At 36.0% G+C, this 72,089-nt stretch overlaps 3 protein-coding genes across 4 annotated transcripts; 2 read left to right on the top strand and 1 right to left on the bottom strand.

Moving 5' to 3' along the window:
• The first annotated feature begins 15,094 nt into the window (after positions 1-15,094).
• LOC113759718 (protein TIFY 5A-like) lies at positions 15,095-16,488 on the top strand. The gene is made up of 3 exons (XM_027302291.1): positions 15,095-15,200; positions 15,855-15,936; positions 16,267-16,488. The coding sequence occupies exons 1-3, from the start codon at positions 15,118-15,120 to the stop codon at positions 16,462-16,464; spliced, it is 363 nt and encodes a 120-aa protein (XP_027158092.1). The 5' UTR covers positions 15,095-15,117; the 3' UTR covers positions 16,465-16,488.
• Positions 16,489-21,036: 4,548 nt separating this feature from the next.
• Positions 21,037-23,958, top strand: LOC113760003 (uncharacterized protein At2g34160). Its single transcript, XM_027302582.1, has 6 exons — positions 21,037-21,182; positions 22,327-22,375; positions 23,351-23,413; positions 23,519-23,583; positions 23,707-23,801; positions 23,889-23,958. The coding sequence occupies exons 1-6, from the start codon at positions 21,072-21,074 to the stop codon at positions 23,956-23,958; spliced, it is 453 nt and encodes a 150-aa protein (XP_027158383.1). The 5' UTR covers positions 21,037-21,071.
• A 1,426-nt stretch (positions 23,959-25,384) lies between these two features.
• LOC113753660 (myosin-binding protein 1-like) lies at positions 25,385-34,158 on the bottom strand. 2 transcript variants are annotated; one of them, XM_027297883.1, is made up of 4 exons: positions 33,546-34,158; positions 31,824-32,987; positions 29,887-31,396; positions 25,385-25,793 (listed from the first exon to the last, which is right to left on the bottom strand). In XM_027297883.1, the coding sequence occupies exons 2-3, from the start codon at positions 32,899-32,901 to the stop codon at positions 29,898-29,900; spliced, it is 2,577 nt and encodes an 858-aa protein (XP_027153684.1). In that variant the 5' UTR covers positions 32,902-32,987; positions 33,546-34,158; the 3' UTR covers positions 25,385-25,793; positions 29,887-29,897. The 2 variants fall into 2 exon arrangements, with proteins under 2 accessions (XP_027153684.1, XP_027153678.1); XM_027297877.1 differs by having other exon boundaries at positions 29,865-31,396; positions 33,546-34,157.
• Between the last annotated feature and the right edge of the window lie 37,931 nt (positions 34,159-72,089).

Genomic DNA, 72,089 nt, shown 5'->3' with positions numbered 1-72,089 from the left:
AAACCGTCTCTTGTCAGATCCGACATTAAATAACCACCATTTGACCAAGCAAGCTCTAATATTGGGAAGTGGAGGAACGATACCACAGACATCGTTGAAAAACTTCTAGACCTCCAAAGCCACCTGTCTAGTGAAGAAGACATGTTCTACGGACTCGACTTTGGCTGTCGCACAATAGAAGCACTTGGACGGCATGTGGAAACCCGTCTTGCACAAGATCTCATCCAATGGCAACTTGTCTTTTAGTAATCGCAACATAAAGAATGATACTTTGAGCGGGAGTTGCGATTGCCATAGCTGTGCATAGACTACGGAACTATTGCACCCCTGCCTAACCTCTTGATAAGCTGAAGATAAGATAAATTTTTCGAATGCCGTCGGCATCCAGACGACCCTATCCTCCCTTTCTCCTATAGGGGCTGGCATTGTGAGTACCAAGGTAATAAGATTTGGAGCCAATACTTGCCCCAACCGCTGAGTGTTCCACGCTCCATTCACTATGAAATCCCTAAATGACGTATTCGTCAACACAGGAACTTTCAGATATAGGGGCCCGGTTCCCAATCAATTGTCATACCAGAAGTCACAGTTTTCCTTATGGATTAGCCACAGTATGAATAATTCCACTTGTCTACTGACGTTGACCATCCGTCTCCATATCGCCGAGGCATAGAGAGTGATTTCCACTTGACAAGGATATATCCCATTGCAGTACTTACCGTGCATGAATTCTGACCAGAAGGATGAACCCTTGCGAAATGCCCACCATAACTTACACAAGAAAGCCGTGTACACGTCCCTCAACTTTCGAAATCCCACTCCTCCTTCTCGACTGGATGGCATAAGTGGGATCAGCGAATCCAATGCCGTTTGGGACCCTCCTCTTTAGAGTTCCATAAAAAATTTATGCATACCCTCTCGATGACTCGAAAGACCGACTTTGGCATCACGGCGGTGGACAAGAGATGGATCGGGATTGACGACAACACGTGTTTGATCAGCACCATCCTCCCCCTGGAGAAAGTAACTTTGTTTTCCAAGAAAGAATTTTTCCCATAATAGCCTGGCACGCGTCTCCAAAGTAAGTACTCCTACTTCGCCCAACATATAATGAAAATCCCAAGTATCGAACTAGGAACGCTTGTCTAGTAAACCCAGTCGTGCGCTCCACCATTCTTCACCGAGCAGGTGTTACGAAGGGGTGCATAAGATATGCGCATTTTTGGGCATTGACCAACTGCCCCGACATTCTTTGATAGTTGTTCAGTACACGCATTACCTTTTTAGGGCACTTGACGATCCGTTTGCGAAGATAATCACATCATCCGCGAAGGCCAAATGCGTAACAGGCGAACATTCCCTTGGAACCGTGAACCCCCTAAAACCAGGCTGTGATAATAAACTGTTCAGTCCTCTCGACAGTATTTCAGCCCCAATTACAAAGAGCGCCGGAAAGAGTGGATCACCCTGTCGTAAACCCCTGCTAGATTTCAAAAAATCATGGAAAAACCATTAATGATGACCAAGAACCGAACATTCGACACCAGACGCCATACCATGTCAATGAACCACTCCCCGAACCCAAATTTACGCAGCACATTAATAAGCAAGACCCACGAGACCCGATCATACGCCTTGAACATATCCAACTTTAATGCCACATTGCCCCCTCTAACCTTCCTACCGATGCCAGTGATAATCTCTTGGGCGACCAAGTAGTTTTTTGTAATGTTCCACCCCTTAATGAAACCAGTCTGTTGGGGGGAAACAATTTTAGGCAAGATAGTTGCTAATCTGTCTGTCAGGATTCGGGAAAGAACCTTATTAAAAAAATTGCACAAACTCATCGGACGGAACTGAGAAAAATTCTGTGGATTCAAAATCTTTGGAATCAATACAATAGATATAGAGGTCATAAAATGCGGCAGCTCTACCCCGCAGAAAAAGCTCAATACCCCATTATATATATCCTGAGCGATAACGTCCCACGTAAAAGTAAAGAACATACTCGTAAACCCATCCGGACCCGCAGCACTCTCCATCCATCTTAAAGACTACTCGTTTCAACTCTTTTAATGAAGGATAAGCTTCTAGAGTTACATTATCCTCGGCTGTGATAAGGCTCGGAATAAGATGTAACGGCTCTGAAACTTCTCCTGTAGACCCTGAGAATAATGTCTCGAAATACCTATGGCTGCCGTAGCTATGTCTTCCTTATTCTCTACCCAATCTCCATTTGAATCCTTTATTCGATGAATCATCCCCTGTATCCTCTGTTGCTTTACTGTCGCATGGAAGAACTTAGAATTGCTATCCTCGTGACACAGCCATTTCACCCATGCCCTTTGTCTCCATACCTGTTCCTCGATCAGAAGAGCATGACGTAATTTCGCTTGCGTTTTACTCAGTCTATCTGAGTTTCCTTCGAGTCATCATGCTCTACCCGCTCTTCTGCCCGGAGTACCGATGCCTTCGCCACTCTGACAGCATCAAATATATTTCCAAATGACTGCTTGTTCCATTCTTGAACTGACCTTCTGACAGCCAATAACTTTGAGAATAAAATCCGCAATGGGGATCCACCGACGTCCCACTGCCATACATTGCGAACAATTTCCAAGAGGGAACGTTTAGACGTCCATATGTTTAAGAATCGAAATGGGCGTGGCTTATTATCCAAGCGGGAGACAAAAGAGATTTTCAATGGGGCATGGTCTGAAGGGTGCCTTGCCAAATGCGTTACCGAAATAGATGAAGTCAATGTTGTACACTCTTCATTAATTAACAGTCTATCCAATCTTTTCCAAATTCTCGCCCGTTCCTTGCGATTATTACACCACATAAAGTTGGATCCAGAGAATCCTGTGTCAAAGTCCCCGACCTCTTCCATAAAAGACATAAGCTTCTGGCTCTCGGAGTTTCTAAATGGATGCCCTCCCCGCTTTTCCTGTGGAGCCATGATCACATTGAAGTCCCCACACACACACCAGGGAGAAGAAAATGACCTTTTAGCAATTAACGCTCGCCATAGTTCCCGTCGTTCGTCTAACGAGCATTGAGTATGGACGATTGATAAAACTAAGTTTCTAGTCAGCCAAGGGTGATGGACCATTAGAGAGATATGTTGGGAAGATTGTCCCACTAAGGAGCATACCAAAGGGGAGCTGTAGAATACCCATATATCACCTGAAGGGTTGGACACCACCGCATCCAATGAGAGACGTAAACGAATAGAATCAATTTGTGAGAATTCCAACTTTGGTTCACAAATAGCAACGAACTTAAGATCATGAACACGTATTAGTTTAACTAATCTTCTGACATTTGGAGGTCTACCGACCCCTCTAATATTCCTGAATAAACCACTAATCACGGGATACAATCTGGAAACAATTTTGTGAACCTGTTACTGCTGATCGAAGCTGTCTGTACGACGAAAATTTTGCCTACACTCCTTTTACCTTCGTTTGCTTTTCCCCTTGCGCACTTGCACCTGGCTGACCACTGTTCGATTTTGATACCGAGTAATCCCGCAGCTCTCTACGATACACCCCTGACCTAGGTGATAAATTTCCAGCAGTAGGTAGCAGCTCCGTGTCACCCCTTTTAGACCCTACAAACTATCTACAGTAGCTCGTAGCAAAACAGATGGCACCAAGGCTGGTTTGGTAGGTGACCCCGAGTTTCCTTTTTCTGGTGTACTTGGCTGCTCACTTCGGCTGGCGAGGTTCCCCAATTCTGGAGCCAAGTATTCCACCAACGGAGCATCCCTAGTAACCGTTGAAGCTTCTGTCCTGACCTCTTTCATCCCAGATTCAGCCAAGGTCGCCTTGTCTGTTGCGATAGTCATCTGTTCCTTCACCTTCCGTCCCTGTCACCATTACAGTTTGCCCATCCGCTGCGTTCTCCCTTTCCACCTCTGCCTGCACCATCATACTTTCTTTCTCCCCTCGCTTGGGAATGTTTTGAGCAGGCTCATCTGCCCCAGCCCGCACCATGAGCTTTGCAATAGGCTGCTCTATATTTTGTTAGAGATCCCTACCACTGCATCATATTTTTTGCACTCCTCCATCAAGTGCCCTAATCGCCAGCATTGTGCACACTACTTTGGCAAATTGTCAATCTCGACCTTCTACCAGAACCTAGTCTCGCCTTCCACTGCCACCCGCACTCGTGTGCATATGGATTTCAATAAGTCAATTTCTATGCAAGCCCTCGCCATGTTTGGTCTCGTTCCCGCCGCAGTTGCTGAGTCTAAAAACAGCAACTTTCCTACTGGAGATAAGATTGAGAACAACGAATGTTTGTCATGAAGGTGTATCGGCAACGCAAGGAGTGATACCCATACTGGAACCAATGGAGACTCCCCGTGGACATGGAAATCCCTGGTCCACCGAAACACCCTCATTGGATACTTGCCTAGGTGCCAGATTCCATGCGTCCAGATTCTGTTAAAGTCCGCTTCAGCAGAGCACTTGAGAAGAACATGTCTATAGTCCAATAACCCCACTGAAATCTGATCACGCAGATTAAGTGCAGCAAAAAACTTCCTAATCTCTTCCAGTGGAGGTCGACCATGGGAAAACTTACCCACAAGGGCAAGTCGGAATGGGGCAACCAACCTATCTGCTTCTTCGTTAGAGAAAACGACAGCCGCCTCCCCTTTGTACGTCGTGGAAGGATGAATCTGAATAGGGGAGATTGTTGGCTGCGTGAAGAGTTGTGAGAAAGATTTTTTCCCAGTGGGAGAATCATCTTGCCCCTCAACCCTAGGCTGAAGGGCAGCCATGCTCCATGAGGAAACCCTAGGTTGCATGAGTGGGGAAGAGGAACCCTAGTCGTCAAGCAAGCCTCCAGTCCGAGGATCTTTTTGCCCACTACTTGAACTTTAATCTATAAAGTTATAATTAAATTAGAAGACCCTTACACATTTATCTGGAACTTATAAACTTAACTAATCAATGCTAAATCCATTCATTCTTTATTGTTTGGTTTTTCTCTGGCTCTCTCCAATTATATAATGTCTGTTTATTTCAACGATTCTAGATTAAAGAAATATAATTACATTTCGACATCATATTAATTGAAGCTTCTAGATCTAGTATAGTCTTTCTAATTTTAGTATTTTCTATACGTCAGGGAATAGAAAATATATTTGAGCCGCCATACTTGGGTGGAAGTTTCTTTTGTAACATGGCTGAAACATTCTTCCCCACTGCAATTCTTTTATCGCCTCTCAATTTCCCTTGGTTGACGCATAAATCCTTCAGAAATTTGGCATACTTGGGCACTTGCTTGATTGCTTCCAATAGAGGGATGTTTATCTCCACCTTCCTGAACATTTCTAAGATCTTCTTCTCCTTGTCTTGCCTCTTTGGGTTCTTCAATCTACTGGGGAAAGGTGGTCAGTTAGGATTAACTTTAAATGAAGGGTTCGAAATTACCTCAGGAGTTAGCTTGATTTTTCCTTTTTTTTCCAACTTCTCAATTTGATATTCTCTCTTATCCTTGGGAACTACAGGTTTTGGCTCTTCAATTTCCTTTCCACTTTTGAGGGTCATGGCACTTATGTTCTTTGGATTAGTCTCAGGTTACGATGGAAATTTTTCAAAAATATGAGATTCTAAATAGTTAATTGATGTTGTCATCTGACTTATCTGGTCCTCCAAAATTTTCATGCTTGACCGATTTTTCTGTTGGAATTGTGCAGTGCTAGTGGCCAAACTTTTGACAATATCTTCCAAGGAGCTTCTTGAATTAGAGGATGAAGGTTGAGACTTTGGAGGATATTGGGACTGGAATCCTTGTTGTCTATATTGACTAAAATTATGTTGTCTGTTTCCTCTATAACTAAAGTTTGGGTGATCCCTCCATTCCAAATTATAGGTATTGGAGTATGGATCATATTGCATCCGTGGCATGGGCATGTTGCCAGCCATATTCACTTGTTCAGCACTCTCCTCTTGTAGCATCAGACATCCATCAGTGGGGTGACTAACTTCCTTGCAAATTCCACATATCTTGACATACTGCATATTCCCCATTGCTATCTGGTGAACCATAGAAGTTAATTCAACTAGTTGCTTTTGCATCGATGAAATGTTTACCTCGTTCACATGATGAGTTGGAATGTCCTCTCTTGTGCTAAATTGTTGGGAGCTTTCGGTCATCCCTTCAATTAATTCCCATGCCTCCCGAGAGGTTTTGTTCATTAATGCACCTGCACTTGCAACATCGATAATATTCCTATCTTTGTAAAGCAAGCTTTCATAGAAGTACTGAATGAGGAGTTGTTCACTAATCTGATGTTGGGAGCAATTGGTACACAAGTTCTTGAATATCTCCCAATATTCGTAGAGAGACTCCCCGAAACTCTGCTTAATGCCACATATCTCTTTTTGTAAACTGGCAACCTGGGATGCAGGAAAGTATTTTTTCAAAAATTTTCTTTGCATGTCCGTCCATGTTGTAATACTCCCCACTGGCAAGTAGCATAGCCAATCCTTGACAGCCCCCTTCAATGAAAAAGGGAATGCTTGCATCTTAATTTGCTTCTCAGTGACACCAAGTGGCTTCATACTTGTGCAGACTTCTATCAACTCCTGCAGGTGCTTGTGGGATTCTTCACCTAGCAAACCATGAAAATTGAGGAGGAGGTGTATTAATCCTGATTTCAATTCAAACATTATATTTTCAATAAAATCAAGAAAAGTAATGCATAGGGGGTGCTGGTTTAAGTTAGGGGCAACTAGCACCCTCACGGTTCGATTATTATTCGTCATAATATTTTTATCTTGCTTATAATCACTTGAGTAATCACTTGAAGAATCCAACAAGTCCACAACCAAATTAAGCCCTAGAGACGCAATAGATGACTGCTCTCTCTTCCGTATTCTGGTCTCTCTTCGTAGCCTACGCACTGTCTTCTCAATCTCGGGATCAAAAATTAAGTTACCTATACGAGAAGAACGAGACATAAATTAGCAAAAATACTAGAAAATAAAATAAAACAAACTAAGAAAAGAAACAAATTTTCTAACGCCAATCCCTGGCAACGATGCCAAAAATTGACAAGTGTCGGGCCTGTGCAATAATAAAACCCTACTCACAAGAATATTTGCTCGACTATAATGGTAAGTAGGGTCGTCTCTATAGGAATTAGGGGAAAATTTGTTTCTTCTTAAGTGAAAATTAATTGGGGAAGTTTGGAAGATTGAAATTAAAAATACATAACTAAGTGAACTAAAAATAATTAAACTAAACATAGTAAATTCAAATCAAGGATAAACAAGCTCTAACCAAGGAAATAACTCCGGAAGTCATTCATACAACTATTCATTGATGTAAGAATTATTTCATTTATTCGTTAATAAATAGGTTATAGTTACTAAATAAGCGATGACAACCAACTCTTTCTTTGTGTTTCGATAGTTAAGATAGGTCGGTTTACTATTTTTCTAACCAAAAAATAATTCTAGGTACGCCTGTAGAATTTTATTTCTTGATTGCATTAGAAACTAGAAAAACCCTATTCTAATCAATAAACACATTATCAGGGTTTATTTAAATTAGATCATATATCTCCTTAACATGAAACCAATCACATTAGTCGCCACTAATTTAGGACAATTAAACAATTATAGATTTAAATGTCCTAACTGGCAATAGTTCGTTAGGTTGAATTAAATATCAGACACCTTTGATATCCAAGCAACTAACAACCATGAGAAGTTAAACCAGAAAACATATAAATACTAACGAATAAAAGAAATTAATATAATAATTAGATTTCACAGATATAATTGAACCAAATTCTTGTTATTCCTCGATTAGAAAAGTAAATAAACTGCGTATCATTGAGAAGAAACCACACAAATTCATTGAAACCATTTGTACCAGCATTTGACAAAGGAGAATAATCAAGAAAGAAAAGCCAAGCAGCTGCTTTGTTTCTTTTTTTTGTGTGCAAAGAGTCACCCCCTCGTTTTGCTCCTAGCCGAGGTACTAATCAAACGGAATCCGGCGTTTCCTCTTCTCCCTTTCCTACTTGATATCTACTAGTACTAATAGAATGTATTTTCTAATTAAAAGAAAGAAACTACAAAATATGATGTCTCATGTTTCCTAATTATTTCCTATAACTAATAAAAATAATTTCCAAATCTTCCACCAAAGGCTCTTCAGCATTTGACTCAAATTAGGAAACCTCCACACGCAAATCCCGAATCATTTGTACTCGATGGCAATTTCTGGGAAATCACCTCTTTTTATCACTTTTTGCTCAACTTTCCTACAATTAATACCAAATACCAAATATAAGTAGAATCCGACAATTAAAATAATATTTGGATAGAATAAAGGGGAAATTAATCATAAATTTTTCAACAAATTGCAACCTATCACCAGTTATAAAATCACTGTTGTGTGTACAAGTTCAGCAAACTTTAATTTCCTAAAAAAGGATAAAAGTATTAAATTAACATGAGAACTAAGGTCGCACAAGCACCTTTCAACTGAAATATTCTCCAAATAATAAACTCCTTGGATCCTTCATCTTGATTGGAACATGATTTTAAAGTACTGCACTCCATTCTTCAATAACCAAAACTCTTGCAGATGCCTCCAACTTCCTTTTCTTAGACACGATCTCCTTTAAAATATTTACCATAAGAGGGCATATTTGCAATAGTTTTAGCAATTGGAATATCCCCGTGTAGCTTTTGTAACTTCTCTAAGAACCTTTGATAACGACTCTTTAACTATTAAGGAAAAGAAATGGGTGCCACATAAGTTTTAACATCAGGCATCTTAATAGATTGATGTTCAACTAGAACCTCCTTGCCCGAACCATGTACCTCCTCTTGAGCCTTGTCAATCTTGTCATCTATTTCATCTTTCTCCTTGGGTATACTTTTTTGGCTCATCTGTTGGATCATCCATCACTTATTCTAAACAAAGGAATAATGCCATAGTAGACTCCATACGGTTTATCTCTGTGTTGTGTGGTATTCTTTCCAATTTTCTCTCTATTATCACCTTTGTCAATTGACCCACTTGCTTTTCAAGATTTTGAATTGATGCTTGTTGAGATTGAGCTAAACGATCAAAATGGTTCATCCTTTACTCTGTCTTCTACATATATTGAGGTATCATCTTCTTCACACTAGGATTTCTTTCTTAGGGAGGTTGGGGTTGACATTGAAGCTCTTGTTGCTGATTTAAAAACTCTGGTGGTTTAGCAAGTCCAACTCCAGGATCCTTCCATGAGAAATTAGGTTGATTTGCCCACCCTGAACTATATGTGTCAAAGGCATCGCTTTGCTAGACACCTTAAGCTCTTGTAAAGTTTTCTTCTTCAGCCATAGTTGGTGCTGCTCTATTGTAATCAGAAGAAACAACTGGACCATACATATTACAATATGAATATGGGTCTTGTGGTTAAGCTATACAATTGGATAACACCTGCACCTGGCGGCTCAATTTAGCAACTTGTAAACCCAACTCCGATAACATGTTCTTCTCACGAACAACTACTCTTCTACCCTAAATTACTTTTTGTTGTGAATTACTAGAGAGCAACTTATATACTGCAACTAATTCTTCTAGGGTCTTGTCTCTAATATATCCTCCAACTATGAAATCCACCATATTTTGGGTTGTAAATGTCAAGCCATCATAAAGGAATTGTACTTGTGATGCCAAGGAATACTGATGATGAGAACATTGAGCAAGTAACAACTTGAACCATTCCTAAACTTCATGAATGGGCTTGCCTTCCACTTGAGAGAATGTATAAATCTTGTTCCTCAAATCAAGCATTTTCTGAGGTGAATAGTACTTTATCATGAAGATATTATAAATATCTTCCCATGTTCTGAAAGATGCCTTTGGCAAATTTAACAACCATGAATTTGCATGATCCTTGAGAGAAAATGAAAAACACCACATACAAAGATGGTCTTCTGTAATTCCATGTGACGGAAAACTTTGTACCACCAAATAAAACTCACGAATGAAAGAGGGAGGATCATCATTAGAAAGACCATTAAAAGTGGGTAACATGGTAAAATGAATGGTTTTCAACTCATAATTTCTAGCCCTATCACTCAATTGAATACATTGAGGAGATGCTGTGATTATTAGGCATTGGATGCCCCTCAAATGAAGTCTTATAGATGGATAGTTGGCAGTATCACATGCCTTTGATCATTCCAATTCTTTTCTACCATCCTTAAATGCAGTCCCAACTTATTGAACTCCAAGGTGATTAGTGCCTACAAGATAACAAATAAAATTTAAGTAAAAAAAATCAAGTATATATACAAATCATAACTAAAGCAAAAAAAAATTAAGCGTTGTCCTTGGCAACAGTGCCAAAAACTTGACTGACAATTTCTTACAAGCGCACAGGGTCAATCGTAGTAATAAATCACTTGGAGTATTTCAAGGATTGAACCCTTAGGAATGGGTTAATTTTCCTATTTTAATTATTGTGAAGATTAATAAAAATTCAAGTTCAAGAGATTTAATATCTAACTAAGAAATAAAATAAATAGTCAAATTGAACAAAATACGATTGAGAAAACAATTGACAAAGGATTAGGATATCAGATCTTGATCCAGAGTTTGAGTTAATTATTTAGTTATTTTCTTAACAAGTCAAGAACGTATCACACGCAAGTACCTTAAATTATCTCTCGACATATCTAAGTTGTGCCTAAAAAAATCTCACACCTATCTCGAGATCATAAGTATTTGATTATATCTTTTAAGATCTTAGGTGACATAATTATGTTACTCTCGTAATTAGGCTAAGTATGTCTATCTAATAAGTGCATGGTTGTATATCCTTTCTTAGTTCAATATAAACCCTAAGAGCGTGTATATGGTGGCCAATCAAAAGCATATAATTAAAAAAAATAGACAAATTAAGGTAAAAGTCAAGAAATTAATTAGATTAAATAATCCGATCTTTTTCACAGAACCCAAACCCTAGAATGGAATTAGTTCAATATATTCATAATTAAAACAAAGAATTCAAGAAACAGCTACAATATTGGAGAATAAAGTAAAGAAAACGTCTTAGTTTGTCCAGCATCAATCCCCATATTGGTTGCTTCATGATTCTCCCACCTCTTCTTCTTGATCTCTAAAGAAAAACATGTAAAAAGGATGAATTAAACCTTAACCTAGCATTTTTTCCTCTAAAAACAATCTAAAGTACTCCTATTTATAGCTTCCTAAAGTTGTGATCCAAGTATGGTAGGATTAGGTCTTGAAAAGCAACCAAAAAATGAGTTTGAGCATGTTTTCCAATGAAGTTCGGCCCCTATTTGTTTCGAAGCTCCCAAAATATTAGAATCCGAAGAAGTCCGGTGTAATGTCCCTTTCAATGTCCGATGCCGGATATGGATCCGCCCATGGATCCTATGTAACTCAACAGCCCCTGTTTGCTTTTCGTTACGATTTTGCTTGTCGTGTGTTATTGCTCTTTTGCGCGATTACCCTTGCCAAATTGGTTCATTTTCTCTCCAATTGAGCTCCCTACCTATTCGAATAATATAAGAATAAAATTAAGTAGTTTCTATTTAATTACAGTTCAAATATCATAATTAACTAGCAACTTATACATGTAAAGATAATATAATTTATGCCTTATCACCAAGCAAATTTTACTCTAACAAATAAGTGAGAAACTGTTGACTTATTAGTTAATGCAAAATATGCATTAAGATTTCAATACTTAACAACTCAAAAATTTAACATTTTCAATTTCAAAATTTCAGTTTTATTAAATGCATTCTCACTTTCATAATTTTTCATTTGGTGGTATACATGAAGCTAGACTTGCCAGCATAAGATCCAACTAGTGGCAATTACAAGTTTGTGTGATCTGTTTGTGACATTTATAATGTGGTTGACAAAATAAGTTGAAATGTCTTTAAAGCAAAAGTATATCTAACTTTCCACAAAGGGAAAAATCACATTTTTCTTGATTACAATACCCGTTTTCATTCTATTAGATGGCAGTTGTAATGGTGAGCTGAATGCTGATATATGCTGTGGGATTTAAATCCAATCGTCTCAACGGAAACGTCACTTCCAATCCATCAATTTTAACAAAAGCTCCCTTGTGCATAGCACATGCAGTGGTCATTGTTTTGCCCAGTATTGCCTGCACGTGCCATGTGAATGTGTATAAATCAGAGTCAAAGTTCACATGCCTCGCGCCTTCCATCAATTATCTCAATGGAAGAGCTGCCAAAGTTTTCACTTTGCACCCCTCATTTATTCCATATCACACTTTTCACCCCATATCTCTCTCTCTAACATACAAGAATAAGACTTTATTAGCTTTCAGTGGGAGCAAAAGTGTGCAATTTGGCATTTTTTTGACAAAAAATGGCATTTTACCATTAAATAAGAACAAGGGTTGAGAAGGGTCTTTGTACCAATCACCCATCAAATGAAATCTATTTCTTGTCAGATTTTAATTTGTTACAGTCAATACAGAATTAGAAGTTGAAGTTAATAAATTATAAAAATTGAAAGTTTAAGGGCACAAAGTGTGATTTTTCAAAATAGTTGAGGGGTCAAAATGCAAGCAACCATTTTAGATATGAGAACAAAAATTGGTACATCTTAAATTTCGCAAGCCTGCAAAGATGCAACAAGAGATATTGTATTAAATATCTGAGTGATAGTGTTATGTAGTAATAGATTGAGGATAAATGTTTCAGCTTATTGGAAGCTAGTATTTTCCTATGACTAGTTAAATTTGATTCGGATCAGATATTGGTACATTTTTTTAAAAAAAAATTGCTTAATAATTTGATTTACTATCCTTTTGTAAAACTGCTAAAACTCCTTCCGATTACCAGAATACTTGCCAATATTTCAGGTTTTTTAATTTTTATTTTGTAGTTTTTAATACCATTCAAGCACCAGAAGTTTTCATCACGGTCAAGATAAATGTTAGGGAGGGCCTAAATTTTGCATCCTCTCATACACCAATGAAACCTATATGACACTAAAAAAGTTGAAATGATTTCAATACCATGACATGTTAGTGTCCTACAATTTAAAGAAGGTTGATGTGTAAATGCAAAAACGTAATCCTCATATACATTACCTACTTTTCCACTGCTCGAAGCAATTAAGAACTGTTCAAGAACCAAAAATGGGAGCATTGCCTCTTTATGTGTGGAAATGTTCAAACTACATTAGCCCAAAAGAGAAGAGCGTAGTTTTCACGCTTCTGGTGTAAATTTGAGGTGATATAGACATTCATTTCTCCTCTCTTGTGATTTCATCTTTTGAAAGTAAAATGGATACTACTTTGAATTTGATTGGTATAATACATTTGAGCATGAACTGTACAATTCGAAGAAGTTAAACATTTGAAGTACTTTTTTAACGCGTCTAATATGTACTTGCAAGTACTCCTAAATTAAGTATAACTGACTATCTAAACGTACACATCTAAGTATAACTGACTAAGTAAAACTGATAATCTGAATATACTTGCAAGTACTCCTAAACTAATTATAACTGGTTATTTGGATGTACACATTTACATCTATTTTTCTTGTGTCTATATGTACACTTTTTCAAATTATTTATACTTTTCAAAAAATTAACACTTGAATTTTTTTTCTTAATGATTGCCAATTGGATAATTATATATAAACCAAATCAAATTGCATAATGCTATTTGCACTTGAAAAACCAAATCAATGTGCCTTTCTAAAAATAGAATAAAATCCGATCCATCATTTTAAGGTGACTGTATTATTAGAATAAAAGTGATGGTAATATATTTGTTATGTAGCATGAAGTTGATATATATATATATATATATATATATATATATATATATATACACACGGGGGAGGGGATCCCTTAAACTCAATTAATTGGCAAGCGTTTTGTTTTAAATTTCATCAATTAGAAAAGGTATTAAAAAGTAGTATCAAACCAAAAAAGATTCTAAATTCATTTATGGGATAGAGCCACGAACAATTATCACTTAGAATTTTTTTCTATAACCAAAATTAGTTCACACAGTAAACAACAATATGGAAGTTGTGCACACTGAAACTGATATATAACTTTTGGACACAGCCTAGTGAGCTTTTTACACTTTGTAAAACAAAGTATAGTGTTACTAGCTCAAATAGTACATTTTAAAAATAAGAAACTTTGGGCCATCCTAACAATGAATCGTCTCAAACAATCTTTAGTAAAAATCTTTTATGCTTCTTGTTTTTAACGTTTAGGGATTAGTCTCTAAGTTCTATTCATAAATTCTTTTCACGATATATACTTCTTGTTATTCATAACGACTGGGAAGATCTAGAACTCCAAATACTAATTTATTAAGTCAACATTAGCTATTGGACAATTTAGTCTTGTTAAAGGTGCTCTTATTGTGTGAAACAGAATAAATTTGTTCTCATAAAAAAATATTTTTCCTCTCACTATTACAACATATACATACATGCATATCTAGACGTTACTTTTTTACACACGATGGAATCACTTGTTTCTTCCACCAAAGTAGGCGAAACTAGTCAAGAGAACCTATCTATCTTGATAGAAACGAAATTTTCATTTTAGGAAACACATATCCAGAAATAAGAAAAGAATGTGGCCACTTAAGCTTTTATAAATGCTTAATAGGTCAACCAAGAAAAAGGGGTGCCAGACAGTGGGTAAGTTGGAAGTGGGACTAGGGATTTTTCTTGGGGTGGGGTTGATGTAATGGAAAAAAGGTTGAGAGAAACATTAGAGGTATTTTTGCACGTGTAAAACACATGTTCCACATGCCCTATTATATTGGGCACACTAATATTCTTGTTTCTGTCAAGTTATTCACGTCTTCTAGTACACTTTCTTGCTGGACTCCTATAAAACAGCTGAGATTTTTCCTGGTCTCCGTCGACTTGTTCAGCTATTGCTTTCTCTGATTTCTTTGGCTGTTTCATTCCTTTTTGTTACTTTTCTTGCCTTCATTACATCAAAGTGAAATGAAGCTTAAGCCTCCCAATACTCCCTAGATATGATTATTGCATCAGGAGATAGAAATATTTTTGGAAGAGAGTATTAAAGAGAAGAATGATGAGAAAGTGCACTCTAGAACTCCCACTTTCCCCAGCCTCAGCTTCTTCTGAATCCACGGATTTCCACAGCCAATCTGAGTAAGTTTGTTATTTCTAACTCTATTTTTTACTTGGTTCTAAGTTCTAAACGTGCTTTCTTCGATATGTATATGAATTTACGAGCCAAGGATTTTAAGGTTTTTGTGCATGATTAATTAAGATAATAAACAAAGGCTTGATTAAGTGTTGATACAAAACCTTTTTTTTTTGGGGGGGAAAATGTCACAGGTAGTATGTCAAGGGCTAGAGAATTTTGAGGTTCTAGCCAGTCTAATTTAAAAGAGTACAATGCTTCTGACATCAATTGTTGTTGTAATCAATTAAAATGTGAGATTCTGACTTTAAAATATTCTTTTCAATTTATAATGCAGGTGAAGATTTCTACTTAGCTAGATGCTTGCATGTTTATCTCTGAGACTTAACTGTTAAAGTACAATTTTCACAAGCAAACTAGGCCAACTTGGATGATGGGGGAAATTTTTTTTTGTTTTGGTTTTTTAATTATCATCAGGCTGAGAACAACGTACTAATTAAGAAATCAGAAGTCTGCCTTGCAAAAATGGTTTTGCCATTTTTCTTTTGAAAGGGGCCTAAAAGTTCTTGAGTTCTGCATCATGTTCTTAACTAGAAAGGATTCAATTTTCCTACATTGTCACATTCGCATCAATGCATGGCTACGTTTTCTTTCTGCAGGGCTTGCTCATCAAGAAGAGACCAGATCACAGTATTACACAACATGCGATCCGTCTGCATTTGTGATGCAACTGAACTTCAGGTAAAGACATCATTTATGTGCCTTTTTCCCTTCTGATCTTCTATCCTATTGTAATTCCATGTCATGGCAACATTTCTGACATTGACAAAACAAAGATTCTTTTATGCTGGTGGTTCTGGAAGCTAGAAACTTAACTGGCCTCTATTCAATTTTGAAATTCACTTTTTGCACATATAATGCAACCTACGAGTGGAGAAATCTTTACCTTGTAAATGTAACAAAGATTAATCGATGTACTTGCTTTGTTTGTTAACAAGTGAGACAATGTTAAATTGACACTAGAATGCCAATTTTTCTATAATGGACTGGCTGCTTTATTTTTCGGTATAGGCAATAATCATCCTTTGGCTTGCAAGAAGAGAAGTGGACGATAAATTGTCTAACTTCACAGGTGCAGTACCATCCATCATGAAAGTTCAGTTACACAGTTCTTCAGGCTTGTCATTAAGGAAATCGCTCCAGAGGTTTCTCCAGAAGAGAAAAGACAGAATTCAATCAGCTACTCCTTACAAGCACAAATTCCTTTGAAATTGTGGAGCATAATTAAATAAAATGGAGGATATAGTGGAGAAGGATGATGTACACCTACTTCCTAGTACTTAATAGTTATGATTTGGATCCAAGAAGCTCTTTGTTGGGAGAATTTAGAGAAGGCTGACAAGAGGGTTCTGTGGGAGTTGGGATTTTTACACTCCTCGATTGCACGCAAGAAAATGTGTTTACAAGCATGGAGGCACATCATCCAGACATAATTCAGTCCTATTCCACTTACTGGAATAAAATGTTATTTAACAATCTTTTATATATTCTATTTGTAGTTCTTTTTACTTTATATTATCCTATTAAAGAATATACTTGCATGTTATTAAGAAGTGGAACTGAGATCAAATAGGAAACGACACAATCCATCTCTAAGCCCAAAATGTTTCCCATAGATTTGAGGTTGATTATGCCCTGCTGAAACATGTATGCTTTTCACTTTAATCTTCTAATTTGCCTGACTGAATAAACCAACCGTCTAGGCATATAAATACTTGTTTTAGGTAATCCACCATATAGAGCCCAAAAAATTAGAGGGGTGGGGAGAATAATTTAATGCATTCAAAATATATAAAAAAAAACATAACAGAGGCTAAGTTATGCATAAAAAATATGTATAGGAGAAAAGAAATAAATATTATTAATTGAGAAGAACAAGATTCTTACAGGCTCACCCTTCTCTACTAAACACAATAACTAGACAATCTAGGCATCGTCAACATGACTTGATAAACAAGGAAGAATCATCACAACAAATAACATAAAATAATCCTTAAGCTACTAAATCAAAAAACTACTAAAAAATTGACTTAACCAAATTGCTAAATATTGATATAGGAACTTCTAAAATATCAGGCTTGAGTAAATATGTCAATATTGCCTCTGTTGAATCAGGTCCAATACAATTATGAATAATAATATCCCTTGCATACTCTGCCAGTATCACTTTGTACTAGTTCTTCATTTTCAAAAACTTTTGTTTTTGTAATATTTCATGCACTTGGATAGATTCATCTCGTCGCTTATTCTATTTTTGAATGTTATAATGATCTACGCACTTGGATAGATAGTTTTATTGATATAATTTGATGTCAATTCATTGACTTTCTTGGATAATGTCTCAAAAAGATTCATCACTTTGTAATCTTGATAACTATAATTGAGGAAATTCTTCTCCAATCTCCGTTCCCATATCTACAATCAATTTGACAATTTTGGACCAATTTTACGCTCCATTCGTCACTAACTACTCCAAGGTCAAATCTCGTGGTTTTTACTCGATCAGCCGAACACTCCAGGCAGGCACCAACCCAAGGCTTTGATACATAAACATATGTAGGGAAGCTAATTTAGAGTAAAATCAATAATATAATATTAATCAATAAGGACAAGACTTTCATCTGCTTACTCTTCTTAGTTAAACACAATAACTAGACACCCTAATTATAGTCGACATGACTTGATAAACAAGGAAAAATTGAAAAAATAACCTAGAATAATAGTCAAACTACTAAATCAGAAAACAACTAAAGACTTGGCTCCACCAAAAACAACAGAATACTAATATAGAATGTTCTAAAATATCAAGCTTGATTTAATATACCAAAAGATCAAGTAGTCGAAAAATGAATCATAGAATTTGAAATGTGATTGCAATTTACAAAAGGAGGACTAGTATGCCTTTCATAAAGGCAACGGTTTGTTGATCATTTATATAATTCGGGTGATTTATTCTTTTGTTGCAACATTGATATCGTACATGACAAATATCAGATTCCACTTGGGGGTTCTGGCGTTAATTTAGCATAATGGTAATGCTGAAAGGTTTAAAAGTTGGGCTAAACCTACCCGACTAAGAACTTTTTAAGAGGTAGGAAGTCAGTATTTTCCAAAGGGTAGTTTGTAATTAATTCTCAGATACATGTTAATGGGCTGTTCAAAAGGGGGAATGCTTGGATTTGGTGGTAAGAAGAGAGGATTGTAAATAGAAGATTTTAGATTTAAAACCTGTCACTCACAAAAAAAAAAGCGGTTGTTTAAAAGGCAAAGATAAAGAGAACGGGTGAAGAGTGCTCAATGAAGTAACTCTCCTCAAACTCCAATGATTTGGACTCTTTTTTTTTTTTTTTTTTTTCTTTTGAAGCGCGATGTTTAAGGCATTGCATCTTTGAAAGATGAAAAAGGAAAGGAAGGGGATGGAGGGATGAAGTGTTTTTGTTTTGGATTAACTTTTGTTGAGGGAAACGAAAGGAAATTGGGAAGTAAAAGGAGGGATTAATTCTAGATCATTTTGTTTTAGCTTGCCTGTCATCCAAAAATAGGCCGACATGTGGGTAAATAAGCTACGATTGATGAAATAATTTGACATTATCCGCAAAGTCCTTGTTTTTTACCTTGTTAAACTTAGTGAACTACATGGTTTGCGACCAAACATGCTGTTCAATTACTACATGGTCTGGGTTTCAATAAGATTATTTTGGAAGGATATTCACAAAAAGTTATCAAAATGTTGGACCGTTTGGAATCTGACGATTCATCATGTGGTTTGTTGATTGATGATACCATTGTCTTATATCAAGATTTCATGTGTTGGGAAGTTTCATAGATTTCTAGGTCGATTAATATTCCTACTCATAACCTTGCTAAGTATGCTGTTAATCTTTTAGATTCTTGTATATGAAGAAATTCTCCTCCATCTTTTATTAGTTCTGCACTTGTTGCAGATTTGATCTCATGATTAATAAAATTTTTATTTTATTATAAAAAAAACTTAGTGAACTTTTATTCAATACATTTACTATATATTTCTACCTTAAACTTGATTTTTTATTTGTAATACTTAAATCACTAACGCTAAAATTGACGATTCCTTTCTTTTTTCATCCGTGTATAATGAACATGAAATTATGGAAATCATTTCCCTCTAAGCCATGTTTAGATTGTAGTTTTTTAATAAAAAATTTTATGTTTTTTGTGAATACATTTCTCAATTATCTTTTTATCTCACATACATCAAATCGTTACATTATATATATATATATATATATATATATATTTATTTATTTATAAAAATTTCAAAAAATAGCAATCCAAACAGTATCTTAGTTTCCTTTCTTTTGCACTAGAGCTCTTTCCTTTTTTTTTTTATTCCAAATAAACTTAATGAACTATAAAAGTTTTATGGTTGGGGGCTTGGGGCAATCAATATAATCAATTTGGTTATGGTCAAATTTGGGCAGTCAATCTTATCAATTTGGTTATAATCAAATGTTTGTTTCGCTTGCACCGAATTTTTTTTAAAATTGCTTTGATTATCTTCTCAAACCAAAATATAAATAATAAACACTCACTTTTTTCTTTTTTGTTTTTCTAACAAGGGAGGGTGGGGTTTAAGAAACGGGAGGGGGTAGGGGAATTAGAATCCAAAACCCTTACTGGTAATACTTTCAATTTTATAAGTGAGTATTTATTATTAAAAGCACTGGTAGAGCACTAAGCAGAAAGATGCTGGATCTGATATTGTGGAATTCTCCTCCTAACTTTTTTATACACTGATATCATAATCAATGCATAAAAAAAAACACAATTCTAGTTGGGCTTTTATAAAGGTTGATGGAGATATAGTTCATATGGACTTTTATAAAGATTGTTGGACATTTCTAAAGATTATTTTATGTATTATACATTTATTTTTAGATAGCTAGATCTCTGAATACGTCTTGTCCCATCAAATGGCACACGTCTAAATTCACTATTTCAACAAAATTATATTAAATTTTAAGAGATTTGGAATGCAAAACAATGCTTCCTTTGTCTATAGCCAATTCTTCATTTGTTGTTTGTTTATTTTTTATGTATTATTCCCGCACATTTCTATCTTAAGGAAACTTTAGTTAACAATTTTTTGGGCAAGTGCAGCATCACTATTAAATCTGCCTTTTGTTTTCCTTTGATCATGCAATTACTTTAAGAGCAAAAGCTTTTTTTTTTTTTTCTGTATAGGTTAACTATATTTTCCTTTTTATTTATTTTGTTTCATTTGATCTAACACGTGGAAATATTTAACTTAAAAAAAGCTCACACAATTACGGCATGAAAGTGAAAAAGTGCCAGAAGATTAGCTAATAGCACACTATTTCTTCTTTGAATTAAAAATCTTTCTTCAAAATAATCTTCCACCTACTAATTTCAGAAGTTCACAAAATCAATTTTAATTTCATGGTCCTAATTTAGGTGTAGCCTTCTAACAAATGTGCCCAGCCATTATTATTGCATGGCTTTCTAATAGCCATCACTTTATCCTTATCTAACAACCAATTTGATGCTTTTTTGCTTAGTCAAAGGCCTTGTACCATTTGATTGGTTCCCACAGCACTTTGCATGGAGCTTTCTCCCTTGAAATTTAATGGCCTTACAGGTTTTTCGAGCTAGCATAGGTCCCCATTATCCCGCTCTATATTCACTAGATACAATAAAAAGAGAGAGAGAGAAAGAGACTGGAATAAGAGATAGAGAGAAAGAGACTGAAATAAGAGATAGAGACAAAGAGTGAATCTGCTTGTGGGTTCAACAGGAACTTGAATTTTGAGAAAAACATGACAATGGAAGCTGTTGCAACAAATGGACCAGCCCCGGAACAAAGGAAGAATAGGATTCAGGTTTCTAATACTAAGAAACCACTCTTCTTTTACGTCAATCTTGCCAAGGTTTGCCACTATCTTTTACTACACAATTTCTTTATTGCATGGTTTCTTACTTTGTTGCCCTTATTTCTTGGTAAAGTCTTTTTTTTTTTCCTTTTTTATTATTGTTTTTGGGTCATATCCTTGAGTTGGTTGGTACATTAATCTGAGTGCGCCTGAATTAGATCAGAAAACGTCTGCCAAATGTATCTTCAGAAAAGTAGGATAGTGCATTAATATCTTTTTGTGTACAGAAAAAGGAACAGAAGTACAAATAGAAAACAATGTTTATCTAACAGCATTTCATGGGGTTGTTTGATGATGTGAGGCTGATAGTTTGAGGCTCTTGCATTTTCTATTTCGTGAATTGACTTGAGTATTTCTTCAAGAAATCAGGCCTAGTAAAGTGACTTGTGTTCATGTGGAAGAGAATCCACTTGGTGAATAGATTTGCTTCAGCTAGCTTCAGTTTTCTTCATCCTGTTGGGTTCTTCCAATTGTTTGACTTATGGACATCTAGTTACCAATATAGAAGTTGAAATATTGAAGTTTGATCCGTCAATCAATATCACGTAATTGTACGCAACAGATGACACTAGTGAGTAGATCCTACCGCATAACTGCCACATCCTGAATATTCAAAGTTATGGTTGGAGAAAACTTTCTAGTCTTACGAAATTTCAGTTAGGAGCTGATTTTAGTTAAAATTCTAAGTTTGGCTTTAGTCCTAGGATCTGCTCTCCAAGTAAAACTTGAAACAACATGATGCTTTTTCGTTTTTTTCAGTCTAAACACATTTATCTGTTCCAATTTGTTTATAATCCTCAAAAATTGTACACCATCCTCAAAAAGAATTCTTCTGGCAATAAAGCGGCTTCCAATTATTCTTAACATCCTGATGGCTAGATTTCCTACATGACGTTAAGTATATGTAGGATGCTTGCTCCTGTTTTGTCTGTTACTTTGGTTCCTAAATTTTAAAGAACAAGATCCTACAATAAGAAGAAACTGCTAGTTCAGAAATGTGTTTCCTTCTGTTAATCTTCTATACGGGACAAATGTTACAAAGCCAAATCTTCAAAGGATGTGAACTTGAAAACTCTAATTTTTAGATGTTATGCAGTATCAAACTGTGAGTTATAACAGATAGCTTCGTTCTTTGGTGCAGAGGTATATCCAGCAGCACAATGAGGTTGAACTTTCTGCTTTGGGAATGGGTAATCACCAGAACTCATTTACTTATATATATTCTTAATCTTGAAGCATTTCATTCAACTCCTTCATCAGAACTCAAAAATGACATTCTAAATAAGGATGGGGCAACAATAATCTACTAGATTCCATGGTCACAGAACGCCCCCAGCTAAGACCCCCAAAAGAAAGAAAAGAAAATGGTGTATGATAAGATAAAAGCCATGCCAGAGCCTGGCTACACCGGCAGTTTTGCTATCTAGTTTTGATGCTTAACTACTGCTCAAGTGCGTTTGCTCAGCTACTGTGGTGTTGTATGGGGAACTGATAACAATACATATTAACTTTGATGAGTTAAAAATCAGTACCTGCACTAATTTGCAAACATGCTTCCGCACTGGTATTTTACAAGTGTAGTAACGCCTATTAAGGTATTGATTTCCTGAAGTGGAGTCCTTGCACCAGGCTTTTGGTAGCATTACGTTGTTGCAGATGTTTGCGAAATGAAAAGTCCCCTTTTCTGTTTATTGAATCGTAATGACAATATTTGGAGCTTTCAAATGGTCACCACAATTTCTACTTGTGGTGAATTCATAACTGATTGTTGTGCACAGAGAAAACTTGACCTCCAACATGGTTCGGAAATATTTCAGGCTTTCATATGCATCAAGTAATTTTTAATTTGTCAGGGTATGAAGTCAAAAATAAAAATCTTATAATTTTGTTCAAATCAAGGACATTGTCAAGATTAGGCAAGATTATAGACTTTGAATCGACAAACAGAATGCAAGATTATTGACTATAGTCATTTAAGCTGGAGAAGAACCAGTGGAGAAAAATTTAATTATACCGCATCTCTTTAATTTGTAATGATTGGTTTTTTTAATTTTCCAGCTATACTTCAATTAGTTTGAATTTCCCTCATGTTGAGTATCATGTTCTGCCACTTATTTACTGCAAGGACAATTTACTCTTGCTAATCTTCGCATAAATTATCGCAGCAATCACCACAGTTGTTACAATTGCTGAGATTCTGAAGAATACTGGATTGGCTACGGAGAAGAGTAAGTTCAATTGCTCAACGATTCAAGAATCTCTCTTTCAAAATAAAGTCTATCTGTTACTATCTTCATCTACTGAACAGTCATCCTAATGATGAGTTTGAACAGAGGTTTTGACATCCACAGTTGGAATGAAAGATGAATCGAAAGGTCGCATGGTTCAGAAAGCCAGGGTAAGTAAAACATCATTTTCATATTAATGTGAACTGTGACCATGTCTATACCAGAGGGTAATATACATTGAGCAGAACATCAGAAACCATACTGACCCATATCATCTTTTCTTGACTTCTCAGATTGAGATTGTGCTAGGAAAGACGGAAAAGTTTGACGCACTGATGAGTGCCAAGGGACCTGCAAAGGGAAGCAACAACACTCCAGATGAGAATCAGTAGGAAAAAGAGAATGGTAAACTGTTGTAGCTTATTGTATCTCGTAGAAAGTTTGTATAAGAGGAAGAGTTATGCTGCTTTTCCAGTTATGCTGCTGCTACCATTGATTTTGTTAACGAGAGGAAGCCACAGCAACGCAATCATCAAAGCTGCTAGTGTGGAAAATATGTGGCTGTTAGCTGTATTTTGCCTCCTTAGAGTTGTTATATGTTGCAGTTTCCTTCAAACAATTGCATCTTCTCAAGATGGAGGAGAAACATAGATATAGTTAACAGGAAATGAATACAGTTTTCCTGTTTGCTAGTACTAGTTACTTTCATTTCATTTCCAGTTCTGTCAATTTACAAGTGTTTCCTCTTAATACTCTAAGCAGAACCCTTTAACCATTATGGAAGTCTCATATACAAAATATACAAAAATGTCATATCTTAGTTGGTTTAAGGATTTTACAAATCTGAATGATACCTTTTCACCATTTTAGCAGAACCTATGCTACTTCCTAGGTAATTTACAGCGCGAACTCTTGCTGCTTCAACTCAACTTCACCAGCAAAAACATAAATTAACTTCCAATTTACACTTACTAATCTTCATTTGGCTGGAATGGATTGGATTCAACAAGGGACAATGTTAATTTTAATTTCAATTTTTCAAAGGCAGTCAAGCTTTTGAACCAACAGGAGAAGTGTTTATGACATAAGAGCTTATTTCTCTCATAAACTTTTCATATCTACACCCTAACGACTAGGCTATGTTGCTAAAAGTTTTGTGTCATCCTCATACCCCATCCAGCAATAAAAAAAAAGCTCCAGTTTCGTTTAACACCTCTCCATCCAGTTAATGCACCTCTCTGAATATAACCCCTCCTCTAAGGGAGCAATAACAGCAATCAGCACATCTTCAAAACACAGCCAGCACAGTTTCCTAAATATTTTTCTAAGTGAGCCAAATTAGTTCCCCAGACCATCTATAACGATCTACAAGATCCACCAGAAAACAGAAACCCGACACAACGGCTGATTACACGTCGATACAGCAGCTAAATAGGAGCGTATAAAAGAAAGATAAAAGCTTCTTTCTCAAACACACTTAACCCTATTGGTACCAAAATTTTTGTGTTTCACCTTCGAGTTTGTCATGACAGAGAGAAATCTTGGCAACATTAAAAATTTTAGCTGAGCACCATAAAAAATTGTTGATGATTGGCCTCTCACCAGACACATTCGATGATTTAAGGCAGTGTCCCAGATGGGGTCGATCAGGAAACATAAATTTAGAGAATTTTGACATAAGAAAGAAGAAACCATAATTAATGGAAAAAACAAAAGACAATTTCAGTGAGCAAGTATAAATCTTTCATTTAGCACTCCGAAATCCAGGGCACCGCTCCATCCACTTACAAATCTTCTACATGAGAGATCCTCCAATTCATTCCACCAGCCCACCACAGTATTTGGTGTAAACTTGCATTGCTGGTCGCTGGTTATTAGCACAAAATATGCATTAATTCTTGTGCAGTAAAATTTACTCAGAGTGCTTTTCCAATAACCATGGAAACCTGAGCATCTTAAAGAACCTTTACAAGCTAAACACGAAGATTTAATATTAATACAACATTTTGTATACATGTAAGGATCACCCTTACCCTATAAAAAAAATCTCTCTCAAAGTGCAGGAATTCCTCAAAAGGGTATGAAAGTGAAAATGAATGGACTCAAAATACTTTACAAGCAATCAGATGAAAGCCACAGTGGGAGAAAAAATAAATGTATAATTAAAGGGGAAAAAGAAGGAAACATTGAAAATAAGTAAAAGATCTACACACTGCTTCATGCCAGAAGAAACAATCTAATGATACTGTACAGTTTATCCAGCATCTCCATGATTAGATATGTACTGAATCAACACCCTGCTTTGCAGTGAGTCAATCCTATCCAGATAAGCATCTAGTGATTAAATCCAGCATCTTCGTAACCAAAATTATGATGGCATCTGAAATATTCATGACGATAAATTAAGAACACAGGTAAATGCAAAAATTGCTATCAGAACTAAGTTTACTACAGAAAAATGGCAGATTCATAAGTTTAAAAGACAGAGCATTCCAGAACAAAGTATGACAAGGTAGAGCTCTCACCCAAGAGGTCATAATCATTTTCAGTAACACAAGTGTTTCCAGGAATGACCATCAAAGAAATTAATGGGGAGGATATTCATGGTTGGTCTTTGTAATTGCATCTGTTCTAAAAGAATACATGAGGACATGAACAGGTCAACCTTGACCATACTGGGATCTTTCAGTGGCAACCAAAGTCAGAACCTTTCTTATGTTTTGCAAGTAATGTCAAGGACAGGCAAAACTATCATATAGACATTCAACAGAAACCAATGACTGCATGAGTAGCATACAACCTCTACCATTCCACCAGTGATGAAATGCCCACTACTCATCTCAAAGTTTGGATTAGCTAAAAATGCTATACCAAACTTGTCATAGGTTCTCCAGCTCTAAGAATGAAAATGCAGAAGAACACACATACCAATGGGCAAATCTATGCGAAATTATGGTATAATTGTTGACAAGATGAGTAAAGACACAATAAGTAGAAAAATGGTGTACAGTGTGGAATCTGAGGACAATAGTTATAACTACTCCATGTGCAAATTTTTCAATACGATCTTCAAAAGTTACAACTGGAAACCTCCACAAAGAAAGCACGTCACAGACTCCCAGACTATTACAGCCACATTTGGTTAAAGCTTTTCAAAGCTCATAACATTCTGTAGCCTCTAGCACTCTTACTTCCTTGATCGACTATATGAAGACACTGATATCCTATCAAGTTTTGGTTCTTAAGTTCCAAGTTCTGTTCGGTGTAGGCTTTACTATACCAAAGGTTAATATGCATGAACCATGAAGGGCCACGCTCAAGTCCAAGTCCAACCTTTGGATAGTTGTGATGTTACAAGTACTTCATTTCACTAAGAGTTTGATAATACTGTAAAAACTCTCACCATCCATATATGCTAACTAATCACAGTATATCACCAGTTGACTAGAACAGGTCAAATAGGCAATTTGACAATGAACCAACAAATGTTATTTAACACTTCTCTACAAAAGCAGGATAGGGAGCTCAATTTAAGTTCTCAAGAATAGGACATCTTATTGGTGCAACACCAATTTTTATAAGGTGAGGATTCTTCATCTTTAAAAGGTGTGGTCCCTAGGAAACCATACTCATGGTTTCTAAATGGAATGTACAAACAAATAACCAGAATATGGATTTTGCTTTCTTCTCTGTAGAGAAAAACAGCAGTTTTGAGAACCTGGTTTGTAGAAGGCCATTTAGAATGGGTTCTGCAAAAATAAATAGGTAAGAAACTGAAGAAAACACCAAATAGCTGCTAATGTAGAAATATAGTGCAAGCACCCAGAACTAATGCTAAACAACCTCCAACTCATAAACCAACTTTCTTACTAACTTATATTCCTGCAATAAAATGATGCCACATCAATTAGTTAATTTTGTGACTGGCTTAGAATGACCTCAAGAAATCAGTAAAACTGAGAAATACTATCTACAATCAAGATCAGTATCCTTTTCCTCAATATATGGAAAAAGGTCATCAATTGAGCATTCAAGGTGGGATCCATTACACAGAGCTATATTCTAATGTTCCATCTCTCTCTGGTGCATTAATGTGCATACTCAACTAGCCTATGTGCAAATTCATCAGATGGTGGGAAGGATTGTTAGAAGCTGATACCAGGGACAAGGGTCAAGATTATATAGCTCTAACTGCAAACATCCTCTGGCAAATCTGGAAAGCCAGAAACAGCAAAATGTTCACTGATAAGTGTACAGATAACAGATTGATTGCACATAAAGCTCATCATGGATGATTGGAGTTCATAGAATCAAAAGATGACACTGAAAGGAAGCACACTACTGGAAAAGTCTCAAAACTTAAGAATGCGGGAAATGGAAGCAACCTACGGAAGGATTGATCATGATCAACACAGATGCAGCCAATTCTAGCCAAATGATAAGAACTGGTATGGCTGGTGTAGCGCGGGACTGGAATGGAAAAATACTCAAAGCTTGGGGATGGCAGGAAGATAGACGAGGTGAACCATATAAGGAAGAAACCACAGCCATCAGAATGGCTCTAATTATAGCCAAAGAAACAAAATGGAGAAGAATTGAAGTACAATCTGATTGTAAAGGTGCAATTGACAAGGTTCAAGCTGGAAAGGTAGAGGACTCCACCATAGCAACCATCCTTGAAGATATACAAGCAATGAGAGAGATGTTTGAACACTGTACTCTCTTTTGTTTATAGAACAGGAAATGTGTGTGCATATACTATCGCACAATTTGCTGTGAAGCTTGTTATGAATGTAATGTGGGAGAATTCTTTCCCCGTGTGGCTCAAGAAGAGTACACAAGATGATATTGGGGCAGCTGCACACAAGATGATATTGGGGCAGCTGCCCCTATTTTGTAAAGCAAATCTTGTATTATCAAGCTATTAATATAATGATTGTTCTGTCAAAAAAAAAAAACTATGCGCATCCCAACTGGTGAAGCACCTAATGTGCACGATTCTTCAGAATCTCAAAGCTAAAGGACCAAAAAAAGCATTCTGATGTCAACTAGGAAGATACTTCTGAATGCAAACTAACAGCCGAGGAATGTGGAATCTCAGGTTGTTTATGAGGACAAGTATATGCCCAAAAAGTTTTTCATTTTGTCGAAATTCCTCATAACTAATTAACTACTAGGTCAAGATACATTAGTTCTGTATCTTACAGGCATCTGCTCACTTATCCACGCCTGATTCTCCTTAGTACACCAAGCTACCTCAAATAAGTCCCACATGAAAAGAATATTTCTAAGCTGGAGCTATTAACCTATATATTATGCCTTGAAATCTACGAAGAGTTACAAAAACAAAAAAAACAATCAACGATACAAGATATTATTGCCACAGGAACTAATAGCCATGCAACAGTAGTGTGTCAAATAAAAACGTCTTGCTTTGTTAAAATTACGCAGATGTGATTTTGTTAAGATTATCAACAGAATCAACAAGGCAACTTAAAAAGATATTCCGTCTGTCCCATAAAACTAGGCTACATTTTGTTTAGCATTTTCCTCATATAATATAGTTAAAGCAATCATTTGCTCTTTCCTCATACACCCCTCCATTAATACAAGATGAATCCTATTATCCCCTTCAAGCTAGTGGCTCATGTTCCTAAATCATTTTTGGAACTTATCGCTCTTTAATACTAGATGAGTCATGTTTGTTGATAAAAAAGTACATTAAATATGGGCATATTAGTAAACCTATAAATTAACTACTTGCTTAAAAAGGAAATAGGCATATAATTTGGGATGAACACAGAAGGAAAGTGAGCACATTTTATGGTATGGAGGGTGTTATTATGAGAAAGTTAGAATAACAAATTAGTGGTATTAAGGCATTTTCCTTAATTTATTAATTTATCCCTTCTGAAAGTTCAGCTAGACAGATTTTTATCTCACATATCTAGCCCTTGGGCATAAAGCTGAATATCTTCCATTCCCGGAGGAATCACGTATATATTTTTCCATCTACACTGGTATCTTTTTTCAACATACAAGCTGCATACTAGATCTTTTACATATCATAAATTTCCTTTACAGAGTCACAAGGAATAGCAATCCTACTGGAACCTGTGTCTCACTAAAATGGTATTAATGACAACAAAATTGTTTTACTGCTCATGACACATTATTACCTTCGATATTTTTGTTTTATTTTTAATCTGAAGCTTTATCCAGTTTTATCGTATAGAAGTTTAGCCTTGAAAAAAGGAAGCATCTACACTTGCAACACAAAATTTTCTATTGGCATTAGAAATCTTCTGCCCTCGAGAGGTAGACCACAGGTGTCATCCAAACACTTGCATACAGTACAAGATTTAAAATGCAAAAACAAATAAGTAAAAAAGCCTAAATTGCAACCAGTCAAGGAAATAGCGATTAGCTTGATAATGATTGGAGTCATCACCTTTTGATAGAAAAATACTGACCGTGTAAAAACTCAGCCTTTTCTCTTGATACCAAGGGAATGTAGTTCTCTCACATGACAAGCTATCTTTTGAATAAATTTAAGTCCTTCATCTCCTCTGCTGAGTGAGTTGATAGAATGCTCAAGAAAGCTGTGTTCTGCCTCAAGTGCTTCTAACCTGCCACTCAGCCCATGAAACTCATTTTTCAAAGCGTCTAATTCAGCATTCTGGGGCATGTGTTTCGGATTCATGAGTTCATCACTTCCTTTCTGTAATTGGTTGGATTTCTCATGCTGGCCAGCAGATATCTTGGGAACAGAAATGCTTGCTTCATGCAATGAAACATGTTCAACTGAACCATCCACTTCAGCTTCACCAATTTCTGGAGCAGCTTTGCCATCATCAAGCAGTTCAGTATCACTAGAGAGATCATCTTGATTAGCTATGTCCAAATAAGAGCCATTACTTGAGAAAAGTTGAAGTTTTTTTTCCAATTTTCTTAAACATTGAAAAATGAGCAATACTTCATCCTCAAATTCTGGCTGTGAGCTCTTCACATTAATTCCCTCATCCTCAGTAAACTTGACCAATTCATCGGTTTCATTGCAGGAATCTGGCACATTAATATTTGAGTCACAAAGTCTTACGGTTATTTCTGCTGAGCCTGTTCCTGTCTGCTTTGGCCTTGTCCCTCCAATATTTAATCCATAGTTTGACTCAGGAAGATCTCCTATTGGAGGTAAGTCACCTATTGTTTTCCTGTACACTTCAAGCTCAGCCTCTAGATCCTGAATTTCTTTTTCTTTCTCAGCTAGAAGTTCATTTGCTTTCTGCAGAGCTTCAACATCGTATTCCTCTTGTTCTTCCATCATCCTTACACACTGCAAGGCTTCCATGTGGAGAGCAGCTTTTTCCTCCTGTAATCTAGTAATCATGGCCATTGCTTGGTTAGCTGCAACTGCAGAAGCATTTCTCTCTTCCTCCAATTCTTTATACAAAGCAACCATAATTTTCTTATCATGCTCAACTTGTCTTTTTAACCTATCAATTGCACTTTCACCTTCAATTTCACTGACAGTGCTACCATCAAGAGATATACCAGACTCATTTCTCTCCAGTGAGATCCTCTTCTGAAGTATCTGCATCCCAACAGAACTAGAGGTATCAGAAGCTTTTAGTTCATCAACACTTCCGGATACCCTGGGGCTTACGTCAAATAAAGGTAATTCAATCCCTCGAGCAGCAGATAACTGTGACAATAAGAGCTTCAAATCTTCACTCAATCTTGCTGAATCCATTATAGACTTCTGTTCCGAAAACTTTCCAGACAACTGCCTTCCCCTACTGCCAATAGCCAGCTTATATGCATCACCAAGTTCCAAAGAACTGGGCATCTGTAAACCAGCGTCACTTGTACCAGACTTCAAATCTGACTGTTTCTCATTGGTTGAAGTGGAGTTACTTGTCAACTCGTTAAAATCATCAGACTTTGTAACAGCCTTTTCTAATCCAGATACTCCTACAGCATCCACTGCAAGAAACCAAGAAAGACCAGAGATAAACAGGTAAACTGGATTTAGTTATCTTTATTTTGAGAAACCACCTACATTTGTCTCAAGTCCTTCCAAATCATACTCTTAATATAGAAATATTTAGTCCAGCTTCATAGCATTTGAAAATCATTTTCCAGCAATTCAAATCTGGAAATTGATAGGCAGGAATAATATCTGAAAATTCAAATATCCATTCTCTTTCCTCTTCTTTTTGTTATCAAAATTTTATTTTGCAGTGCATAGGGTTTAAGAAGGTGGATTATTGCATCATCCATGTTATGAAGAAAAGACATCAATGCACATCAAAGTACCAAAAACATTTTAGACCACAATGCCTCAACTGGTAATTGGTGTTGAACATTGTTGAAATTTTGAAAACTTCTAATAATGAATGCTTGCAATTACCTTTAGACTCATGAACAGAAGATTGGTTGACATCAGAAGATGGAATCACGTCACTGAAAGATTGCAGCTCAGATGGTGCAGCAACACAAGTCTTGTCTTCAACATGCTGGCAATTAATTTCCTCAAGACCATGTCCTATTGGTGGAGTCAACCCTGAAGACTGCAGATCACTAGCTTCCGCTTGCTCTGAGTCCATAACTAAAGACTCAGATGGGTCAATCAATTTTTCTGAACCAAGATTATCAACCTGTAAATCTTTTTGGTGATGATCGGCAACTATGTCCTTTTCCCCTAGGTCATTAACACAGAATAGCTCGGTAGCAGAATCATCATCAAAATTAGAAGCTTCAGATTCTGTATCAGAAGTCATCTTGACCTTTTCATATTCTATATGTGGCAAAGGATCACCACTCTTCTTAGCTTTCCAGCTACCTAAGCTTTTTTGGGATGAAAGATCTCTCATCCCCTCCCTTTCATCTCTATCATGTATATTTGATGCCAATAAGGGAGCATCAAGTTCAGTGGCCTCATATGATCCTGTCCTAAACAGCATGCATCTTTGACCTCTAGAAATCCATGGCTGATGGCAACAGGAACACTTTCTTCCGTCTAAAGCACTGAGACTATTATCAGCAATCAAAGGATCATCATCAAGTCCAACATGAGGTACATCCCCCAATTTCCCCACCAGCAATCTGTATGTTTCAGCATTGGACTTGTTCACAATGGCAAAGGAGAAGAGGCAATTCTCACAAATTCCATGAACATCAACAAGATTTTCGTGAAGTTTGCAATGAACTAAGGATGAGATTTGTAATTTATGTTTTTTGCAGATCAAATCCCAATAGAATCCTGCTTTTTCCTTTCCCAGAACATGATCCAGTCTCGAGCACAGTAGGCACGGAATTTGCAATTGACAATAGCTCGCAAATTTTGTAACTAAGTAGGAGAAACAAGCATCAATAAACAGCAGGAATATCAAAAACCACTCGTGAAATGCAGCAGCCAAAGCTGCTGTAATGGTCGGTTGAACAACTCTCTGTTTCACTTTAATAGATATACTCTCTCTTCCATCCATTTTGTAGTAAATTAAGCAATTATTACACCAGATTCAACACCTACTCCAACAAGAGCCTAAATCAAAGACGCAATGAATCTCCAATCCTGAGAATGAAGACAAACACGGAACAAGAATAAGGTGAGCAATTGAAAATAACTTGAGACAACAAACAGCTAAGAGAGCACATCATCAACATGAAAGAATGAGGGGGACAAAAACCACATGCACAACCGCTGAAAAGCAATACTTATCCCCAAAATCATAGTTCTAGGTGAGTTATAAAACTTCATACCAGAGACCATATAATACCAAGGCAAGGATTATTAATAGAACCTTTTAACTGTTAGCCCAAAAAAAAAAAAACCCACAGCAAAGAAAATGTTTTACTATAGAAGATCCAAAATTTCGACCCAAATTACATGAGAGCACTGATACAGATGTTTTACTCCTTTAGTCAATACCAGAGATGATTCCAAAAACCCAATTGCCATGAAAGATCCATTCAAAAATGAAAATGGAAAACGGAAAAAACAAAGGCAAAAAAAAAAAATAACAGAAGTCAAAAGCAGCAAGCGAATCATACAAGACATCCATAATGAATTGTAGATACATGTCTTGACCAAAAAGATAAAATTGGCCAAAAAATGACTGCAGAAGCAAACCTGATCAATCAAGAACCCTGAATCACAGTAGCAGATTTATAGGCGAGCCAGCCAAAAAAGATAGTGACTCTTTCCCCGCACAAATGCATGTAAATCCCGAGCCCAGAAGGAGAACGAACCCAATACAGTTTTTGCTCTGAGGAAAGATCCCAAAAGAAAGAAAGACAATCTCAGGCCCAGGATCAAGTATTCAGGGATCAATTAAATATAGTATCCTCTTTTATTCGAAAACTTTCTTGAATGGGTGTTACATATACTTACACAAATCTTGACGAAAATTTAAAACCTCCCAATACTAATATATATATATATATCCCGGATAGAGCTGTAACTGCAGAAGAACTTTTGTTTAAGCCATTTTAACATCAATTTATATGTACATTTACGTAACTCTGAGCTGGTGAAAAATGGAATTGCTAACTAAAGTCAATTTGATTCGGAGACAAGTTGTGTTGACAGATCATAGGATAATGGAGAAAAAAATTCAATTAGACTTTAAATAAATAAAGAAAAGTTGGAAAAAAGGGTGAGAGAAAGCTGACAGAAGACCAAAGAGTCGGCTGCAAATTTGTGGGATTGTGACAAATACGACAACAACTACCGAAAGGCAAAAGGGGTGTTTGTTGCCGTCGCCACCACCCCCTTGAAAAGCAGTAGGAAATAGCTTTTCAAAACCAATCAAATTCAAGATTCTTTTGTGACGTAGCTAATGGAGCAAGTGCCATTTTGGTATTGCTGACAAGAAGGGGTGGCTAAAGATTAAATGCTCGATTTGGATTAGCTGTTTCTTGGGATTGTTTTTAAAATATTTTATCATAATAATGTATATGAAAATTCTATATATTTTTTGTGATATTTTTGAAATATTTTTAAAGTTTAAAAATATTTTAGTTTGTTTTTTAAAAAATTAACAGTACTACTCATTATCTCCATCAACCACCGTTGCCACCCACCACTACCACCATTCCCTCCCTCCTCCCCTTTTCACCTTCCCTCCTTCTCTTTTGTCCTCTCTCTTCCTCCCGTTCCCCTCCCTTTCCCGCCACAACCCTCGCCCTTCCTGCCTGTCCCTTTCCAAGCTATCTGCGATTAGAGCGGGGAGGAGCGAGGAGGGAGGAGGGGAGGAACAGGGTTGTGGCGAGAAAGGGGAAGGGAGGAGGGAAGGGGAAGAAGGGGAGGAGAAGAGAAGAAGAAGAGAAAAAAGAGGTGGGAGAAGAGAGAGGAGGAGGGAGGGGGTGGTGGTGATAGTGAGTGCGGGTGATAGATGGAACAAGAAAATGGTGTACATTTAATTTTTAATTTTTTTTTGTATAGTTGAAGTTGTTTTTGATATACTGTATGCATGTGGTGTTTTTAGAGTTATTTTGTTTGTGTATTACTGTAATATTATATATGAAAAACTTGTTTTTAAAAAAATGAGGAATCCAAACAGAACCTAAACTCTAAAGATGTGCTTTTGTTACCCATAATTAGGAGGAAAATTCTAGAATATGGTAAAGTGAGGTTCGAAACATTTGGGTTTGGAAAAGTCTGTATTATATTATGTAGTGGTTTGTGAATCCTAGATTATTGGTGTCACCATACTATATAATATACCCAGAAAATGTAGTAGTATAGCAAGCATTCAAAATTCATGAAAATGTAGAAGGTTTTGAATAGAACGAAAATTTTGACAGGCAAAGAAATGGCGTACAATAGAAACATCAGGGGAAACATATAATTTTCTATTAGCTAAGGAGATTATTGCTACGTTCTTTCTCTATGAGAGCACTTTCTCACAACAAAATCCTCGTAATTGGAAGCTCTGTAGTTTTCAGTTCAAAATTTTTCAGAAACTACGGTACGATCCTTCAAAATTCAAAAATCCAAAAAAAAAAATTAATTAGTTAGGCCTCAGGAACATGGAAGGAGGACATATAGTTAGTAGAGCTTCTCTCTCAAGTTGTAGTTAGGTGATTTGCAAGAATCTCATAGTAGCAATGGTCTATGGAATGGCTTTGGGTATTGAAGATCTAGAGAGAATCTTGTGGCAATTTGATCTTTCAGAAAAAGAACAAGAAGGGGTCCAACTCGAGGGCTAACAAGTCAACAAAGGGGTGGAAGAATGTTAGCTAAGTTTGATTTGGAAAGTTATTAGAGACAAGGTGGCAAACATAATGGGGATAAGGAGTTTTGCAATGTACATGTGGTGACATTTGAGGAATTTGAAAGTAATAGAACAGATGATCAACCTATTCAATTCATATTCAACAACAAAGATGACATGGAAAGGGCCTAAGGCGAAGGCTGTGGCTCTTTGATGGTCAACCATTGGAAGAGGTGACAACCAGACGTGTTGTGTCATTATCGTGTTGTGCCATTGTTGTGTTCTAGTCGAAAAATCTCATCCTTAACCCAACCCATTAGATTTTCTTGTCGTGTCATGTCATAACCTATTTATTAATGGATTGACATTGTGACAACCCCACCTTCCCCTAGGACGTACTCGAAGGGTTAGCGGAAAGCCTGTCCAACTCTCGCCAGAACTCACTAACCCAAATATTCCCAATAGGCACTAAAACGAATAATACAACTTCAAAACATCACAATCCAGTGCTATTTACAGTAGAGTCACTAACAATTCAATCTTAGAGTACAAGTCAAAGTGTTCAATCTTACACGAATACATATGAGATTTACTAATACAGAGGAGTTTAAACAAAATGTCTAAGGTCTAGTACTAGCTCAAACTCTTTTCAAAATCACTAACCCAAGTCTTCGCCCCTAAAAGGAAAACAAGGATAACAGAATGAGTTTTCGCTCAATGAGGTACCACAGGGTCATGCAGTCAGATATAAAACGAGAAAACAAAATCACATAGAATAGTCATTAAGTTATCAAACATGAGTACCAATTTAAAGAGACAAACGAACACCACAACTAACATAAAATGAACTAGGTAAAAGGATACAGTTAGCTCTCGGGAGCTAAATTCCCAATCGCAGTAGTTTGATCCAAACTCGTTGACACTCCGTCAACGTTTAGAGAAGCAGAAACATTGTCCGTAGATCACCGCTTTATACCAATTCCCGTCCACCATTCATTTCCCTTATCGGGCCCGAACACCAAATAGTGAAGGTAATACTCGAGTATACCAAATTTCAGAATAAAACTAGAGCTCAATGAATCAGTAACAGTTTCGCTATGGCCTGTCAATCTACCTCAACCAAGCCCTTGCCGGCTCAAATCGATTAACTAACCAATGAAGTTTGGGCCCAAGTTCACAATGTGGTCATTGGATAGTATGTTCCAAACGACATTTAATTCAAGCACAAGTAATAAATTCCAAGTGAACAGTAGAACAGTCAACAATCAAGGAGGTCGAGTGTGATAAGATATACACCCGTCCAGCCAAAGTCACAGTCAACCAATCATAACTTGCAGTTACATAGTGGTTCACTTAAGCAACAAGTCATGCAGGTGGTACACTCACCAGTACACTCATCCGGGTTATTCTCGTGTTCACTGTCAAACCCTAAGAGCAACCAAGATACGAATATTATAGCCCGACCATCCAAAGCTTGGGTGAACCAAGAAAAAATCCAAGTACATACTAGGGCAATGATTCAAGCATGGTTTTGGAGTGAAAGGAAAGTATTTGGACCCAAGAAATGTGAGCAACCAAAGGGAATTATTATGTATCTATAACTCATGGAACTTAGCAAAACATACGTAAAATATACACATGACTTTGGAAGAAAAATGACCAGTTTCGAGTTTAAAGTCGGACAAATGCAACTAGAAAACATGCTTGAAGCCACCATTACTTTCCTCCTAATATCATACATGATTTTTGACAAAAATTCAGCTTATGCATCACAACCAAGGTGGATTCAAGCAACCATAAGCAACCTAAGTCCAAACCGACCAAAAATCACACCTCTACCCTCACTCTTACTCACTTATATCATAAGAAAAAAAAACAGCAGCATCTCCCCTATTTTCCTTAAGTTTCTCCTCCAAATTTAAAACTTAACTTCATGGCAAATCAACCTTAATGAAGACCACATGTTATAAGGTATAAGGGGTACTTGTTCTAGGCCACAAAGCTAACCAAAGTAAACATATACCTAATTCATAAACAACCATACCAAAGCTGAAAAATTGAACCTTAAACTGAAATTTACAAACAAAAGCTGGAAATTCCTATAGTGAAGCCAAAGGTGCATACAAAAGTTGAAAAATCCTCATGGCAAGACTAAAAGAACATAGCAAAGCTAGAATTAGCATTTCAAGGTTGAAATTTCTCAATCAAAGCTGGAAATTTCGAACTACTACACAAAACTAGGAAATTTTCCATGAACCTACAATAATCAAGTCTTAAATCCATTCAAGTGCAAGATAAAAGAGAAAAGGTAGTTTCTTGACATAAATACCTTCAAACCCTAAGGAAAATTGCAACCAAAAGCTTCCTTTTGCCCAAATCACTCTACACAAGCTTTCCCTTCTTCTTTGATACAACTTACTATGAATTGGATTAGGGTTTTAGGATGAATTTCTCAAGGAATCAAGCAGGAGATCAAGTTGGAAATTGGAGTTTTCTTTCTCTCTTTTTCCTCCCTATGGTTTGGCCAAGAAGAGAAGAAAGTGAAGAGATTTTTAGTCAATTTTTTCCAAGATAAAGACTAGAAGAAGTTTTGGTCAAAGTCAAGGTTCCATGATTTTGTTACAAATGGCAAATCAAGAGTTAATCCTTATCTAATTGTCTTCCAAACACTAAAATATCTAGCCAACCTTTAATTATCTCTTAAAACCTTATAAAACAATATTCCTTTGCACAATACCCCTCCTAATCTTCCAAATTTACCGCACACCTCGCTAGTGGATCCCACTTCCATAATGCGCTACGAACTTAACGTGCACTAACTTATAAAATAAAATTGATAAAAATCTTGACTCACTTATGAAAGTATCTAATAAATTAAGGTAAATAAAGTAAAGTAAAAGAAAACGTATTCAAAGAAATAAGATAAAATATAAAAAAATTTTCGGGTCCTCACAATTCCTCACAGACATGACCCAACTCGTTCAATCTATTAAATAATGAGTAAAATATAGAAAAGCCCCTTGAGGTTAAGCAAACATATAAAAAAAACCCCATATCGTTTCAAAACATACACTTTGATACCTTATGGTTTGAACTAATTTAAAAAAGCGACGGAAATACTCTAAATTAACGGGTTTGAAATACATGTGCTTCTTTTGAGAGTATTTGTACATGAAACAAATAGATTTTTAGTTGATAGGCCTATTATACCCTTAGACTTATAATACAGAAAAACCCTCTGTGATTAAGCAAACCTACAGAAAAGTCCCTTATGATTTCAAAGCATACAATACAGTACCTCGTGGTTTGAACTAATGTGAAAAATTGACAAAAATAATTTAAATTAACAAGTTTGAGGTTGCTTGACATGGAAAGTAATTTTTTAAATCAAATTTTTAGCTGATATAACTATTAAACCCCTTAGAACTTATAAAATTTCCAAAAACAACCCAAAACTCTCAAATATAACTCTCCTTATCTCTATACACAAAATAAATAAATAAAAATTTTCGAATAAAACTCACTTTATTTCTATACACAAAATAAATAAATAAAAACTTCCAAATACGACTTACCATATTCCTATGCACAAAATAAATAAATAAAAGCAACATTTAACCATAGGGGGCTTTTCCGTAGGTTAATTTAATCACAAGGGATTTTTCCGTAAGTTTGCTTAATAGGATCGTTATTAGAAGGTCTTTTATGGCTTATATATATATATTAGGGTAATTGTGTCATTTCATCCGTCTCTGTTAGTTTTGATGATTTCCATTACTGTTTCAAATTAGTTGAAACCATGAGAGGTCGAAATATACGATTTGAAACCATAAGGGGTTTTTCTGGTTAGTTTAACCATAGGAGGCTTTTTTTGTATTTTACCCTTAAATAATTTATGTCATAATAATCATTTGTAACATGAGCAAATGTATTTATAAGATTAAATCATTAACCTCAAATTAAAGTTTTCAATTTTTGTCAAATATAATACATAAAAAAGTTTTCAAAGTGAAAAGCCAAGTTGAACTTATAGTTTTCAACCAAGAAAAAGTCTAATAACTATGCAAAATTAAACATGAGCTTTCAAATCTCCTAGTTGCAATCTTCAAGCCAGACTTGTAAGCTTTTGTAACTATCCAAATAACAAGCTTCCATTTCTTCAACCACTATTTCAATCCACCTAAGTAGCATAATGAAAAAATTAATTTAATCTTTAGATACAAATTACAAATGCATAAATGCATAAAAAAAAAGAATATGTTAAAAGTCTAGTTATCTCATATAATGCTACTGGTTGTGTTAGAAGCCTGAATTGACTTAGAAGTTTGTGAATTGATATTCAATGTCATGATGTTTTTAGTGAGATCATCCAAATTCAATTGTGTAGTATCTAGACCTGGCAATTATGCCCAAAACCCAACAACCCACCCAACCCACCCACTAATTTGAGAGGTTGGGTTTTGGGTCAATTTTGGGTTGGGTAATAAAAATCCACATATATTTTGGGCGGCTTGGGTATTTATGTTGGGCCCCATTACCCAACTTAAGAAAAAAATAAATAAACAAATTAAAATCAAAAAACAAGAAATAATAATGAAAGTAAACACGTGCTTTGTTCAATTTAGGAGCTGTATGATCGCGGAGCCAGAAAATTTGGATTTCTGAGCTTATGCCCCTTGGGTTGCTTGCCAGCCCTCCGAGTTCTCAATCCTAAAGGCCACCATGCTGGCTGTTTTGAACAAGCTAGTGCTCTAGTATTTGCACATAACAATGCTCTACAGGCTGTCCTCCCCAATCTTGAACTCCTGCTCAAGGGTTTCAAATACTGCAACTCCAATTTCATTTCTATGATTGGCTTCTTGATAGGATTAATGATCCCACAAAGCATGGTAAGTTAATAATCCACAAGTTTATTTTAGTGTGTTTGTATGTGTAAAAATAAAGTATTTCAAAAGAGCTTAAAAAGCGAGTGTGTGTTTGTATCTGTGAGTGTTTTAGTGTGTGAAAATATGTCAATCTATGTGAAAATGTGTTTATTTGTGTGAAATTTTTTTTATTGTATGTGAAAATGTATTTGAGAGAGTTTATGTATCAAAATCTATTAATTAATATATTGGGTCACATTTGGGTCACCCAATATGACTCAACCCAAAATTAATCTAATTTAAAGTTGGGCGGGTTGGGTGTAACCCATTTAAATGAAAACCCAATATTAACCCTCCCAAAACCCGCTCAACCCGCCCAATTGCCAGGTATAGTAGTATCTAACAACGATATTACAAATACTTTGTTGCTAAGCCTTCATTGAAATATTAAATGAAAATGTAACACGAAAGAAAGAAGGTTTGTAATAGTTACCTCCATATTCAAACAACCAATCTCGAGTACAAATTAAAGCTTCCACAACATCTGATTTAAGACAACAACAATATTGATCAAGAATTTGTCCTCCAATACTGAAAGCTGATTCCGATGCGACGTAATTGGAATAGCTAAGACATCACGTGCCATTTTAAAAAGATCCAGATAGTGAAATTGGTTAGTTTTCCAATAAAGAAAAACATCGAGTTAAACATCTATGTCAATTCTACGTTCATCTAAGTACAACTCCAATTCACTTTTTTGTACACTTGCCACTTGATCTTCACTCTCAAAATTATCAAACTCCTATTCAAAAATTAAATGAAACATCAACATAATTTTTAATATATTAATCAAATAACAAAAAAAAAACATATTGTGATTTATAAAAGAAACAATCAAAGCAAAGACGAATATTACCCCACTGCCACCATAAGTATCACTAATTTGGGAAGAACACATTGTTGCTTGACTAGATGTCTTAGAATTCTTGCTCATTATTCTTCAAAAAGTAGGAATAATTTTTCTTTGACTAATGCATTCTCTAGACTTTTTATCATAAAGAATCGTATAAGAAAACTCCACAAATTGTATTTTATAGCGGGGATCAAGAACATCCACTATTGCTAAAATAACATTATACTCCACCCAATACTTCTCAAATTTTGTATTCATTTGAGTAGCCATAAGGGATAGAAAGCCGTCTAAATTTTTCATCTCAATCTTTTTTTTTTCATCTCAATCATAAGTGCGTGTTTCACCAAAAATATTTGCAAAAAATATAGATTAGCTATTGTATATTTTGTTCCAGAAAAAGTACAAGTGGCCTCATAAAAGACTTGTAAAAACTTGCATATCTTTTTCACCTTGTTCCACTCATCCATTGATGGACAATCTTTGAATGTCGAGTCACTCAATCATAGGTCAAGAAAAGCTCTGAGATAGTACATTGTATTGTTAAGGATAAAGTACATTAAATTATATTCACTGTCAATGAAATGGGGCATAAGAAAAATATAGCTATCTGTAGCAATCAAAGTCCACAAATTAAAAGCAAAATAGAATTCTCCCTTGGCAATTAGATAGCATAGCTTTCACCTTCTTAATCTCTATTACTTGCATTTTTAGGACATCCATTTTGGCAATACTAGTGATATGCTAGTGATATGCTTGATCTCTGGATTTAAGTACTCAAAAATCTCCCTAATCCTCTCATATTCAACAAATGTGAAAGGCATATCATGCTTTATGATGTAGGAAATGAGTAATTCTCTAAACTTTCTTGATTAAGTTCATGATTTCTGAGATAGCCATACTTTGAATCAATAAGTGCTTATCTAATGCCTTTCGTGTTTAATTTAGGACATGCAACAAGATGGCATTTCATGTTTCCAGTCTCATTTCTACTTTTAGAATGATATAGCTTACCACAGTGGATGCAACTACACCTTTTAATGCCATCTTCTCCAATAAGTTCATCTTTAAAGTGATTCCACATTTTTTATTTTCTTCTCCTTTTCTTTATAGGTGATTTAGCTACATTATCCTTATTCTCCTCTTTTTCACTCGTTGACTTTGATTTTGAATTAGGAGCACTATCAACTTCTTGTTCTCCAAGCAAATCAATTGCTATTGTGCCATTATTTTGGTCCATCTTATCCTACAATAAAAAGAATATTTTATCAATATTGAATGAAATAAGAATCAACAAAAAAAAATTCATACAACATGAATTGTTTGATTAGAGTATAAGATCAGGTTTGCAAATTGGAGCTAAATACTCTCAGTAATTTCTTTTTTATTTAATACAAAGATGAAATTTTTATTTAAGATTCACTAACAAATTAACATCAAAAGAAATTAAAAGTTTTTCTTGGTTAACATAGTATGAGAATACATAAGAATACAAAATGTTGTATACAACTAATATTAATTGTTCTTGTCAAAAGAAAACAAGCATATTATTTGGACAAAGATAAACATATTAGTTGTAGCCACTTTGGAACCAATGAAAATGAAAGTCCATTGTTTTGAGTTTTGATAATCAGACCATGGTCACCACGCTACCATGCAGCTTAGTATTAAGCCAAAGTTTAAATTTCAAAAACATTAGTACAACTTCGGCTTCAAATGCAATGCATCTATCATTTGGCATGGATGTAAACATTCATGATAGAATTCATAATCATGTTAAAAAAATTTCAACTGAATCCCAGTCAAATCATTTTTTGAATTTTTTTTTCTTTTAACTTTTGACCAATATAAAACACATGCTTGATGTTTAAAAAAATCAAATAAATGATTGAAACTATTAAACTTACCTACTCAAGTGATATACTTGCAAATTCCAAACCTATGATTTAAAACTTGTAATTTAGATGTTGGGTTTTAAAAAAAAAAAAGAAGTATGGTTGTAGGGTGTAGGGTTTGGAATTTAGAGGAAGACAATTAGATAAATGAGTTGGAGTAAGATAAATGAATCGTCTTGCATTACGTTGACAATTTATTAGTTTGATTTATAGGTTTTTAGTTTTTAAAAATTACCAAAACTGCCTCTATAATTTATAATGTTCTAAAAAAAACTATTTTTTATTGGGTTAACGTGCCAACCTGTGAGTTGACCCAATCCGACCCATTTTTAGTCGTGCCATTAACAAGTTGACCCAATAATGACCCACTTGAATTCAGGCCGTGTTAATACCTGCTAATTCTAAGTTGTGTTCGAGTCATGCTATCGTGTCATGCCAAAAATTACCACCCCTAGGTTCTAAATTGGAGAGGGCTAGAAAGTGATGAATCACCTTTCAACAAAACACTCACCTAGATTCAACTATGGAATCTACTGTTACATTGAATCACTAAGGAAACAGGAAGGAAAATTGGAAGCATTTTCTCAAAGGTAAAAGAGGTAATCCTACTTACTTTGGGGGGGGGGGAGGAAGAAAGGAAACATGTTAAAATTCTTTCTAAAATAGACCTCTCATAAACATTAATGTGTGGAACTATAGTTAAATGTAATACAAATTTGAAATGGATTGAATTTAAATATGAAAAATGTCTTGATTTTTGTTTTTGCTATAGTATGATTGATCACAACAAAAGATGATACGAACCCAACCGTGCTCGGCAAACTCGTATTCCAACAAAACAGGATCTAGACACGTGACTCTAAGGTTTGATTGTGCGGAATCCTAAACCCCCTTAGAATCTCTTGGATGAGAACTAAGAATGATACTTAACCCTCAAGAAAAGACTAAAGGAACTTATGGTTATTGGTAGAATGGCGCCACGAGCAAGTGTGATTCTTGTTTAACAAGCCAAGAAGAACACTTAGAACAAATCTAAGATATTCAAAGGTTAACCGAAGCTAAGAGAAATACTCTTAAAACTGAAAATTGTTTATTGATGATTGAATTAATAGCAAGCTCGGCCAAGCCTTGTATTTATAGGCTTTGGTACCCCTAATCCTAACTAGGAATGGAAAATGTCATTAACTCCAAATAATAGATATGCAATAGATATGAATGACGGGTCTACCAAAAGAGCTAGCCTCCAATTCTTGGTGGTTCCTCATCAAAAGAGACTGCAACTTAAAAGGAATTCATAATGATAAGAATGTGTAATTTGGCAACTGGATGAGGGCTGGCTATCCTAGGAGTCCGATCAAAAAATAATAAACATGGTACGATAGTAGTAGAAAAGAGAGGGATAAGTCCAGAGAACACAGGAGAAAAGAAAATGGGGGTGAAAGTGAAAATTTGTTTCTAAAATTCACTGAATAATTTCATAAAACTAAAAATTCTAGTAAAAATACTATAGGGGCCCAAACACAGGAGACAAATCTCAAGAAAAATGCAAGAAAGCTAGCGAAGGAAATATAACTGTCATGGAAGTAAACTACAATAATGAACCAATGCATACCCCAGATACTAATATTCTAGGAGAGGAAAGGAATATAGAATCCATGAATACTAGCAATCAAATGGTAGGGGACAGTATAGTAGAAAACCTAGTTATTAATGAAAAAGAGGATGAGAGATATGACTGTTAATCCCCTTAAAGTATATCTCATTTCTCACTTTACCTCCAAACCATTTTTTTGTCTCACTTTATCCCCCTTTGGACAAAATTATCCCTCTATTATTCTAAACTCTTATTTTCTTTTCTTTTATTTTTTTTCCTTTCCCCTTTTGTGCCCTTTTATTTTATTTACCTCTTCCTTCTTTCTTTAATTCTTCCACTTTCACACAAAAATCTTCATCTTAATGATTGAAATTAAAAAAGAGGAATTGTAGAGATCTATCTTCTCCTTAAATGATTAAAAAATATTCAAATCACTTTTCTAAAATACAAATTTTTTTAGTTTTTCAATTCTTTTAATTTCAGTTTTTTCTCTTTCCTTCCTAGTTTCTCATTTTATTCTCATGAAAATATCATAAGATGAAATTGTGACCTGATTAATAATCATCAATTGAAATATGTGACACGTGGTATCATACAAAAAATCAAAATTAGTTTTTGATACCTTTTAAACCTCACCCAAAAATGCAATTACAAACTTAAAATAAAAATTTTCGTTGAGATGGAGTTTTCTATCGGGAAGGATGAAAGAGAGAAGAAAGAGAAAAAGAAATAAAAGAGAGGAAAAAAGGTAAATAAAAAATCAAAAAAATGGAAGGGTAATTTTGTCCTATAGGGGGTTAAGTGAGCAAAATTAAAAGTTAGGGAGTAAAGTGAGAAATGAGATATACCTTAAGGGGATTAATTGTAATTAACCCTTGTATTTATGCTAACATTAATGATCAGACTCGAAGGGCTCAATAGGATGTGCTGACTAGAAGAAAACACGTCTGGGGTGATAATTGGATGATCATAGGGGATATGAATGACATCATTTCTAATTAAGAAAAATTCAGGGGGGAAGAGAGGAAGGTGAGAACTAATAGGAGTTTTAATGACTTTAAAAACTTTATTAATAACAATAAACTAATTAGCATCGAATTTAGAGGCAACCCTTAGACTTGGTGTAACAAATGGGATTCAGGAGAGGGAGAAATTAAGGAGAGACTGGACATAATTCTTTGCACTCAGAACCAATATAGTAATTATGGCAAACCTACCTGTGGTCATATTGAAAAAGAAGTTTGTGATCACAACATTTTAATTCTAGACACCAATCTTGCTGGCAAAAGATAGAAAAAAAGATTTATGTTTGATAAAAAATGGTTGTCATATAAGAGGGTTAGGGTTGTGGTTATGAATGCTTGGAAGACTAATATAATGTCTTTAGTCTTCATAACAAGGTGAAAATTTGTAGAACTAACTTGTTAGATTAGAGCAAAAAGTTAGATACTAACATAGGTAAACTTATTAAGAAAATTAAAAAAGAAATAAATGATGTTAAGGGAAGGAACTTAGTTGGTAGAAAATCAAATCGGCTAGACTTTGCAAGAAGTTGGCTGAGGCATATAAAGCTGAAGAAATCTACTGGAGCCGAAAAGCCAGAGTCAACTGGCTAAAAAAGCGCAAACAAGAATACATGTTACTTCCATGCTAGGGCTACAAGTAAAAGAAAGAAGAATAGGATTATGAACATTAGAAGAAGAGGTGGTAACTGGTGTGATGGAGAAAAAGACGTATCCAGGCTACAGAGTGATAACTGAATATTTTCAACAAAATTTCGCCTCAAAACAACCTTAAGACTTCTCTAAGATCACAGAAGGAATTCCATAGACTATTACTAGTGAGATGAATGCCCAACTAATCAGACCATTCACTAAACTAGAGATAAAGAAAGCAATATTCTCTATGGATCCTAACAAGAGCCTTGGACCTGATGGTATGTCTTCTCTTTTCTTTCAAAATTTTTGGAATATTATTAAAGCTGATCTCATTGCTTAGCAATCTTCTTAAGTCCATTAATGAAACTCTAGTATGGTAAACCAATTTAGACCTATAAGCCTATGTAACATCCTTGAATAGGTTCAAACACATCCTCAATGGTTGCATTAGTTCTAACCAGTCTCCATATGTTTCTAATATGCAAATTTTAGACAATGTGATAATAGCTCATAAGTAGATACATTTCTTAAACAATAAAAGATCTAGTAAGGATGGATTGATAGCCATTAAGTTATACATGTCTAAAGTTTGTGATAGGGTAGAATGGACTTGGCAAAATGATGCAAAAGATGGGTTTTTGTCCCCAATGGATCCCGTGGATTATAAAATAAATAACTTCTGTGAGTTACTTTATACACATTAATGGGGAGAAAAAGGGCTACATTAAGCCAACTAGACGGTTAGACAAGGAGATCCTTTATCTTCTTCTTTATTACTGATTTATGTTGAGGGTTTCTCAAACCTCTTAAAACAACCATCCAAAATGAGGAATATCATTGCGGTTAAGACTGCCAACAATGGGCATAGTTTGTCTTATCTTTTCTTTGTAGATGATTCTTTGATTTTCTGTAAAGCAAATGTAGATGAGCTTGAAAAAGTAATAAAATGCTAGAGTAATATCTTTGATTTTCTAGGTGAGTCTAACAGTTGATAAACAAGGAGAAGTCACGTGTTTTTTAGCAATAATATGACCAAGGGAAGAAAAGGTAAAGTGTCGGAGCAACTGTAAAGCATGAAGCAAGTAAAATAGAGTAAATATTTGGGCCTTCCACTAATGATTAGAAGATCAAAGAATCAGGTTTTTAAGTTTACCAAAGACAAAGTCACAGGTAGAATCACCAACTAGAAGGAGAAACTTCTAAGCCAAGTAGGAAAGGAGATGCATTTAAAGTCTATTGTAATGGCATTACCAACATATGTTATGTCCTACGGCAAGCTACAATTGAGCTAAGTTGGGGATACGAAGAAGAGAACAAGAAGGTAAACTGGCTAAGTTGGGGATAAACTATTTGAGCCTAAGTGTAATGAAGGTTTGTGATCCAGAGATATGATGGAGTTCAATCGAGCCCTCTTGACAAACAACTTTGGAGGATTCTCACAAGATCAAATTTGCTTATGAGCAAGATCCCAAAAGCAAGATACTTCAAAGATGAGAGAAAGTGTGGAAAATGAGACAAAAAATTAGGGATTCTTGCTGCTGGAAAAGTATATTGAGTTAAGTATAGACACCAAATTTTTGGTGTAATTTCTTTTACTTTTTATTCTCATTTGTCGTGGTTGCTTTTAGTTTTTTTTAGTTTCTAGTTTTTATTTTTATTTTTATTTTTAAGTTTTAGCGTAGAAAAATCATGAAAAAAGAGAAAAAGGAAAATTGTTCACAAAATAGGTTTATTTCTTTTTAAATTCAATCTTTTGACTTTATTTATTTTTTGGTTAGGTTATTTCGAAAACAAAAGAAAAGGAAAAAATGAAAATGAAAAATGGAAATTTGCATTTTTTGTTGTTTTTAGTTTATTTTTATCTAATGTTAATTAAGTTGTTTTCATCATTAATTATTATTGTTTTATTATTATCATTTTTGTTGTTTAATTAATTAATTAATTAATTTAAAAAAAAATCAAAAAATCAAAAAATCACAATTCTATTTCTGCCGGTTCCATTTTCCACTTCTCAACCTAGCACCTTCCATTGTTATTGCCGACTGCACTCCACTCCACTCCACTCACACCCCACTTCCCTCATCCGCGACTTAGCTTCCCATTTCAGCAACCCCAACACTCGACAACATCATTCCACTTCACATATCAAACCACAACGGCACCTCATCTTCATTGTAGCATCCGAGAGCAAGTAAGTGAGAGCTGCTCCTCGTGAGTATCGACCAAAGGAAGAAGCCGCGAGCTGCAATTCCATTTCGTTCCTGCCCTGTCCGTAAGCTGAGGGAAGAGATCAGGGAACCATCAACTCCATTTGCACCCAACTTCACGGCTGCAACCTCACCAGTTTCCACCTCCATCAGTTGAAGCCACTACACTAAGCCAGAATCATCAAACCTGCCGTGTGTATGAGAGCCGAGAGGGAGCAGAGATTTTTCAGAGTTTCGTGTGTGAACTAGCTTGCTGTGAGCCGTGCTGAATTCAACCACAATCATTACAACTGCAACCACTGAACTCAGACCAACCAACCCTGCGTGCGTGAGCAAAGCCGAGAGGAGGAAAATTTTGCAGCTGCTTGTCGCGTGAGCTAAGTCTTAAGCTGAGGTAAATTTCTGGACTTAAACTAGTTGTTTATGGGTTGATGAAGCTGTTTATAAGCATGCATGTGGGGTTGTACGGTTAGAGGATGAACTAAGTTACAAGAAAATCTGATTTTTGAAGGAATTGGAACTGTCCGATTGCTTGAACTGGAAATTTCAGTTTTAACTTACTAAGTTGTGATGATTTGAGCTTAATTGTATGTTTAGCTAATTAATAGCTGGATGATTGAGCCATGCATGTCATCCATAACTAGTTGAACAAATTCTGGAATTTTGGATACATTTTGTTGGTGACCGACCCTGTTTTGAACTGGAATTGATAATGACTTCATTGTGTCTTTATTGGATGTTTATAGATGTCTCGTCTGTTTAACAAAGCAAGAAATCAGGAAATATGACAATAAAATTTCTGTTTTAATGTCCCATTCGTTACTTGTGTTAGTGATTCATGTTTCGGCTAGAATCTTTGCAAACAAGATGGAACTTAAGATAACATTTGGTGATCTGTTGTGGTGTTGTTGATAAACCTGGTAGCGCCCCCTTTGTTCATTTAAGGTGCATCAGAAAGCGTGAATTTAGTGTAGAAGCCATGAACCGATAATGTTTTTCTCACACGTGTCATTCTGACGTACCAAGGGTTGCATTTTTGTTTTCGTTTGTGTGTACGAGTTGGGTCTGGTAGTTCTTAGGAATGTGAACTACAAGATTCGATTTTTGATTGTTGGTTTGGGTTGGAATTTTGGTACTTATTTGAATTTGTTGGCATGAAATTCAGAAATTGCAGTTAGGAAACTAGATTTCTGTCAAGAAGATGCATGAATTGTCAAACCTTTTAGCCGTTGGTTTATTGAACTTGTTCCGTAGCCTTATCATGTTTACTTTGATGTCTCTTTTGCCATTGTTTCTGTTTTGTGTAACTGAGGCATTAGCTTTGAAGTGGAAATGTCTGATACCCGGCTCCCTTGAATGTTGTAGCTCAATGTTTTCAAATAAAAAAAAACAACAAAGTTTTGCTGCATTTTAGTGGTTGTTCTCACTTTCTTGGCCTGGTTCCTCCCAGTTGATTAATGAGTGAGGATTATGTGGGTTGGGGCTGATGAAATAACAGGTTGTTAGAGTTTTATACGGACCCAACCACATGAAATGAGCTGCAAAGTTCACGCCAGAAATTCTGCTGCATTTTTATCAATTCGGCTAGACTGCATTTTCCTTCTTTTGGTCGTTGTTTGTTTTGAACTACCATGGCTATTTCTGTTCAGTTTAGGAAGTGTCCAGAGTTGTGTTGCTTTGCATGAATACCATTGAACTGGGTAAGGAAGACATAAATGGGTTGGCTGCAGAATTTGCAGCAGAGCAGAGGCTGCCGCAACCCGTTTTGTTTTCTTTTCTTTTCCGCAAACACTCACAAGCTTTAGCCTCCTGATTTGCTGTTAATCTTGTACTTGAGTTATGCTAAGAGTGGTGATTTGTAAGATTTATATGTTTTTGGTTGACAAATAATGAGTTTGTTGGTTTCTTTTCATAAGAAATCTATATGGATTCTAGATGCATTTTTGCAACAGAAATTTGCCGAAGGTTTCTTCATGAGCTTGTACGAAAGTTTCCTAGAATTTGCATGATTTCCTTCTATGCTTGTTGTTTGTTTGGATTATGATAGTGTTATAGTTGTTTCCTAGTTTAAAGCTTTGAGTTTTGGTTGGAAAATACTTGTTTCATTCTCAGTTGTCGAAAGCTTCGTAGTTGTGCTGAAATTTCTGCTGCAGAATGTGTTTCTCACGTCATTTGCATGAAGATTGCATGAAATCATTTTTTAAAAATTTACACTTTAACCCCTCAAGTTTCCCATAATGCTACTAAGGCCCAAGTAATTGGAACATTTAATCAATTTGATCCCTCTAAGTTTCTCTTTGTGCCACAATAGCCCCAGCATGTTTTAGTATCTTGTAATTAAGTCCTAAAATCATTGCAACTTCAATCATTGTTTGGCTCTTTCTTTATTTTTGGAATCTTTGAAGTGCTTAAACGATTTATTTGGACTTGAATGTTTGAGTAATGCTTGTTTTGGGTCTTTAGTAGATGCTATATTTGGAAATTGAACGGGTTATTCCGTTTTCTTGGTCTTTAAGCATTTTTTGAGCTCATTCAAGTTGCAATTAGGTGGGTTTTGGTGTTTTTGCTTATACTTTACTTTTAAATTGATGCCTTGACCCCTTTATTGTTTTGAAGCCATTTTCCTTCATTTGCTTACCATTAGGGGAAGGTATAATTTCTTTTATCTTTGTTTATCTCTCCTATATGATCTAATGTGCTAATTGAGAATTACATGTTTACTTGGCTTTCTTAAATTTGCTTTAATTCCTTTCATTTTTAAGTATTTCTTTTATTTATTCATGGGGTATGTGTACACCTCTTGGCTTGTAATAGATAGGGCGTAGCAAGTAATTTGGTCCATTTTCCCTTTCCCCTTTGTTTTAGTTAGCAAATGTAATGGTTGCATGCCTATGTGTTATATGTTAAACGCTTTATTAGGATCTTGCATCTAGTCGAGCATGATAAGTGCTACATGATTTAGGTGATTTGCATGTCTACTCGCTTTTTGTAGTATAGATGAATGGAATGGATGAATGTACGTCACCACACTAGTCCAACGCTAGTTGTGGCTTCTTTTATCGTTTCCACTAGTCTAACGCTAGTCGGAATTCATAGAATGGGCTAGTCCAATGCTAGACCCAATAGGTTCTTTTTTTCCTTTTTTCATTAAGTGCATGATCACCACATATCACGTATTTTTCCTTAGTTTGTCATTTGGTATGTTCCTCAAAACCCCTTCCCCTTCATTTTAGGACTTGCATCTCATGCTAGTTAGGGTTCATTTGCGTGAAAACCCCCTTGGGTAAGGGAAACGAGCGAGTGTGGCTACTCGATAGCCTTAGCACGCTAGTCTCGCCTTCTAATCAAAGGGAAAATCGAAGTCGAAAAGTTAGGAGTCATTCCCATACCCGACCTGATGCATTCCCTTAGGTTCATTCATTCTCATTTATCACTTACTCATCCTTTTCAATTCACATTTTTCTTTCCTTATTGTTCATTTTGATTTCTACTTCACAAAATTGCACTTAATTACACCTATATGCACTTATTCTATCTTCATTCATTTGCACACACAAACACTTTGATTTTCATACAAATTCACACATGCACTTTCTTTACACATTCGCACACAAACACTTTGTTTTTTACATCATTTCATACATGAATCTTTTCATACACTTGCACACTTGCACTTGAGTCACCATTTGCATCAATCGACCTCTATGAGGTTTCCCTTTATTGGCCACCACAATTCATGTGGTTTGGGACCAAAAACCTCACGAGAGACATCATAGAATTTAGGATTGCATTTCTCATTCATTAGTCTTTGTCCAAATTGCAAATACATACTTTGGGTAGGAAAAATTAGGAAAATAAGGGTTAAATCACGCAACTAGCCTTGGCTAGGTCGAAGGGGTGCCTTGGATTTTTATCCTTGCCTTCCCCTTCGTCAAATGTGACTCCCGAACCTTTTTCTTTGTTTGCGTGGACTAGGAGTCGTTCAAAAAGGTTTTTTTTATTTTTTTTCCTTTAAAAATTCACTTTTTGGGTGACTTGGTACACCCTAACTCTATACCAAGTGGCGACTCCATTTTTCATATAAAAAACCCTTTTTGAACTATTTTTCTTGGGTCAAATCGTCGCATTTTCAAAAGTCCCATTTAGACCCATTTTTGTTTTTATCAACAAAATTCATTTTTCCCAAATCAATAAAATTCAACAAAAACAAATTATTTTATTTTTTCCAAAAAAAAGTGGGGCGCGACAGTTGGCGATTCCACTGGGGACTTCCTAAGTGGGTCCAAGCATTTGATTTAGCCATTCTTTTCCTTTTTTCTACCCTCTTTATGTATAGCATTTGGATATTAGGATTGCATTTTCCCTTTCTAGGACTTTTTGCCACGTACGCGCATATCAAACTACTCCCTCACTCACGTATGTATGATTGGATGATTGGATGTATGATTGTACTTGCTTTATCTCGCGCTTTGCATTTGCATTTTGGGGGGGGGTGTGTCACCCTTAGAGCCACGCGTTGGTTCTCGATCCCTCCCCTCCAAAACGTATACTATCATACGCGCATACGCTTTATTATTCATCCCTCTTTATTTTCTTTTTAGTGGCTTGTCACGCCACTCCACCCTATTAGGATTAGGAGACCCACTTGGACGTGTGATCGTGACACGACGTGTGCGTAGCACGATCCAATGGGTCACTCAATCTTCCGCTTTAAACTTTGGGTTGATAGCCTTTAGTTTTTAGTCGAAGGTTGAGGGTTTTTTATAGATTCATTCAAACATGCAGCCGTAACACGACGTGTGCGTAGCGGTGTTTGGGGAATCGCTCGAGCCACCGACAAAGGGCCTTGGGATTGATGACCCTTGGCCACGAGTCTGAAGGCTTGGGGACCTGAGCTTATCGAGTCTAGATGCATTAGTGAACCCCAACCGCATGCATCCATATAGTTCACCTAGGGTAGAGTCTGCCTTGCCCTAGTAGGGACACCATTCACGAGGGGAGGGATCCCACCCTTTTCCTTATTTACTTTTCCTACTTTTTATATCATTTAATTGTCCAACGTGTTATGTGATTATGTGTTGAATTAACTTTCCTTGTCTCTTGCCTTTGCATTCACAAACGTTAGGAAATAAGAGGTCGGGCATGACCTTCTTTTAGGACCTACCCTTATAGATAGGCTATTGCATGTTTAGAAATTTCGGTGTATTTCATTCGTAAATTAATAATGGCATGTCATTTTTAGGCTTACCCTGGCAAACAAAGGGTTCCTTAGGTCATGTCTCATTTCAAATTGCATATCTTACTGCTTTTAATAAACTGGCATCACGCATCCACCCTAGGAAGGGAATGCCATTTAGGGGATCCCGTGTTTAGGAATAAGCCACCATATGTCTCGGATACTTAATCCAAGGAGACTTGCACGTTTACATTTTTTGTATCATCCAAAAGGGTAGTGCACAAGGTAAGGTAGGATCCGATCATTTTCATAGAACGATCTTTGGAATATGAGCGTCTAATAATCACCTTTTGGCCACTTTATCAAAATTGGTAAAAATCCCTTGCGTAAAGGACATTAATTTGAAGAAACCCAAATAATTCTTCACTATTGAGACGATAAATCAATGGAGGCCAAATCTTGATTTTAGGAGGCTCATAGACTAAGGCATTGTAATGATTTCTTGAAACTACCCAATGGGTAGAGAACTCAATCGATTTTTGAACAAATCATCCATTTTATCCAATCCATTTTTGTCAATTCATTCAATTTTAGTTCAATCTAATCATTTTTGAATAAATTCATTTCATCCAATTCATTTGACCAATTTACCCTTTTTAGGGTCATCCGGTCAATTTTTGAATAAATCAATTCATTTGACCAATTTACCCTTTTCAGGGTCATCCGGTCGATTTTTGAATAAGTCATCAATTCATTTGACCAATTTACCCTTTTAGGGATTTGGCCGATTTTTAAAATAAATCATTAACTCCATTTCATCTCTTTGGCCAATTTACCCATTTTTAGGGCGAAATCAAGTTGATTTTGAAGAGATCATCAATTTCATTCAATTCAGTTGACCAAATCTATCTATTCGATCAATTTTGAATAAATCGTCAATGTTATCCAGCTTACCTATTTTTAGGTAAATCGGTCGATTTTGAATAAATCACCAATTTTATCCATTTGACTCGCTTTTTCCCCTTTAGGGTTCATTGAATAAATTAATCGAGACATGGCAATCCCTTTCACAAATCATTTTATGTGTAGATCAAAGCAAGCAATCCGTTCCGACTTCGTCCTCATGTTTTAGGGCAAATGTCTCTTCTCACTCCAAGTGGCCAAATTTTTCAAATCATTCCTCACACGATCAGTCGATCGGATCCATCAGGTATTGTATAGTGCCTGCTCTGGAGGACTGCATTTTCATGCTAGGCCTACCCTTGGCACAAAAGGGTTCCCCCATAGGACATGCATCCGAATTTTCTGAATATCTACTAACTCTTGTTTTTTCTTTTCTTTTTCTTTGTTTTTATTGGAATAACTAAGCGAGGGTTAAATCTAAAGGCAATCTTTCAAAATTTCTCAGGTAATATTTAAATATAGCTTCTCGTCGAAGCCCCATCATAACGCGATCCCGTAGTCAAGCCCAGAGGAGTCGTGTAAATATGAGTTCACAACCGGAACAGTCAGATAGGTCTGCTACTACCGCTCAACCCGAGACTGCAAGTTTGGGGATTCAGTTGACTGAGATGCTTACCAAGTTTGGAGAGATGGCGTCTGAGATGGCCGCCCAAAGGAAGTTGAATGATGAGCTAATTAGCAGCGGAGTTCAACCCGAACCTGTACCCGCCAGACAGCCTGAGCAAGAGCCGTTTGTCCTACCTTCGGCCCATGCCACTGTTACTCCATCATTTCCTATTGCACCCGAAGAAACTTTCACCTATCCCACCACAAATTTGCCATACACTTACCCTCCTCATCCTTCATTTTTTCTTACTCACACGCGAGGTCCACCACCCCAAATCACTTCAAATATACCACCTGAGCCACATACCTTTTATCACCCTGTTGCTGAGCCATTCCTACCAGACCATATTGTTCAAACCAAGGCAGAAATGGGGGAATCTTCTGCTCCCGTTGATATAAAGCTGCTCAAACGCCTTGATCGTTTTGATGAGTTTATGAGGAAGAGTCAGGGGTTGAACAAGCAAGAAGTCCTGGACTACGATGAGCTTTGTCTCTTTCCCAATGTACAATTGCCTGAGGGATTCAAAACTCCGAAGTTCAACAAATACGATGGGACGGGTAATCCCAAGACACACCTCCGACTATTTGCTAACAAGTTGGGAAAGCCTGTAGACGACGAGAACCTGCCTCTAAGGTTGTTCCCGGAAAGTCTGGAGGGGGATGCCCTCGATTGGTACTCAAATTTGAAGTCCGAAGAAGTAAAAACCTGGATTGACTTGTCCAATGCTTTTGTAAGGCAATATGAGTATAACTGCGAGCTGGCTCCAACACGAAATACGTTGGAAGGAACAAAAAGAAAACCCTCCGAGGATCACAAGACTTATGCCAAGAGATGGAGGAAAATAGCTGCCAAAGTCGAGCCACCAATGACTGAGGACGAAATCATACGCACTTTCATTAAGGCACATGATCCTCCATATTTCGAAGAAATTTTTCGCATGACTGGATGCTCGTTCGCTGCTATTGTCAATAAGCTTGAGGAATTTGATGATTTCGTAAAAGCTGGGAAGATTGTTAATGTCTCTACCCTCAAGTCACAGTTGGATGCTTTGCAAGGTCAGGGGACTAGTGGGAAGAACCCGCAATTCCAAAAGAAAGAGGGGGAAACTGCTTTCACATGGAATCAAAACCCTGTCCCAAGACCCAGACCTCGACAATACCCTACCTACTCAAACCCTTACTCCTACTACTCAAATCCTCATCCTGTTTACCACACCAATATCACTCATCCTCGACCTCGCCCAAATTATGCCAACCCGCCTACAACCCCTTTCCAAATATCTCAACCAAGCTTTCAACAAGCTCGTCCTCGGCCTCCTTACCACCAAAGATTTCCCCCACCAAATAGACCCACCTACAACTATCCCCGACCCACTGAAACCTACAATCAAAGCCGTACCCGAACCTTCACCAACCTAGGCAGGCCTTTGGACCAATTGTATGAGCAATTGAAGGTTGCCAACAAAATAGGCGTGATTCCCCCTCCAACTTACCTTCATGGCATGCCTGCTGGGTACAATCCACATGCTATTTGTGCCTATCATTCGGGAGTACCTGGCCACTCAACCGCCGATTGCAGGGCACTTAAGCACAAAGTCCAAGACATGATCGAGGCAGGAGAAATAGTGCTAAGGAAAAGAGGTGAACAAGGGCCGATCATAAGTACAAATCCTTTTCCTGAACACCAGGACACCTTCGAGGCATCCACCTCCAACGACGAAATTTGAAAATCCTGAAGGAGCTTTGCACAATTTGGATGGCCGAGTATCTTCCCTCTCGAAGGGAATTTCGGTAAATCTAGGGGTTGTTATTTACTAAAGTTCACAAAAACCATTTCTTGCATATGTGAATAGCTTCATGAAAACATCTTTCGCAATTAAGTTTTTGTCTTGTTTTCGCTTTGATTAGTTTTTCCATTAAATGCACAATTTGTTTATTTGATTATTGTCCTGAATTTTAATTCTTTTAAATGGCCAAAGATGAAATTATTTGACCCTTTGAATATCACTGTTCTGGATTTCCGATAATACCATTCATCTAAAAATCCCTTCATTAAGAAATCCCTTCATTGAAAAATCCCTTCTTTGAGAAGGTCAGAAATCCCTTCGTTGAAAAATCCCTTCGTTGAAAAATCCCTTCTTTGAGAAGGTCAGAAATCCCTTCGTTGAAAAATCCCTTCTTTGAGAAGGCCAAAAATCCTTTCGTTGAAAAATCCCTTCTTTGAGAAGGCCAAAAATCCCTTCATTAAAAATCCTTCATTGAAAAATCCCTTCATTAAGAAAGCTCTTCATTGAAAATCTTTTCGTTAAGAAAGCCTTTCATCAAGAAATCCCTCCTCTTCCAAGTTCTAAGCTGATTGGTTAAAGCAGCGTCACCGACGATTGATTTTGATGGATGAAAAGCAGTTGAATATCGTATGGCCTGTGTTCATAACAAAAAGGTCCGCCACCGGTCCTTTAGAGAAGAAGGACAATGAGTTAAAGCGAGATTTGCCAATGCAAGATGAAATCAAAGACGAATTTGGCCTAAACTGGTAAGGCCATTTGTCATTCAAAAAGGTGCTACCGAGTGGAGCACTTATCCTTGAAGAGATGGACGGACAAACAGTCTCTCAACCTATCAACTCAGACATGTGTAAGAAGTTTTATTTTTGATTATGCAAATTTCTTTTGGAAATCATGCAAGGGACGAGGCAAAGGTCAGGCCATCTTCCTTTCCAATCAAAACATTTCATCCCTAGTCATCTCTTTTGAGTTATCAGAACAATAATTTTCGTTTGGCAGCCCCTGAGAATTGCAAACCCCACACTGGGGCAAATTCATTTTGAAACGAGATTATCAGAGAGGGAAAAGGAAAAATCCCCATACTGGGGCAAATTCATTTTGAAAAAAAAGGAAAAAGGAAAAAGAGGAAAAGAGAAAAGAAAGAACCCCACACTGGGGCAAATTTAGTTTTTGAAGGAAAATGCAAAAAGTGAGGAAAATGCAATGAAGAAAATGCAAAGAAAGAGAAAATCCAATCAAACTGGGGCAAATTTCCTCGGTTTCGTTCAAAATTAGAGATAATTTCAAAATGATGCAATCTCAGGTTATTTCACACCTTTCATCAAACCTGCTTTCAAGCCTCAACTTTTCTTGAAAAACACCCCACCTGACCTCATTACAAAAGCCCAAAAGTCCTGACTTTCGTCACTTGCTGTATTTCTATTAGGAATTTCGCTAATCAATTGGCAAGTGATGTCTATAATGCCTTCACTTAAACTTCTAAGGGAAGTGCATTTTACTGATGCCAGAAATCTTCAACTCAAACTCCTGAGTCGATCATGGTTGAGCTCTTTCATTTGCGTCTTTAGGTGAAAACCCGAAAGGGCACCTCAAAAAAAGAAAAAAGAAAAAAAGAGAAAAGACAAAACGAAACAAAAAAGGGGGGGCAACCTTGGTAAAAACCCGAAAGGGCACCAAGGTAGGATTTTGCAGCGAGCGAGCACGAGGAAGAACAGCTGGTGATTTGGTTCATTTGGATTTCTCCTCATTTTGTCATACTTCTGTCAATTTTGAATTCCAGAACAAAGATATCCAGAGAATTGAATATGACATTTGTTGGCCAAAACTGTGTCATTTTGTAAAACATTCTTTTGCAAATACATTCTTAGGAAGCTCATTTTTCCAAATTACTTGCATTCATGGCATTTTTGTAGAATTTAAGCACAAATGGTTATGTGTGCATTCTTGTGCATATTTATTCTTTCATGACATGTGAATTTTCTTGCATACTTCATTCTTTATCTTTGAATTTTGGTGAATAACAATCCCCGTGGTTTATTCGAAGCATACTTGGGTTCAGTCATCTTTTGAAAAGGGTTAAGGTTCAACAAAGTCAGTTACGCAGACTTCACAATATGGCAAAGCACATACCTGATCAGTTTGTAAATCGAAAAAGCCTTAGGGTGAAAAATCCAACTCAATCGACTGCCGCAGCAAAAGTTGATAAAGGCGTTGAAAGACTCATGTTTACACGATTCTCAAAGGAAAACGGATCAAATGATGGTGGCAATTTCTTTGTTTTTTTCTCTTTTGCAGAAAAATTGCATACACAGATGAAAGTAAGCACACCTCGCACTGGAATAGGTGTCGGAAAGAGTCCTCCGGTGAACAAAGGCAGATTGAAAATGTCGCAAGCAAATTTCATCAAAAAATGCAACAGCATGGCGATACAGAATCAACTCTGGACTCACATTGCAAAAATTCATCATACTGAGGCAAATTAATTTTTTGGAAAGATTTTCAAAAGTCAAAAAAAAAAAAAAAAAAAAAAGGAAAAAAATCATCAATCAAAAATCAACACAGATTTTATCACGGCAGGCTCGGGTTTAATCCCACTGACCGATTATCAAAAGCATTTTCGGGTCAGTCCCATGACCAAAAGCATTTTCGGGTCAGTCCCGCGATCAAAAGCATTTTCGGGTCAGTCCCATGATCAAGAGCTTATTCGGGTCAGTCCCATGACCAAAAGCATTTTCGGGTCAGTCCCGCGATCAAAAGTATTTTCGGGTCAGTCCCGTGATCAAGAGCTTATTCGGGTCATCCCACGATCAAAAGGATTTTCGGGGTCGTCCCATTCGGGTCAGTCCCACGATCAAAAGCATTTCGGTCAGTCCCATGATCAAAGGGTCAGTCGATCAAAAGCTTATTCGGGTCAGTCCCACGATCAAAAGCATTTTCGGGTCAGTCGCACGCAAGGTTTATTCGGGTCAGTCACGATCAAAGCTTATTCGGGTCAGTCCCACGATCAAAAGCTTTTCGGGTCAGTCCCACGATCAAAAGCATTTTCGGGCAGTCCACGATCAAAAGTTTTTTTCGGGTCAGTCCCATGATCAAAAGCTTATTCGGGTCAGTCCCACGATCAAGAGTTTATTCGGGTCAGTCCCATGATCAAAAGCATTTTCGGGTCAGTCCCACGATCAAAAGCATTATTCGGGTTAGTCCCATGATCAAAAGCTTATTCGGGTCAGTCCCATGATCAAAAGCTTATTCGGGTCAGTCCCACGATTCAAAGCTTGTGCGGGTCAGTCCCACAATTCAAAGCCTGTTCGGGTCAGTCCCGCGATTCAAAGCTTATTCGGATCAGTCCCACGATTAAAGCTTATGCGGGCCAGTCCCATGATTTAAATTTCCTTCTCTAGTCAGTCCCAATTTTAATTTCCTGTCCGGGTCAGTCCCGTTTAAATTTCTGTTCGGGTCAGTCCCGTTTAAATTCTTGTTCGGGTCAGTCCCGCTTTAAATTTCTTGTCTCAGTCAATTCCTTGTTAAATTTTTCTTTCAAAAGAGGTCAGTCCTCATTTTCAAAAAATGGCAGTCGTTCGAGTCGTTCGTGACCGAATGACACAGGTAAGTGTTTGGTGTCTACTTCTTTGTCTCAAGTTTTTCCAAAACTCAGACAAAGAGGGGCAAACTGTAGACACCAAATTTTGGTACGATTTATTTATTTATGTTCATGCTAGTTTATCTTAGTTATTCTTTTTATTTTCTTTAGTCGTTTACTTGTTTTATTTTTTTTATTATTTTTAGTCTTTTTAATGTAGAATTTCTAAAAAGAAAAGAAAATATGTTTTAGTTGTTTTAAAATTCAATTTTTGTCTTGGAAAAAGAAAAAAAGGAAAGGGAAGAAAATTGTTCACAAAATATGTTTATTTCTTTTTAAATTCAATCTTTTGACTTTATTTATTTTTTGGTTAGGTTATTTCGAAAAACAAAAGAAAAGAAAAAAAATGGAAATGAAAAATGGAAATTTGTTTTTTTTTGTTGTTTTTAGTTTATTTTTATCTAATGTTAATTAAGTTGTTTTCATCATTAATTATTATTGTTTTATTATTATCATTTTTGTTGTTTAATTAACTAATTAATTAATTAAATAAATAAAAAAAAAAAACCGCAACTTCCTTTCTGCTCTGCACAAACCACAAACCGCAACTTCCTTTCTGCTCTGCACAAATAACTCCTGGGACAGCAGCTTCAGCACCGCACAATGCAGCCAATCAAAATTCAATACCAACTCAACACTCAACCGACCTCGACATTCAAACATCCTCAAAATCACGGCACCATTCCTCTATTTTTTTTCTGCACCGCAAACCACGGCATTTTTCATTTTCATCGTGAAGCATCCAAGAGCAAGGGAGGGAACGCGAGCTGCAATCTTCTTTTCGTTTTGTTCTGACCGTAAGTTGGAGGAAAGGCAAAGAGAAACCATGAGCAAAACTCCACACATTCTGCACCTCCATTTGCACCCGGCTTCACGACTGCAACCTCAACCAAACTGCACTTCACCTCCCAGTCGCAACTCATCAAATCAGAATCACCAACTGCACTTGGCCGTGAGCTGTGAGTGATCAGCTTCTTTGGAAATAACGACGAGAGAGAGAGAGGTGAGGACTTAGTTTATCTTCCAGCCTCACTTCAAGACCAATCGAGAGAGGGAGAGAGAGAACCGAGGGTCAAACTTCCTCCAATCCAGCCGCAAGTTTGAGCCAGGGAGAGGGAGAGTTGCGGACTGCAATTCTGGACAGCCGAGAGTGGAGGATTGTTGCAGCTATTAGTCGTGTGTATTAAGCTCCAAGCTGAGGTAATTTCTAAACTTGAACTAATTGATTATGGGTAGATGAAGCTGTTTAGAGGCATGCATGTGAGAGTTGTACGTTTAGATGAAGAATTGAGTTACCAGAAATGGGTTTCAAAAGAATTGGAAATGCCGTGAGTTTGAACTAGAAATTTCAGCTTTAACTTGTTACTTTGTGATGATCTGAGCTTAGTTGTGTGTTTAGCTAACTAAATGCTGGATGATTAGGCCCTGCATGAGATGATTTAGCTGTGTGTAAACCAGAAATTTGAATGAAACCAAAAATCTGCTGCATGCATGTCATCCGTAAATAGTTGAGCAAATTCTGGAATTTTGGATGAATGTTGTTGGTGACCGACCCTGCTTTGGACTAGAATTGATAGTAACTTCATTTATTAGTCAGGCATGATAGCTTTGAGTACATAATTCAGTGATTTGGCCAAAATTGTTGACACATAGCTGCTGGAAATGTTTCAATTTATCCGAGGGAGGGAGAAAGAATTTTTCCAGTTTAGACGTGAGCTTTCATAATTGTTCCCTTGCTGCACTTTCATTTAGCCGTGAGTTATCATTTTGTTTCCTTCGCTGCATTTTTCATAAACCCATAAGCTTGATGAGCTTTATATGTGCGAGGTTCATGTGAAGGGAGTTGCGACATAGCAACAGAAATTTTCGTCGTAGATGGTTTTCTTTCTTTTGCTGCAGTTCATCTTCATAATTTGCTGTTTTCCTAGCTTTTCGCAACAATACATAAGCTGGTTTGCTCATTTCTTTTCGCTAGCTGAATTAGGTGTAGAAAGGGGTGGTGTTTGATTGGTTTTGAAGTTGTATGCTCGGCTCTAAACATTGTGAACCCATTTTTAAACATTGCTGGATTTTTGATGAGATTAGAAATGTTGAATCTTCTTGGCATAAAATTTCCTAGCACTTGCATGTTTGTTCCTGATATGTTTTGGTTTGTTTGGGGAATCAAGTTGGGAGTTATGTTGTTTGACTCAAAGTGGGGATGTTGCTAGATAAAATTTGTCCAAGCTTGGCGTTAGTTTTGCCAAAATCTGTTTGGAAAAAAAAAATGAAAATGCACCAATCTTTGAGTGGGTTTTTGTAACAAAAGTGCAGCAGCTTTTTGGTTTTGTAAACTTGCAAGAAATTACTTTGATTAAGTATTGTTTAAGCATGCTTTAATTAGAGTTAGTTTAACGCTTTGTTAGCTAAAGATTCATAGATGAATTTGTGGATAAGTTAGCTTAGCCTACCAAGATTTTCTTGTTGCTGCCGAAACTTCCTTGTTGTTTTGCCGAAAGTTTCTTGTTTGTTGCAGAAAATTTTGTTCCTCACGTATGCATGCATGTCAATATTTCTGAATTTAGCACTTTGTCCCCCCAAGTCCCTTCTCATTTTACTAGGGCCCAAGTAATTGGAACATTTAATCAACTTGATCCTTCTAAGTTTCTTTTTGTTCCACAAGAGCCCAAGCATGTTCTAGTATCTTGTAATTAAGTCCTAAAATCATTGCAACTTCAATCATTGTTTGACTTTTCCTTTATTTTTAAGATCTTTGAAGTGCTTAAACGATTTATTTGGACTTGAATGTTTGAGTAATGCTTGTTTTGGGTCTTTAGTAGATGCTATATTTGGAAATTGAACGGGTTATTCCGTTTTCTTGGTCTTTAAGCATTTTTTGAGCTCATTCAAGTTGCAATTAGGTGGTTTTTGATGTTTTTGCTTATACTTTACTTTTAAATTGATGCCTTGACCCCTTTATTGTTTTGAAGCCATTTTCCTTCATTTGCTTACCATTAGGGGAAGGTATAACTTTCTTTTATCCTCTTTACTTCTCTCTTACGTGCTCCTACGTGTTACGTGAATATGCATGTCTACTTTGCTTTCTTAATTCCTTGCATTTATTTCATTTACTTTTACTTTTATTTAAATTATTCATTATGGGGTATGTGTACACCTCTTGGCTTGTAATAGATAGGGCATAGCAAGTAATTTGGTCCATTTTCCCTTTCCCTTTTGTTTTAATTAGCAAATGTAATGGTTGCATGCCTATGTGTTATATGTTAAACGCTTTATTAGGATTTTGCATCTAGTCAAGCATGCTAAGTGTTATGTGCTACGTGTTTATAAGTGAATCGCATGTCTACTCGCTTTTTGTAGTATAGATGAATGGAATGGATGAATGTACGTCACCACACTAGTCCAACGCTAGTTGTGGCTTTTTTATCGTTTCCACTAGTCCAACGCTGGTCGGAATTCATAGAATGGGCTAGTCCAATGCTAGACCCAATAGGTTCTTTTTTTTCTTTCCTTTTTCATTAAGTGCATGATCACCACATATCATGCATTTCCTTAGTTTACCATTTGGCATGTTCCTCAAACCCCTTCCCCTTCACTTTAGGACTTGCATCTCATGCTAGTTAGGGTTCATTTGCTTGAAAATCCCCTTCCGATAAGGGAAACGAGCGAGTGTGGCTACTCGATAGCCTTAGCACGCTAGTTTCGCCTTCTAATCAAAGGGAAAATCGAAGTCGAAAAGTTAGAAGTCAACCCCCGTACCCGACTTGTTGCATTCCCCTAGGGTCATACTTTCATTTTTATCACTTCCATACTCTTTTAATCACATTTTTCTTACATTTCTCAATCCATATTTTTCACTACATCTTTATCATTTATTTACTTTACTTCACAAATGAAATTCAAGTTTCACTTATATATGTACTATTCTATTTTCATTCATTTGCACACACAAGCACTTTGATTTTCATACAAATTCACACATGCACTTTCTTTACACATTCGCACACAAACACTTTGTTTTTTTACATTATTTCATACATGAATCTTTTCATACACTTGCACACTTGCACTTGAGTCACCATTTGCATCAATCGACCTCTATGAGGTTTCCCTTTATTGGCCACCACAATTCATGTGGTTTGGGACCAAAAACCTCACGAGAGACATCATAGAATTTAGGATTGCATTTCTCATTCATTAGTCTTTGTCCAAATTGCAAATACATACTTTGGGTAGGAAAAATTAGGAAAATAAGGGTTAAATCACGCAACTAGCCTTGGCTAGGTCGAAGGGGTGCCTTGGATTTTTATCCTTGCCTTCCCCTTCGTCAAATGTGACTCCCGAACCTTTTTCTTTGTTTGCGTGGACTAGGAGTCGTTCAAAAGGGTTTTTTTTATTTTTTTTCCTTTAAAAATTCACTTTTTGGGTGACTTGGTACACCCTAACTCTATACCAAGTGGCGACTCCATTTTTCATATAAAAAACCCTTTTTGAACTATTTTTCTTGGGTCAAATCGTCGCATTTTCAAAAGTCCCATTTAGACCCATTTTTGTTTTTATCAACAAAATTCATTTTTCCCAAATCAATAAAATTCAACAAAAACAAATTATTTTATTTTTTCCAAAAAAAAGTGGGGCGCGACAATCTAAAATTACTTTTAAACAATCTCAAAAGTAAGATTAGTTAAGAAGGATAGATTCCAAGACACAAACAAAAACAGAAAAAAAAAATAAAAGTTGACTAAAAAAAAAAAAATGACATAAAACACATAAGATACAACAAAAACAAAAAAAATAAGAAAATTTGTCTAAATTAATAAAGTTGCTCTTCACACCGATATTGCCAAATCTTCCCCGGCAACGGCGCCAAAAACTTGACGGGTATTTTACATACGTGCAAGCTAAAAAATACCGAATTACACCCGTTCACTGCAAGTATACAGATTAACTAGTAGTTTAGGGTATATATCGGGTCGATCCCACAGGGAAGAGTGAACAATTACCGGTATTACTAAAGCTTCTCTATTATTTAGACTATCAATGAATAATAAGAAATTTAACCTACTGCACTTATACAAGAAATTAACAAATAAAAGCTCCTTAGGTTGTGGTATCCCTAACTACTCATGCAAGTGTTATATTTGGATCATTGAATACTACATCTAGGCTAGTTATGGTGTAATTTCCTTATGCATTTGAATCCTACTTTCGTAGTGAATCAATTATACTTATAACTAATCCATACCTATTCTCATGGTTATGAAATTAGCTACAAGTTTATTTCTTCAGTGAAATTACATGAAATGAATCACTAAAAACCACATAGGTGCACCTCTACTTTCGTGAGTGTACTCCCTATGTTTAGCACTTCTTGAACTAATGTTAAATCTCAATTTTCATTGCAGAAATAACACCTTAGATAATCACAATTAATGGTACCAGATTAATCATGATTTAAAGAGTTAAAGTACTAAATAATTTGCTCAAATCATAGCAGTCAAATAGCCAAATAATAAGCACTAACAATCATAGAAAGTTCAACCAAACCCAAGGTATAAACTTTAGAAACACATAATAGACATAAATTCCAGAACTTGCATATTAACTATGTTTAAGAATCCAATACAAAAGATAAAGAGTTGGAGAAGAGATAACCCATGTCACTTGAGCTTCAACTTCTCTTTCTTCATCTCCATTTTCATCCTATTCTAGCCATTATACAAGAATGGATGAACTACACTTACTACACTATCCTACACTAAGGAAATGGAAGAACTACATTTCTGCACTCTTCAAGCTTCTCCCGTATGATTCTTAGACCTCAAATGTCTCTGCATATAAGCTGATGAAAAGTCCTTCCCTTACCAGTCAAAAATTTCTGCTATGATTCTCCAAATCTGAATTTGTTAAGGGAGTCAAAAATAATGGCTTTTGACTTGGAACCTTGGCTATATCTCTTCCTTATGTCTTCTGAAGCATGTGCAGCCTACGTTTTCTCTCCAACTCTAGCTGGAAAGTAGTGTGAAGATGAGAAAAATGGCTGAGCAAATTACAGAAATTCGGCTGCCAGACACGTTTTTACTTTTGACCTCACTTCAACTGCATTTTTCTCCATGATGAAGGCCGAACTGGCTTTTGTGCAAAACACAAAAGTTGTAGCTCTTTGAATTAGAGTTCCAATGCTTCAAGAATCATCTAATTTGGAGATCGGTGGACGGAGATATGGTCAAAATACCATAGACTGGTCAATTCTGGGCTTCAGCTTTCGACCATCCAGATAAGTTTCTGTGTTTCGACCTTTTGACCAAGAAAACGGCTGAATTGGACTTTGATGTCTTCATACTAAATGTAGATATATCTCTTAGCTTCAAAATGGTACCAAGATCACCTTGATCCGATCATTGTATCTCCTGATATAGTCAAAATACGAAAATGTATCTGAGTTGTCAAAGCTGACTTTTCTTGATTTTTGTCCTCAAATTGCATTTCTTCTTTTACACTTCATATTTTATTTTCCCCACTTTAATCCATCTTCAATCATCCAAATATCTTCTCAATGCACTTCATTTGATGATTGAATCATTAAACCTACAAAATATGAAGTTTTTACCATAAAAATCCATAAAATGCAATGTTTAGCCACTTTAACATAAAATGTAGTTTTTTACCAAAACCTTAGTTATTTTAGTTATAATACTAAATAATCAAACCAAAATTAACTAATAAAACACACTAAAAATACGTAAAATAAACTCTTATCAAATACCCCCACACTTGAACCATTGCTTGTCCTCAAGCAATAAGAAATACAAACCAACAATGATCCAAAATTTGAAAATAAATATATGTAGCATTTCAACTTCATTTTCTCAAAACAAAGTAAATAACCATTATGCAATTATTCAATTAAATTCAAGTACTCATAATATCAAGTAAAGGAGAGCCAATTATACCGCAATTATAACAAGTTTAATTCAATTTCTCATTCTTACTTAATTTCATACGCAAGTAACTCATATGGTCAATAATATGCTTCCTAAACCCATGATCATCTTCTTATTTAACTTAAAGAGGGATTTATTTATATAATATAGCTAAATATTACTTAAGTTGTGAAAGTATCTTTTTACGCGAGGATCGACATTTTTAGATGAAGATCACCGGTTACTCAACACTTCACATACTCAAGTTGCTTTGCATACTCTTAATTCAAGTACCGTTTTACGTGAAAGTCGACATTTTTAGATGAAGACACCCGGTTACTAAGTACGAGAATCATTGGAGTAGAATAAATCTTATTTTCTCTTTTTTTTTCACTTTTTTTTTCTTTTTACAGCAAAGATAATAATAAATTCCTCAAAAGAATAATCATGAAAAGAGTATTGCACTTATTGACCATATTTATCACTTAACGTATAAAATCCAATAAAGAGAAGAAATTTCATCAAATATGCAAAAAAAATATAGGCATAATTTTCTCCACTTTAAAAGATATACTTTCCTACAAATGCAAAAATTATAATCACATAATAGTCATTTTCAAGTTAAATGAGAAAAGAAGTGCTTAAACCACATATATTTATCTCAAATGTAGAAGGAATTTGAACTACTAATGGTATGGAACTTTGTTACCCATTTGGATGAAATTTAAAATTTAAAATTTTTGGGGCAAATTTGCAATTTTGGACAAGATGTTAGAAAAATTTTGAATTTTAACACAAGTCCAATATTTGCAACTAATAAGTCAATCACATACAATATATATAATCTCAATTCTCCCCCCACACTTAACATGCACATTGTCCTCAATGTGTAAAAAGGAAAATCAAGATAAAGAAGGTAATACTCCCCTATGATGTGACTGAATATGAAGCTTCAAGGTACGTTGTTCGCTTGTCTTCATTGCTTCATGAGTTCCATTTGGTAACCATTAGTGATATAAACCTAAAAATGGAAAATGAGAAACAAAAGTGATAACAAAGGCTTAATAAACATATAACGGCGATCCGTAATTCCTAAGCCTTTGTGGTGGTGATGTACCTATAGAAAATACACAATAAGCAACTGAAGGTACAAGAAAATATATGAGGAAAAGAAGAAAAAGAGAACCAGGGAAGTTGCATTTTTTTTTTTTCAAAAAAAACGTGCTCAGAAAACGTGACTCAATAAAACGCGCCTTTAACTCGCGTTTTAGAAGTCGCGTTTTCTGCACAAAACTTGTAGGAACGAAAACGCGACTGTGTTGTAAAACGCGACTTCATGTCGCGTTTCTGAAGGCGCGTTTTCAATTTTTGATCAGGCTGGAAAACGCGACTTGGTAGAAAACGCGACTTTCTGTCGCGTTTTGAGGCGCGTTTTCTTCAGTATAGGCGCAGAATTGAAAACGCGATTATGGAAAACGCGATTCTAAGGCGCGTTTTCAGCCCAAATGCGTTTTCTTCTGCGAAATTTTTGCAGAAAGCCAACTTTGAAAAATTACCATTGGTATCCCAACACTCAAAATGCATCATAGATCATTTGTTTGTTAAAATACTCAATACATGCACATGTAAAATGATCAAAACATGCATTTTAACCCCTTCTAACAAATCAAAAACAACAATTACTCAAATTTAGGGGTTGAGTTCCTTGATCAAATTTCGCCTTTTTCACCTCATTTGGTCACTTTTGCTTCCATTTCCAATACCTAAAAATGAAAAATAACAAAATAACTCAAACACATACTGTAAACATAAAATCACCCCAAAATAACATAAACTTAAACAAACATTGGGTTGCCTCCCAATAAGCGCTTCTTTAAAGTCAATAGCTTGACTATTTCACCTCATTTTTTCAAGGAGGCTTTGTTAGCGAATAATCCACCATTTTTGGTCGTGGTGGATCATTAAATGGTGACTTTATAGCAAAAGTCACATGATCTAATGATAGGAGAAATGGAATTGACTTACCTATCCCAAGTGTTTCATAAATATTACCTTGAATATGCACCACTTGAGAACTTACCAACGGGAATGCCATGAGAGTATCTTGGGCAGCAATACCCTTAGAACCTATACTTTCAATGCACTCCTCAAGAGGGGTGAAAAATGAGTCATTAAAACTCACCTCTTGAGGCTCAAAGTTAGTTCCAAAGATATTATCTTGTGAAATGGACATTTGCTCATTGAAACACAATTGAGATTCATCATTTTCATCAACATGCAATCCATTTTCACATACAACATTCCTACCATTCATGCTAGGATCATTTTGCAATTTATTAGAAGAAATAACCTCACACAATGCATTCAATTGCTCATTTATTCTGCCAAAATGAGAAGTTAATTCATCTATTCTTTTCTCAATCCTATCAAAACGGTCGGAAGTCACATTAGCTAATTTTTCTATAGCTAACTCCCAAGATGGTTTTGCTTTATATTGGACATTTTCAGATTGGTAATCATAAAAATATGGATAATCACTATATGCACATTGATTTTCCCAACCATAAGAAAGAGAATTGCTCCAATTAGCACTGTATTGATCAAAATAAGGATTGTAATGCTCTAATTCATCATAGTAATCCACATTTTGTGCTTGCATACATGTATTAGTTGCATGATAACCTCCACACAAGTCACAAATCACATGATAAGAATTAAAAGCATTAAAATTCCTCCCTTGCTCAATTTCATGCATAATTGTGTCCATTTGAACTTGTAACATCATAACATCAAATTTTGCCTTTAAGCACCTTAAACCATCTTCAAAAGACATACAATCAGTAAATTCTTGGTTACCTTTGTTGAAGGAGCTTTGCACTAGGCAACCATCCATTGCCAATCTTTCATTTCTCAACCTTTGTCCTCCCAATTCACCTACCCTCCTCATTATCTAAAATTACTTTTAAACAATCTCAAAAGTAAGATTAGTTAAGAAGGATAGATTCCAAGACACAAACAAAAACAGAAAAAAAAAATAAAAGTTGACTAAAAAAAAAAAAATGACATAAAACACATAAGATACAACAAAAACAAAAAAAATAAGAAAAACTGTCTAAATTAATAAAGTTGCTCTTCACACCGATATTGCCAAATCTTCCCCGGCAACGGCGCCAAAAACTTGACGGGTATTTTACATACGTGCAAGCTAAAAAATACCGAATTACACCCGTTCACTGCAAGTATACAGATCAACTAGTAGTTTAGGGTATATATCGGGTCGATCCCACAGGGAAGAGTGAACAATTACCGGTATTACTAAAGCTTCTCTATTATTTAGACTATCAATGAATAATAAGAAATTTAACCTACTGCACTTATACAAGAAATTAACAAATAAAAGCTCCTTAGGTTGTGGTATCCCTAACTACTCATGCAAGTGTTATATTTGGATCATTGAATACTACATCTAGGCTAGTTATGGTGTAATTTCCTTATGCATTTGAATCCTACTTTCGTAGTGAATCAATTATACTTATAACTAATCCATACCTATTCTCATGGTTATGAAATTAGCTACAAGTTTATTTCTTCAGTGAAATTACATGAAATGAATCACTAAAAACCACATAGGTGCACCTCTACTTTCGTGAGTGTACTCCCTATGTTTAGCACTTCTTGAACTAATGTTAAATCTCAATTTTCATTGCAGAAATAACACCTTAGATAATCACAATTAATGGTACCAGATTAATCATGATTTAAAGAGTTAAAGTACTAAATAATTTGCTCAAATCATAGCAGTCAAATAGCCAAATAATAAGCACTAACAATCATAGAAAGTTCAACCAAACCCAAGGTATAAACTTTAGAAACACATAATAGACATAAATTCCAGAACTTGCATATTAACTATGTTTAAGAATCCAATACAAAAGATAAAGAGTTGGAGAAGAGATAACCCATGTCACTTGAGCTTCAACTTCTCTTTCTTCATCTCCATTTTCATCCTATTCTAGCCATTATACAAGAATGGATGAACTACACTTACTACACTATCCTACACTAAGGAAATGGAAGAACTACATTTCTGCACTCTTCAAGCTTCTCCCGTATGATTCTTAGACCTCAAATGTCTCTGCATATAAGCTGATGAAAAGTCCTTCCCTTACCAGTCAAAAATTTCTGCTATGATTCTCCAAATCTGAATTTGTTAAGGGAGTCAAAAATAATGGCTTTTGACTTG

Source organism: Coffea eugenioides, chromosome 2 (genome assembly GCF_003713205.1).
Source record: "Coffea eugenioides isolate CCC68of chromosome 2, Ceug_1.0, whole genome shotgun sequence".
Lineage (NCBI taxonomy): Eukaryota > Viridiplantae > Streptophyta > Magnoliopsida > Gentianales > Rubiaceae > Coffea > Coffea eugenioides.
This window is presented reverse-complemented; position numbering and strand designations above follow the sequence as displayed.

What these genes read in the sequence shown, in the direction of transcription:
- LOC113760003 (XM_027302582.1), top strand. Translation starts at nt 21,072, where the DNA reads ATGACAATGGAAGCTGTTGCAACAAATGGACCAGCCCCGGAACAAAGG. An exon ending in TTTACGTCAATCTTGCCAAG is followed by an intron (nt 21,183 to 22,326) that starts GTTTGCCACTAT and finishes TCTTTGGTGCAG; the next exon opens with AGGTATATCCAGCAGCACAA. An exon ending in TGGATTGGCTACGGAGAAGA is followed by an intron (nt 23,414 to 23,518) that starts GTAAGTTCAATT and finishes GAGTTTGAACAG; the next exon opens with AGGTTTTGACATCCACAGTT.
- LOC113753660 (XM_027297883.1), bottom strand. Translation starts at nt 32,901, where the DNA reads ATGGATGGAAGAGAGAGTATATCTATTAAAGTGAAACAGAGAGTTGTT. An exon ending in TTCTGTTCATGAGTCTAAAG is followed by an intron (nt 31,397 to 31,823) that starts GTAATTGCAAGC and finishes GGTTTCTTGCAG; the next exon opens with TGGATGCTGTAGGAGTATCT.
- LOC113759718 (XM_027302291.1), top strand. Translation starts at nt 15,118, where the DNA reads ATGATGAGAAAGTGCACTCTAGAACTCCCACTTTCCCCAGCCTCAGCT. An exon ending in GATTTCCACAGCCAATCTGA is followed by an intron (nt 15,201 to 15,854) that starts GTAAGTTTGTTA and finishes TTCTTTCTGCAG; the next exon opens with GGCTTGCTCATCAAGAAGAG. An exon ending in GTGATGCAACTGAACTTCAG is followed by an intron (nt 15,937 to 16,266) that starts GTAAAGACATCA and finishes TTTTCGGTATAG; the next exon opens with GCAATAATCATCCTTTGGCT.